General features: G+C 42.8%; 1 protein-coding gene across 4 annotated transcripts; it reads left to right on the plus strand.

Moving 5' to 3' along the window:
- Nucleotides 1–2,203: 2,203 nt before the first annotated feature.
- LOC140716572 (galectin-9-like) lies at nt 2,204–51,335 on the plus strand. Of its 4 annotated transcripts, XM_073029415.1 has the most exons (11): nt 2,204–2,370; nt 15,982–16,070; nt 18,514–18,721; nt 18,863–18,982; nt 19,879–19,929; nt 29,886–29,948; nt 30,592–30,642; nt 35,466–35,498; nt 39,586–39,671; nt 41,793–41,958; nt 48,842–51,335. In XM_073029415.1, the coding sequence occupies exons 1-11, from the start codon at nt 2,344–2,346 to the stop codon at nt 48,986–48,988; spliced, it is 1,041 nt and encodes a 346-aa protein (XP_072885516.1). In that variant the 5' UTR covers nt 2,204–2,343; the 3' UTR covers nt 48,989–51,335. The 4 variants fall into 4 exon arrangements, with proteins under 4 accessions (XP_072885516.1, XP_072885518.1, XP_072885519.1 ...); XM_073029417.1 differs by lacking the exon at nt 30,592–30,642; XM_073029418.1 differs by lacking the exon at nt 19,879–19,929.
- The last annotated feature ends 5,189 nt before the right edge of the window (nt 51,336–56,524 follow it).

Consider the following 56,524-nt stretch of genomic DNA (forward strand, 5'->3'; position numbering starts at 1 on the left):
CATGATTCTCTAAATGCCCATAGATCCTATCTCTAAGAATCTTTTCCAACAGCTTTCCCACCACAAACATAAGGCTCACTGGTCTATAATTACCTGGACTATCCCTACTGCCTTTTTTGAACAAGGGGACAACATTCGCCTCCCTTCAGTCTTTGATGACTTGCAAAAGACTGAAAAGCTTGAGCATGTAAATATTAAGAGAGAGGATGTGCTGGAGCTTTTGGAAAGCATCAAGTTGGATAATTCGCTGGTACCAGACGAAATGTACCCCAGGCTACTGTGGGAGGTGAGGGAGATTGCTGAGCCTCTGACTATGATCTTTGCATCATCAATGGGTAAGGGAGAGGTTCCCGAGAATTGGAGGGTTGTGGGTGTTGTTCCTTTATTCAAGAAAGGGATAGAGATAGCGCAGGAAATTATAGACCAGTGAGTCTTACCTCAGTGGTTATAAGTTGATGGAGAAGATCCTGAGAGGCAGGATTTATGAACATTTGGAGAGGTTTAATATGATTATGAGTAGTCAGATGGCTTTGTAAACCACATGTCGTGCCTTACGAGCCTGAATGAATTTTTTGAGGATGTGACTGAACACGTTGATGAAGGAAGAGTAGTAGATGTAGTCTTCAGCAAGGCATTTGAGAAGGTACCCCATGCAAGGCTTATTGAGAAAGTAAGGAGGCATGGAACATTGATTTGTGGATCCTGAATTGGCTTGCCCACAGAAGGCAAAGATTGGTTGTAGACGGGTCATATTCTGCATGGAGGTCGGTCACCAGTGGAGTGCCTCAAGGATCTGTTCTGGGACCCTTACTCTTCGTGATTTTTATAAATGACCTGGGTGAGGAAGTGGAGAGCTGGGTTAGTAAGTTTGCTGATGTCACAAAGGTTGAAGGTGTTATGGATCGTGTGGAGGGCTGTCAGAGGTTACAGCAGGACATTGATGGGATGCAAAACTGGGCTGAGAAGTGGCAGACGGAGTTCAACCCAGATAAGTGTGAGGTGGTTCATTTTGGTAGGTCAAATATAATGGGAGAATATAGTATTAATGGTAAGACTCTTGGCAGTGTGGAGGATCAGAGGGATCTTGGGGTACGAGTCCATAGGACGCTCAAAGCAGCCGCACAGGTTGACTCTGTGGTTAAGAAGGTGTACGGTGTATTGGCCTTTATCATTCGTGGAATTGAATTTAGGAACCAAGAGGTAATGTTGCAGCTATATAGGACCATGGTCAGACCCCACTTGGAGTACTGTGCTCAGTTCTGGTTGCCTCAGTACAGGAAGAATGTAGAAGCCGTAGGAAAGGTGCAGAGGAAATTTACAAGGATGTTGCCTGGATTGGGCAGCATGCCTTATATGCCTTATAAGAATAGGTTGAGTGAACTTGGCCTCTATTCCTTGGAGCTAAGGAGGATGAGAGGTGACCTGATAGAGGTGTACAAGATGATGCGAGGCATTGATCATGTGGATAGTCAGAGGCTTTTTCCCTGGGCTGAAATGGTTGCCACAAGAGGACACAGGTTTAAGGTGCTGGGGAGTAAGTACAGAGGAGATGTCAGGGGCAAGTTTTTTACTCAGAGAGTGGTGAGTACGTGGAATAGGCTGCTGGTGACGGTGGTGAAGGCGGATATGATAGGGTCTTTTAAGAGGCTTTTAGATAGGTACATGGAGCTTAGTAAAATAGAGGGCTATAGGTAAGCCTAGTAAATTCTAAGGTAGGGACGTGTTCTGCACAACTTGTGGGCCGAAGGGCCTGTATTGTGCTGTAGGTTTTCTATGTTTCTATGTCTTTCGAGTGTAGTGGGAGACCACAGCACCCTGACAAAACCACAGGCTCTAGGACGAACACACAACTTTCATCCACTGGACGCTGGAAATGAACTTCTGAACTCCGACAACACGAGCTGCAATAGCGTTGTGTGAACCTTTGTAGTACCGTAGTGCGCTGAGGTTAAGAGGGATTAGAACAGTTTCTACCCCTCTGTTATCAAAGACATTTTGTACAATAATCATATATTTTTAGTCTTACAATCTACGTTTGCACCTGTTCTTGCTCTTTGGATGTCCACCTGCATTGTTCTCTCTCGTAAAAAAATAAAATGTTTACGATCACAAAGGGGCGGTTTTTGTAGCGCGGGGGAGGATTGGGAACTGACTTGCAAGAGTCAGTTTGAAGAAACGAAACTAACTTTGGTTTCTGTTCTAGTTTTGAACGGAGGTGACTGTCTCATTTTAATTATTTCCGGTTATTAGTTCGTTAATCTTTCACATCACTCGATAATTCAGGATCTCACTCAGTTTCTGTCCCAGTGTCCGGAGCAGAGCTACCTGAGAACCAGCAAGATAATGGAACAACAGCCGATCTACAGCCCGGTAGGACCCAGAAGACCCGCCCGATTAGACCGGTAGCGGGCCCTCGTCCGCTCTTTTGCTATTTTGTCGTTTTTTCTTGACAATATTCGCTTGCTTCTTTCAGTATTTGTCAAAACGGGGGTAGGGGTCCGGGGGCAGGAAGCTTGAGCCAATGATGGGGGGGGGGCGTTGGAGAGGGGGCGAGAGTGGGCGAGAGTGGGAAGAGCTTTTGGTGAGAGGTCGCAGAGGGTGAGAGAGGCAGTATTCCAGAGCGGGACTGGGAAAATGAGGGGAATGGGGGCATCGAGGTGGACTGGAGGGAGGGGGGAGAATGAGAGGGACTGGGAAAATAAGAGGGACGATAAAATCGAGGGGAATTGAGAAAGTGAGGGCGAGGAGACTCAGAGGGACTGGGAGGGAGTGAGGTGAGCCATTTGGAGTGACAATGAAGTTGTCCTATTTGGCCTCCCTGACTCCATCAAAGTGATTACCAGCAGTCTTGGCAACCTGTCCACCCTTGTCAAACCCCATGTTAAATCCCTTGGTGTGATATTTGATTCCACCTTTAAGTTTGACAAGCAAGTTAATGCAGTAGTAAAAGCTATTTTTTTTTCTCCAGCTTCGTACTATTCCCAAAATCAAGCTGTTTCTCTCTTTGAAAGATCTCGAGGAAGTCATCCATGCCCTTATAGCCTCCCGCTTGGACTACTCCAACTTCCTGTGTACTGGGATTAGTCAGTCGTCCCTGTCCTGCTTGCAACTGGTCCAGAACGCCGCAGCCAGGCTCTTGTCAGCTTACCGGAAGAGGGACCATATCATTCCTATCCCAGCCTCCCTCCACTGGCTGCCACTACGGTTCACATCTGATTTTAAGATTCTCCTGTTTGTTTATAAAGCCCTAAATGACCTGCCCCTCCCCCCTTATATCACAGACCCTCTTACCCCTTATTCTACTTCCAGGTCCCTCAGGTCGGCTGACTCGGGGCTTCTGACTGTCCCGCGATCTAAACTTAAACTCAGGGGTGACTGCGCCTTTGCTATTGTAGCCCCTAGACTGTGGAACAGCATTCCCCTCCCTATCAGATCTGCCCCCTCCATTGACTCTTTTAGATCCAGGTTCAAAACTTACTTTTATTCACTAGCGTTTGAATCTTCCTGATGTGGCTGATTTTTGGCTTGTGCCTAGGCCCTTGTGTTGTTTTTTTGTGCCTGTAAGCTGTTTGCCTTGTTGGTTATGTCTGTGTTTCTTGTATTTGTGATTTTAGCTATCTGCTCTGATATGTACAGCACTTTGGTCAACGTGGGTTGTTTTAAAATGTGCTATATAAATAAACTTGACTTAACAGGGGGCAGCCACCACACAAAGGAGTAGCCATTTTGTCTTCTGCATGCTTTTCATTGAAAACTGGGCTGATCTGCCCCTGAATTTCGCCATGAAACTTAGCTCATTCCTTTTGGCTGCCGAAGAATGCAATTTTGGGTCCAGCAACAATGTATTGTTTTCAGATGGGAGATGAATATTTTATCTTCAGTTCTCAGGAAATTCTAAAATACTGTTTGTTTCCTGAATGGGACCTTTATGATTTTAAACCTACCTTCACTTGATCTGGACTTGCCCAATTGTGAAAAAAGACTTTCATACTATGTGTCCAATTCAACGTTTTAAACAACTTGATCAAATTAACTCTTCATTTATTTTATTCCTGGGAATGCAAACTCAGACATCCCACCTTGCAAAAACTCATTTCAGGGAGGTAGCATCACCACCCCCATCCCCCACAACCCCATATTTCCCCCCCCCCCCCCCCGTCGACCTTCAAAGGTGTATGTATACAGGATATTGGATTATGAAAGAACACAACAATTTATTTGATCACATATTGAAACTATTTACACACATATATTCCTTGTTGAGTATTTTGTTGGCAGTCTCAATGCTAATAGCTAAATGTGTCGTGGTTACTTGAAATGACCAGAAGACGCAGACAATTCTTCGAGAAGTTTAAACCTTTATTTGCAAACAAAGGCTGAGGCAATCAATGAACTTGTCACCGAAAGCCCACCGAGCTCCGGTGTACAGCATTCTTTATAGTAATTTCTTATCTCAGTTACATTTCGGTTTCATCAGCATACCCAATCAATTTTTGGTTGCATATCATCTATACGTTATCTAATCAATCGCTCTTGCCTAGCTCTTGGTGCGCCACCAGTATTTCTTCCCAGTTCACATCTTGGGCCTCATTCCTGGCCAAGGTTGTTTCTCAGTCAGCCTCCTTAACCTCCCTCACATTACATCTTCTGCTCGTACCATCCTGTCCACCACCGTCATCTCTTAATAAACAAAGGCTGAGTATAATACATGGAGTACATTTCATCTAATTAGTGCTGCTAGCTAAACAGGTGTTCTTTAACTGCCACAGTATGTAGCTAAGCGAATACAAGGTATCTAGTAAAACAATACATAGCAAAATGTGTCTAGTAAAATAATACATAGTAATATTCAGTACATAGGAGTGATTACATAGTGTAGTAAATAGCTAGTACATAGTGGTTATATTTCAGGTATATATAGTGATTATGTCAGGTATATTTCTCAATAAATGCTAATGCAAATAGCTTTTCTATTTCTTTTGCAAACTTTCCTTGTACTGTGATTTGGTTTGCTTGGCAGATTTGAGCATTTTGTCAGAAGTTTCAACCTCATAGCTGTCTGTCAATGAATTTGTAAATTTTGCAAGACATCAGATTCACAAGTGTTTTGTGAGACAGCTGACTTCTGAATTCTGTCTCAATGTGACGCACCATGCTGAATGCCCTTTCTACATCACAGTTAGAATTTGGCAGCACCAAAAGCAGCTTCATCGACTGGCAGAGCTCTTTGAATCTCAACTGCCCTGTGCTCACAGATTTTACTTTGGACAGCTTCCCCCAGAACTCAACAACTGCTAAACTTCTATAGTTTGGCACCGGTCCTTCAAGGTTAGTTGAGACATAATCCAAGACTTCCAAGTGGAGCTGTTCTCTTGCATCTGCCTTGATCACATTTTCATTTTTTGGAACACTCTGCCATGGCACTGCAGGACACTAAACAGAACTAATGGACAATGAAAGAGAGAGAGGGAGCGTGTTGACTGTAAAGCCCGCCCACAGAGAAAACTGATAGGTTTACTTGGCACAAAGAGAGACCAATCAGGATGCTCTCTCTGTCACGCTCACGCTACGTCTGTCTGTCTCTCTCCCCCTCTCTCACTCTCTTTCTCCCCCACCCCCTCCCTCTCTCCTTCAAAAAACTTGATTTCCGGGATATTGTATATAAATTGTGGGTGTCAGGGAGCCACTATCAATTTGCGGGAGACTCCCGGAACTTCCGGGAGAGGTGGGATGTCTGCAAACTTCAAATTCTTATGTCTAATCCTTGGAGTCTTGGTGAGACTTCAGTAAATTTGTATGGTTGACCTTGTCATTGCCAATATACTCTTTTGGAAGTGTTCAGAGCCCCAGTCTGTTAGTTTTTGGAAAACTTAGTTCTGCACTTTATTACTGAAGTCAAGTTTCAGTCCTGAATTAGGCAAGGCTAATTTTGAAGGCATTAAGCAGGAACAGTCAAAGTTGATTGAGGGAGACTGTTAGGAGATAGCAGACATTTTCCAAGTGGGAGTCTTATAAAAGTGTGATAGACAGAGTCCCTGTCCAAGTGAAGGCAAAGCTGGCTTGTTGAGGGAACCCTGGATGACAAGAGATAGTGAGGAAAAGGAAAGGGGGACATGGCAGGAATATGTAACAAGGATCAAATAATGAGTTCTAAAAGGAAATCAGGAGTGCAAAGAATGAACATGAGAGTTTTTTTTGCAGATAATCTATTATCTAAATGGGGAGAAATGTCAAACATCAGATGTGCAGAAGGATTTGGGAGTCCTCATGCAAGACTTCTAGAAGGTTAATTTACAAGTTGAATCTGTGGTAAAGAAGGCAAATGCAATTTGCCATTTGTTTCAAGGGGAATAGAACATGAAGACAAGGAGATAATGCCAAAGCTTTATAAGGCACCAATCAGCCTGGGTTCCATATCTCAGAAAGGATGTGTTGTCATTGGAGAGAGTCAAGGAGGTTCACAAGGATGATTCCGGAAATGCTGGGCTTAACATATGGGGAATGTTTGGAGCTTTGGGCCTGTACTCACTGGAATTTAGAAAAATGCAGGGGGGTCTCATTAAGACCTACTGAGTATTGAAAGGACTAGATAAAGTGGATGCGGAGAGGATGTTTCCTATGATGAGGGTATCCAGAACTAGAGGGCACAGCCTCAAAATTGAGGGGTGACTTTTTAGAACAGAAGTAAGGAAGAATTATTTTAGACTAGTGGATCTGTGGAATGCTTTGCATACAACAAAGGAAAAATTAGTGGGAAGATAGAGGTTTGGGAAGTTTTTAAAAACCTACAGAGAGCAAAATCATTAGAAGAGAAAAGATGAAAAATAAAAGCAAGCTAGCAAATAACATCAAAGTGAATAGTAAAAGCTTTTTCAAGTATGTAAAGAAATAAAAGATGAGAGTGGATATAGGACCGCTAGGAAATGAGTCAGGAGAAATAATAATGGGACGAGATGGCAGGTGAACTAAATGAGCATTTGGCATCAGTCTTCACTGTGGAAGACACTAGCAGTATGCCTGATGTAGTATGTGAAGGAAGAGAAGTGAGTGCAGTTACTATTACAAGAGAGAAGGTACTCAGAAAGCTGAAAGATTTAAAGGTACATAATCACCCGGATCAGATGAACGCAAGGGTTCTGAAAGAGTTAGTGTTAGAGATTGTGGCGGTACTAGTAATGATCTTTCAAAAGTCATTGGACTGTGGCATGATGTCAGAGAACTGGAAAATTGCAAATGTCACTCCACTCTTTATGAAAGGAGGAAGGCAGCAGAAAGGAACTTATAGACCAGTTAGCGTGACCTCAGTGCTTGTTTGAGTCAATTGTTAAGGGTGAGGTGATGGAGTACTTGGTGACACAGGACAAGATAGGAGAAAATCAACATGGTTTCCTTAAGGGAAAATCCTTCCTGATGAACCTGTTGGAATTCTTTGAGATTACAAGTAGGATAGATAAAAGGGATGTAGTTGATGTTTTATATTTAGACTTTCAGAAGGCCTTTGAAAAGGTGCCACACATTAGGCTGCTTAACCAGTTAAGCGCCCTTGGTATTGCAGGAGAGTTACTAACATGGTTAGAGCATTTGTTGGTTGGAAGGAGGCAGCAAGTGGGAATAAAAGGATCCTTTTCTGGTTGGCTGCCAGTGACTAGTGGTGTTCCGCAGGGGTTGGTGTTGGGACCACTTCTTTTTATGCTGTATATCAATGATTCAGATGATGGAATAGATAGCTTTGTTGCCAAGTCTGCAGCTGATATGAAGATTGGTGGAGGGGCAGGTAGTATTGAGGAAACAGGTAGGTTGCAGAAGGACTTAGATTAGGAGAATAGGCAAGAGAGTGGTAAATGAAATACAATGTTGGAAAATGCATGGTCATGCACTTTGGTAGTAGAAATAAACATGCGGACTATTTTCTAAGCTGGGAGGAAATCCAGGAATCTGAGATGCAGAGGGATTTGGGAGTCCTTGTGCAGAACACCCTGAAGGTTAACTTGCAGGTTGAGTCAGTGGTGAGGAAAGCAAATGCAATGTTAGCATTCATTTCAAGAGGTCTAGAATACAAGAGCAGGGATGTGATGCTGAGGCTTTATAAGGCACTGGCGAGGCCTCACCTTGAGTATTGTGAACAGTTTTGGGCTCCTCATCTTAGAAAAGATGTGCTGGCATTGGAGAGGGTCCAGAGGAGGTTCACAAGGATGATTCCAGGAATGAAAGGATTACCATACGAGGAGCATTTGATGGCTCTGGGTCTGTACTCGCTGGGATTCAGAAGGCTGAGGGGGTATCTCGTTGAAACCATTGTAGATGTGGAAAGGATGTTTCCCATGGTGGGAGAATTCAAGACGAGGGCATACCCTCAGGATAGAGGGGCATTCATTCAAAACAGAGATACAGAGAAATTTCTTTAGCCAAAGGGGTGGTGAAGCTGTGGAATTTGTTGCCATATACAGCTGTGGAGGTCAGGTCATTAGGTGTATTTAAGGCAGAGATTGATAGGTTCTTGATTGGACATGGCATCAAAGGTTACGGGGTGAAGGCTGGGAAATGGGGTTGAGGAGGAGGAGGGAAAAAAAAGGATCAGCCATGATTGAATGACGGAGTAGACTCAGTGGGCTAAATGGCCTAATTCTGCTCCTATGTCTTATGGTCACTTCAAATGCGATGTGGCAAGGTTAGGGTTAGTGTTAGGCTGGAGAGAAGAAGCTGTTTCCCATCCTGACCATTCTCGTCTTTATGCGTCGGTCTCCTGCCTGATGGTAGAAAGTCAAAGGGGTTGCTATATGATTGGGTGGGGTCTTAAATAATACTAAGCGCCCCGTGCACTCAGCTCTCCTGATAAATGTCCCCGATTGTTGGTAGTGAGATCCCTCTGATCTTCTCAGCCATTCTCACAGTCCTTTGTAGGGCCTTCTGGTCTGATGCTCGACTACTCCCTTACCAGATAAAGATGCAGCTTCTCGGGATGCTCTGAATGGTGCTCCTGTAAACTTCACTTATGATGGTGGGGGAGTGTGGGGAAGCCTCACTTGCCTTAATATCCTCAGGGAGTGGAGGTGCTTGTTCGTGTTCTTGTTCAGGGAGGTTGGGAGGTGATATTGAGGGACCAGTTGAGATCATCCGTGACGTGAACTCCCAGGAATGTAGTGCACTTAACTCTCTACAGAGGAGCCATGTATTTGTAGAGGGGGATGGTTCATCTGCATCTTCCTATTCATTTTCAGTATAGCAACACTGTGACCACGTCGATCACTTTGCACTTCAATAGATTATTTTGCTCTAATTGTGAACTTTGTGGTTAAGTTCTGTTTTTCTTGTGAAAGCTCTTGTTCTGTTTCGGGTGTTGCTATTGCAAGTAAGGTATTTATTTTACCTGTGCATGTGTACTTGTGCCGATAAACTTTTGCCACACACCAGTGGGAGCGTAGGTCACACGAATGTGCGGCTAAACAAATGACATTGGTGGAGGGACTTTAGCTTTCTGAGTCATTCAGGACATTTCCAGGGAAGGTGAACACGTTGCACTTGAGTTGGAATGGGTCCAACGTCCTTGTGGGCAGGTCTGCCAGTGCTGATAAGGTGGGTTTAAAACTAATCTGGCAGGGGAATAAATAAGTAAATAATAAACACAGGGGAGTAAATAAGTATACAGAGGGAGGCACCTTCACATAGAGCAGAAAATGTGAAGTCTCATGCACAGAGCAAACATAGTTTACTAAGGCACATGGGAAGATGTGTGAAGCTAAATTGCATTTATTTTAGTACAAGGAATCTGATTTTTCAAGAGTACGTATTATTTATCTACTGGTCACCTGGACCAGATGGACTATATCCTAGAGTCCTGAAAGAGGTGGCTGAAGAGATAAGTAAATGTCAACCACTGCCTCTCCTTTGTTCTTTGATGATGCAAAGATAGGTGAAAGAGTAGATAGTGCTGAGGAAATAATGCAGTTGCAACATGACTTAGACAAACTTTAAGACTGGGCAAAACACAGGCAGATAGAATACAGTGTTGGGAAATGTATAATGCATTTTGGTAAAAAGAACAATAGTTCAGCCTATTATCTAAATGGGGAGAAAATTCAAACATCAGAGGTGTAGAGAGATTTAGGAGTCCTGGTGCAAGAAACCCAGAAGGTTAATTTACAAGTTGAATCTGTGGTAAAGAAGGTAAATCCAGTGTTTGCATTCATTTCAAGGGAAATAGAATATAAAAACAAGGAGATAATGCTGAGCCTTTATAAGACACTAGTCAGGTTGCACTTGGAGTACTGTCAACAGTTTTGGGCCCCGTATCTGAGAAAGGATGTGTTGTCATTGGAGAAAGTCCAGAGGATGATTATGAGGATGATTCTGGGAATGAAGGGGTTAACATCTGTGGCACGTTTGGCAGCTTTGGGCCTGTACTCACTGGAATTTAGAAGATTACGTGGGGATCTCATTTAAACCTATTGAATATTGAAAGGACTAGATAAGGTGGATTGGAGAGAATGTTTCCTCTGGTGGGAAACATTTCGCTGAGGACGCTTTTCTCAGCGTCAAAATTGATGGGTGACCTTATGGAACAGAAGTAAGGGAGAATCTTTTTAGCCAGAGAGTGGTGAATCTGTGGAATGCTCTGCCACAGACTGTGATTGAAGCCGAGCTATCAGCATATTTAAAGCAGAAGTTGATAGATTACTGATTGGTTGGGGCATCAAGGGGTCTGCTGAGAGGGTAGGTGTATGAGTTCTGGGATCAGCCATGATGAAATAGCGGAACAGACTTGATGGTCTGTATGGATTCATTCTCCAATGTCATAGAGACATAGAAAACCTACAGCACAATGCTGTGCCAAACATGTGCTTACTTTAGAAATTACCTAGGGTTACCCATAACCCTCTATTTTACTAAGGTCCATGTACCTATCCAGGAGTCTCTTTAAAGACCCTATCGTATCCACCTCCACTAATATTGTCGGCAGCCCATTTCACACACTCACCACCCTCTGTGTAAAAAAAAACTTAGCCCTGACATCTCCTCTGTACCTACTTCCAAGTACCTTAATACTGTGACCTCTCGTGATAGCTATTTTAGCCCTGGGAACAAGCCTCTGACTATCCACATGATCAATGTCTTTCATCATCTTATACATCTCTATCAGGTCATCTCTCATCCTCCATCGCTCCAAGGAGAAAAGGCCAAGTTCACTCAACTTATTCTCATAAGGCATGCTCCCCAATCCAGGCAATATTCTTGTAAATCTCCTCTGCACCCTTTCTAGAGTTTCTACATCTTTCCTGTAGTGAGGTGACCGGAACTGAGCACAGTACTCCAAGTGGGGTCTGACCAGGGTCCTATATAGCTGTAACATTACCTCTCAGCTAAGCCAAACCCATGGTTGATGAAGGCCAATGCACTGTATGCCTTCTTAATGACAGAGTCAACCTGTACAGTAGCTTTGAGTGTCCCATGGACTCTTACCCCAAGATCCCTCTGATCCTCCACACTGCCAAGAGTCTTACCATTAATATTATATTTTGCCATTATATTTGACCTACCAAATATTTGACCTACCTCACACTTACCTGGGTTGAACTCCATCTGTCACTTCTCAGCCCAGTTTTGTATCCTATTGATGTCCCGCTATAACCTCTGACAGCTCTCCACACTATCCACAACACCTCCAACCTTTGTGTCGTCAGCAAATTTACTAACCCATCCCTCCACTTCCTCATCCATGTCACTTACAAAAATCACGAAAAGAAGGGGTCGCAGAACAGATCCCTGAGGCACACCACTGGTGACTGACCTCCATGCAGAATATGACCCTTCTACAATGACTCTTTGCCTTCTGTGGGCAGGCCAATTCTGGATCCACAAAGCAAAGTCCTCTTGGGTTCCATGCCTCCTTACTTTCTCAATAAGTCTTGCATGGGGTACCTTATCAAATACCTTGATGAAATCCATATACACTACATCTACTGCTCTACCTTCATCAGTGTGTTCAGTCATATCCTCAAAAAATTCAAACATGCTCGTAAGGCATGACCTGCCTTTGACAAAGCCATGCTGACTATTCCTAATAATATTATGCCTCTCCAAATGTTCATAAATCCTGCCTCTCAGGATCTTTTCCATCAACTTACCAACCACTTGTGTCTTATGGACACATGTCTTATGGTCTTATAACCAATCAAGAACTTATCAACCTGTTCCTTAAATATACATAAAGACTTGGGTTTCCACTGTTGCTTGTGGCAAAAAAGTTCACAGATCTACCATGCTCTGGCTAAAGAAATTCCTCCTCATCTCCATTCTAAAAGGATGGCCTTCTAGTCTGAAGTTATGTCCTCTGCTCTGAAATGTTCCCACTATAGGAAACAACATCTCCACATCCACTCTGTCAAGTGCTTTCATCTTTCAACAGGGTTTAGTGAGGTCATCTTCTGAATTCTAATGAATACAAGTCCAGAGCCATCAAACACTCTCAATATGACGAGACTGTCAATCCTGGAATCATTTTCATGAACCTCCTTTGAATCTTCTCTAGTTGCAGCACATCTTGTTTAAGCTAAGGGGCCCAAACCTGCTCACAGTGTTCCAAGTGAGACCTCAACAGTACTTTATAAAGTTTCAACATTATATCCTTGCTTTTATATTGTAGTCCTCTTGAAATGAATGCTAATATTGCATTTGCCTTCCTCACCACAGACTCAACCTGCAAATTAACATTTAAACAGGGATTCCTGCTCAAAGATTCACAAATTCCTTTGCGTCTCAGTTTTTTGTATTTGCTCTCCATTTAGAAAATAGTCAAGGACACAGCACGCTGGCCTGGGCTGGGGCTCGAACCCACGACCTTTAGATCGCTAGTCCAACACCTTAACCACATGGCTATACGCCACTTGGTAGCCTCTTCCCTAAAACTATCTTCCCCTCCACCTATCTTCATATTATATGCAAATTTTGCAACAAAGCCATCAATTCCATCTTCCAAATCATTGACATATAATGTAAAAAGAAGTCCCAACACAAAACCCTGTGGAACACTATTAGTCACCAGCAGCCGGTAAAAAAAGGCTCGTGTTATTCCCACTCTTTGCCTCCTGCCAATCAGCCAATGCTTTATCCATGCTAGAATCTTCCCTGTAATAACATGGGCTTGTAGCTTGTTTAGCAGCTCGCGTGGCAGTTTGTCAAAGGCCTTTCTATAATCCAAGTCCACAATATCACAGATGTTTATTGCCTGTTATTTTATTGTATTTGCACAGTTGTTTTGCACTTTGGATGTTTGTCAGTCTTTGTGTTCAGTTTCTCATTGATTCCATTTTATTTCCTTGTTTTATTGTGAGTGCCTGCAGGGTTGTATCTGGTGACATATGCATTCAATATCCACTTTATTGGGTATACCTGTTCACCTTCTTAATGCAACTATCTAATCAGTCAACTCAATGCATAAAAGCATGCAGACATGGTCAAGAGGTTCAGTAGTTGTTCACACCAAGTATCAGAATGGGGAAGAAATGTGATCCAAGTGACTTTGACTGTGAAATAATTGTTAGTGCTGTATTGGGTGGTTTGAGTATTTCAGAAACGGTGTGGGCAAAAACGCCTTGTTAATGAGAGAGGTCAGAGGAGAATGGCCAGACTGGTTCAAGCTGACAGGAAGGTGATGGTAACATGTTACAACAGTGGTGTGCAGAAGAGTATCTCTGAATGCACAATACATTGAACCTTGAAGTGGATGGGTTACAGCAGCAAAATGTCACAAGCATACACTCAGTATCCACTTCAGCAGGCACAGGAGTTACCTAATGAAGTGGACATTATGTGTATATTCATGTCTTAATGTACTGTGGACTTTCCCTCCACTGTCAGTAAGGGGTTTGTATGTTCTCTCTGTGATTGTGTGGGTTTCCTCTGGGTTCTCTGATTTTTTCCCCCCACAGTCCAAAGACGTACAGTTTTGTAGGTTAATTGGCCACGGAAAGGTCTATTCTACGCTGTATGTTGATAAAATAAAATAAATAATTTCTTATGGAAGTTGTATGCTGCCTCTTCGTTCTTATATTCATTCTATTCCTCAGCTAATGAAGGCCTTCTTCACTGCCATTCCTCATTCTGATGTTTGGTCTGAACAACGGAACCTCTTAACCATGTCTGTGTGTGTTTATGCATTGAGTCGCCTAGGATGAAATATTCAGTTATCAGGAGAGGCTGGATTTGTTTCGTTGGAGTGGATGAGTGAGGAGGAAATGACAGATCTGTGCAGTGTTCTGAGGAACATTGATAGGCTATTTCCCTATAGCAGAGGTATATAAAAGTAGATGGCTTCAATTTAGGATAAGAGGTTCTGAATGAGAACTTTTTCGCTCAGAGGGTTGTTGGAATCTGAAACACACCGCCTGAGAAAGTGGTGGAGGCAGATACGATCACTTTTAAGAGGGATCTGATGAAACAGTTGAATCAACAAGGCATAGATGCATATGGACCAAGAAATGAATTGAATTGACTTTATTTCTCACATCCTTCCCATACATGAGGAGTAAAAATTTTTACTGGTAAATGGGATTATCCGTATTGGTATTTGACGTGCCAAAGAAAATGATGTGCCAAAACAGATCCTGTGGTGTAAAACTCTCTGGAGGAACTGACAGAATAAGGGAAAGGGCTCTTGAGATGGGCTTTATTAATTCTGCACCAAGTGCTTCTTGAAATGGAATGTTGGAATTTCTTGAAAATCCACATCTGACAGGTAATGGAGGGGACACAGGTAAAAGTGAGTTCAAGCCCAGGCAAAGTACAATACCAACCCTCAGATTTCCTACATAGATTGTGAAAGCACCCACGACTTGAATTAACAGTAAAAAAACAATGGGAGAAACTTTAATCCACTTTCAGAGGCAGTAGTTAATTGGGAATTTTCATCTATCAATTTCCACCTGTATGCAAAAGATTATAATTACACAGCAACTCAGCAGGCTAGGCAGCATCGACAGGAAGGAATAAAGAGCTGATATGGGATGAGACCCTTCATCATGAGTGAAAAGGACAGGGGGCAGAAGCCAATTAAGGCGGGGAAGGAGTATAAGCTGGAAGGTGATAGGTGAAGCCAGGGGAGGGGGCAGTAGGTGGATAGGGGAGGGGGAGGATGAAGTAGGGAGCTGGGAGGTGATAGTTGGAAAAGGCAAAGGGCTGAAGGAGGAACCTGATAGGAGAGGAGAGTACCCCTAGGGGAGAATGGTCACAAAAGGGTGGTGAATCTTTAAATTTCTCTACCTGAGAGGTGGCCTAGTATATTCAAGGCAGAGAGGTAGACATTTAGATATTAAGGGAATGAAGAAATCTGGGGTTAGTGCAGGAAAATGACACTGAAGTAATAGATCTGTGGTGATCCTATTGAATAATTGAAGGAATATCAGTGGTGAATGCCTTAATCTTGCTTCAGTTTCTTATCTTCTATAGCATATGAGCAACACTTCTTGACATAGAAGCAGAATTAGGCCACTTGTCCCATTGAATCTGCTCCACCATTCCATCATTTATTATCGTTCTCAACCCCGTTTTCCTGCTTTCTATCAGCAACCTTTGATGCTATGACTAATCAACCAACTAAAAACCTCTGCTTTAAATATACTCAATGACTTGGCCTCCACAGCTGTCTGTGCTAATGAATTCCACGGATTCAACACTTTTTGGCTCAAGAAATTCCCCCTAACTCTCTAATTCTTAAATTGAATGTTGTATTCATCTGCTTGCTCATGGTAATGAGTAACCAAAGTTTTGAAGTCACAACCAACCTCTTCTCCAGTTGTTTATTGATGATGTTTTGTTGGCAAAGAGATTGCCATCAGTTGGTATGCAAATGTTTTATGGGACAGGAGAGAGGTGTTGAGAGAAACATTGGAAGTGGTAATTATGAGAAAGAGGATGATGTTCACATGACAACCATGAGGAAATATGGAGGTCTTTAAGTGTTCTAAGTATATTTATTCCTTCTTTCAGATTATTCCCTTCACAGGAAGTATATTTGGTGGACTTCAAGATGGGAAACTGATTATAATTCAAGGACAGGTGCCAGGACATGCAAAGAGGTAAGACAACTAGGTCTTTGACAATCCAGGCTTAAAAGGTTGCAAGATTTTTCACTACACAAGTTCAGTCCTCCTAATCATTGCCAGCTAAACATAGGAGCAGAATTAGGCCATTCAGCCCATCGAGTCTGATCCACCATTTGAACACATTTTCTCCCATCATTTGGTCTTTGTATGTTAGAATATATTCAATTTCTAACTCACACTGATTTGAAATGAATCAATCCATTTTTGACTGGAGCATTAACTTTTTTTTAACTCTCCACAGGTGCTGAATAATCTGTTGAGTGTTTCCAGCAAACACGAGGAAATCTGCAGATGCTGGAAATTCAAACAACAACACACACAAAATGCTGTGGACTGACGAAGGGTCTCGGCCCGAAACGTCAACAGCGCTTCTCACTATAGATGCTGCATGGCCTGCTGTGTTCCACCAGCATTTTGTGTGTATTGTTGAGTGTTTCCAGCATTTTGTTTGCTTATGTTTCAGATTTAATGAATTTGTAGGCTTTGTTTTGCTTTCCTAAGGTTTTTCCTACAATGTCCATTCCAGTCCCTGTACTTACTGACCCACACAAATGTTTGTTATTAAACACAACCTCAAGTGATTTACTGACCTGAGTACTGAGTGGAGATCAAAACACTGCAGATGCTGGAAACCTGAAATAAATATAGAGAATGCTGAAAGCACTCAACAGGTCAGGTAGCATCTGTGGCAAGAGAAACCAAGTTGATGTATCAGGTCAATGACCTTTCTTAGGAGAGCAGACAATTCAGTTTTTGTTACAAATGTAAGAAAGATATCTACCTTAATACAAAAGCCTGTAAGTATTCACCACCTCTTCTCTGATAAGGGGGACTCTTGACCTCACAATCTACCTTGTAATGATCATGCACTTAATTGTTTACCTGAATTGCACTTTTTCTGTGGCTTTTAATACTTCTCAATCAGAATCAGGTTTAAAATTACTGGCATATGTCATGAAATGTGTTAACTTAGTGGCAACAGTTCAATGCAATAAATGATAATACAGAGAAAAAATATAAATGAGTAAATCAATTACAGTAAATACATATATGTATATTAAATAGTTAAATTAAGAGTAGTGCAAAATCAGAAATAATATAGGTAGGTAGCTTTCATGGGTTCAGTGTCCATTTAGAAATCAGATGGCAGAAGGGAAGAAGCTGTCCTTGAATCACTGAGTCTGTGTCTTTGGGCTTCTGTACCTTCTTCCTGGTGATAACAATGAGAAGAGGGCATACCCTGAATTATGGGGGTCCTTAGTAATGGATGTTGCCTTTCGGAGGCACCGCTCCTTGAAGATGTCTTGGATACTACGGAGGTTAGTAACCAAGATGGAGCTGACTAATTTTACAACTTCCTGTAGCTTCTTTCAGTCCTGTGCAGTAGCCCCTCCCCCCATTTATTGCAATTTAATGCAGAATTTATTCTTCTTTGTTATCGTTTTAACTTGTTTGTTCTACCTTAATGCACTATGTAATGATCTGATCTGTATGAACAGTATGCAAGACAAGCTTTTCACTGTATCTCAGTACATGGGCAGTATATTGACTGGCTGTGTCACAGTCTGATAGGAAAACACCAATAATTTTGAATGAAAAATCCTACAAAAGTAGTGGATATGGCCCAGTCTATCACGGATAAAGCCCTCTCCACTATTGAGTACATCTACATGGAGCATTGTCGCAGGGACCCCACCACTCAGGTCATGCTCTCTTCTCACTGCTGTCGTTAGGAAGCGGATAGAGGACAGGAGCCTCAGGACCCACACCACCAGGTTCAGGAACAGTTATTATCCCTTAATCATCAGAACCAAAGGGGATAACTTCACTCAAATTCACTTACCCATCATTGAAATGCTCCCATAACCTATGGACTCACTTTCAATGATGGGTAAGTGAATTTGAGTGAAGTTATCCCCTTTGGTTCTGATGATTAAAGGATAATAACTGTTTCTTGAACATTCTTTCAAGAATTCTTCATTTCATGTTCTAGATATTTATTGCTTAGTTATTTATTAGTATCTTTGTGTGTTTGCACAGTATCTTTTGCACACTGGTTGAACACCCAGCTGGATCAGTCTTTCATTGATTATATTATGGTTATTCGTTATTCTATTTAGGATTTTTTGAGTTTGCCTGCAAAAAAGTGAATCTCAGGCTTATATCTGGTGACATATATCTACTTTGATAATAAATTCACTCCAAATTTTGAACTTCGAACAAGTGACAATAATAAGCCAATAGCAATAGTGCACATCAAGATTTTTAAGTCCACGGATATTCCTTTCAAATTTTCACAATAGCTTTCAGTTAAGACCATGTTTCTGTCATGACTGGTTCACTGGCTACTCCGGTGACACAGACTGTTGAAGGTCTACAGACAAAGGAGGCTCACTGTCTGAACTTTGTTCTGCAGGTTTGCCGTGGACTTCATGTGTGGCTCCTGCGAGAAGCCAAGATCTGATGTTGCCTTTCACTTCAACATACGCTATGATGAATCTGCTGTGGTCTGCAATACGCTGGAGTGTGAACGCTGGGGATCCGAAGAGAGGAAACAGCAGGTTCCCATCAATGCCGGGACGTACTTTGAGCTGATCTTTAACACACAGTATCATGGTTTCCAGGTGTGAGGATTGGCCTCAGTTACAATTACAGCATAACCAGTGTTAATGATTGGCATGGGCTCAATGGGCCAAAGGGCCTGTTTCCATGCTGTTCAACTCTATGACTTGAGATGTTGTAAATAACCTTCCTATCTTCCACAGGTTTCTGTGAATGGGCAACACTTCCTGCAGTACAACCACAGGCTGCCTATGACTAGAGTGGATACTCTGAAGATTTCGGGAGATGTTCATGTGAATACCATCACTTTTAAAAACCCAAATGTAGGTAGCACACAGTTGCTTGTCAAGCCCAAACCAAGTGTGGAATGCAGAGACTGAGGCAGCTGGGACTACCACTGCTCTTCAGAGCTCTCCCTACCCATGATGGAAGTTTGTTTGCCAATTTTCACAGCCAGCTACATCACAGAGAGGGAATACACATAACAGAAAGCCAGACCTTCAGGTCCCAGTTTAACACAGGACTCTGGCCCATGATGTTGTGCTGTTTCATAATCAATCTAATCCTTCCATTTTACACAGCCAGTAACCCTGAATTTGTCTTTTAATCCAAGTGCCTGTCTAAGAGTTTCTTAAATGTCTGTAATGTATCAGACTTGAGCACCAACCTCGGCAGCGTGTTCCATACACCCACCACTCTCTGTGTAGGAAAAATACTGTTATTACTCCAGTAACCCAGAGGTCTGTGCAAAATATCCTAAATTCAAAACCCACAATAACGACCGTGGAGTTGACTATATCATGCAGGTTTAGAACAAGGTCCTGTCACTAATAGTTCCCATGAAATTGGGGTCTGGTAAACCAGATTTTTATCACAACATCCTTCAGGGAAAAGGTTCTGAAGGAGACTGCAGTATCTTTAGGGGTGGGAATGAACACTTTTTTCTAGCAATCCCCACTCCTGTAAATTAATTTGAAACACCTTGCCCTTCTCCATCCCAATCTTCATCAAACCCTCTGAGATTTCTGCTCTCCTTGTGTGGATATCTCCAGCCAAACCCCACCAGCTCTTGCTCCTTTCTTGAAAAAGCTGAGCTCTTTGACTGGCCCCAACATGCCCCTCATTGTTGATAATTACCTGTGTGATGGACACCATGTAAATGCGATGGGTTTCGCTCCTGGTTTCCACCAGTCTGTCACTGACTGTCTTTCTGTTTTAGGTCGCTCCAGCGTATCCTCCTCCTGCTTATACCCCATGTCAGTCTTTTGCCGTAAGTTGCTTTGTTTTATCTTCTTCTGTAAAATACCTTTTGCCAAGCGTTAGCTGCATGCTTCTTAATTGTTGACAGTAGGTTAGCTCATTTTCCTTGGTGAGATACCTGTCTCTCTTGATGTCCTATCATTATTATTATTCATTGAAATGATGTGGGCATCACAGCTCAGTGTTGTAGTCTCAATGGAAGAGCTTGACCAGGGGCACTGCAACTTCCTGAGCACCAGCATTAAATATTATTGCCAGAAACACGAGATTCTGCAGATGCTGGGAATCCAGAGTAACACACACAGAATGTTAGGGGCAACTCAGCAGGTCAGGCAGTATGTATGGAGAGGAATAACAGTCAACATTTTGGGTTATGTAGTGGAGATGGAAAAACTGGGAAAAGAAAATGACAAATGACAGGGTGGGAAGGTATCTGTGAGAGTCAGTGGATGTGTGTGTTAATATTACCAGATGTTGTCAGGGACCAGAGACTCATATGGACCCCTTGTCTAAATTTAATTACGACTGAACAATCCTGAATTGGGATGCGGATTTTGAAACGTCGTTATAAGCCTGATCTTACTCCTATGCTATGGGGACTCTCTGTTTCTCTCCTTTTTATCTCACTACCTACCTGGGCTCCCATTCAGCTGCTCCCAATTCTTATCCTCTGCCTTCCCCAGTCCACCTTGCTACACCTTGCCCAAGGGTGACCTGCAGGCTAGTGGAGAGAAGGAACACCTTAGACCTCCTTCGGTAGAGACGTATCTCCACCCAGTCACCAGGGCCCCCACTCAACCTCTCCCATTTATTTTGCCTGCCCCAGCCCTCTTCTTTCTGCAGGGTATTCTGTAGAGTTTTATTTAGAGTTGTAGAACACAGAACCAGACCTTTGACCCATCTAATTCCATCAACCTGCACCTGGACTGTAGCTCTCTATCCATGTACCTATCCAAACTTATATTAAGCAAGGACATTAAATCCACATCCACCAATTCCACTGGCTGCTCATTCTAAACTCTCACCATCTTCTGAGTGAAGAAGCTCCTTGTCAAGTTTCCCTTGTCACTATATGACACACACACATCGAATCAGACTGAAATGTGTCGTTTGTGTCGATGACCAACACAGTCCAAGGATTTGTTGGACGGCAGATTGTAGATGTTGCCACACTTTACGTTGGAGAACCTCTTCGGAACTGAATGTTCTGATTGTCAGTCACAAATTACCCAATCAGTAAAACTCTTAAGTCACACCATATCTAAAACATTTAAGAATAGGATGATTTGCAGATGAATGTGAGGCTGAGGAACTGGTGCAGGGGACAGGACTTAAGATTTCTGGATCATTTCTCTTCTGGGGAGGGTATGGGTTACACCTGAACTGAGGGAGACCAATACCCTTGTGGGTAGGTTTGCTAGAATGTTGGGGAGGGTTTAAGCTAATTTGGCAGACTGTTAGGAATCAGAGTATGGAATAAGGATGGGACAGTTGGCATACAACCAGATGCAGTGTGCAGTGAGCCTGTCAGGAATGACAGGCAGATGATAGGGTAGAACTTTGGTCAATTGGACAAGTTGAAGTATAATATGGGGGCAAATCAAAATGGGTGAAGAATACAGAACTGGAAGTGTTATATATGAATGCACACAGTATATGAAATAAGGTAGATGATGTTACAGTGCAGTTAGAGATTGGCAGGCAGTATATTGTGGGCATTGCAGAGTTGTTTCTGAAGGAAGGTCATAGTTGGGAGATTAACATCCAGGGATACATACTGTAATGAAAGGACAGGCAGGTTACCAGAGGAGGTGAGGAGGCTCTGTAGGTAAAAAATGAAATCAAATCATTCAAAAGAGTTGACATAGGATCAGAATATGTAGAATCATTGTGGGTAGAGTTAAAAAACTGCAAGGTAAAAAGTCCCTGATGGGAGTTATATACAGGCCTCTGAACAGTAGCCGGGATACTGTTCAGCTATGAACTACAACTGGAGGCAGAGAAGGCATGTCAAAATGGTGATGTTATAATAATCATGGATTCGATATGCAGATTGGTTTGGAAAATCAGGTTGGCATTGGATCCCAAAAGAGAGAATTTGTAGAATGCTGAGATGACATTTTGGAGCAGCTTGTAGTTGAGCCCACCAGGGGAAAGGTTTTTCTGGATTGGGTGGTGTGTTATGAACTGGATTTGATTTGAGACATTAAGGTAAAGGAACCTTTATGATTGTAGTGATTATAATATGATAGACTTCACCTTGCAATTTGAGAAAGAGAAGCTAAAGTCAGATATATCAGTATTACAGGGGAGAAAGGGGAATTAGAGACGCATGAGAAAGGAGTTGGCCAAAGTTTATTAGAAGGGGACACCAGCAGGAATGATGGCAAAACAGCAATGGTTGGAGTTTCTGGGAGAAATTTAGAAGGCACAGGATGGATACACCCCTGAGAAGAAAAAGTCAGAATCAGAATCAGGTTTATTATCACTGGCATGTGACGTGAAGTTTGTTAACTTAGCAGCAGCAGTTCAATGCAATACATAATCTAGAAGAGAAAAAAGTAAAAAAAAATAAATAAGTAAATCAATTACAGTATAAGTATATTGAATATATTTTTTTAAAAAGTACAAAAACCAGAAATACTGTACAGTTGGCCCTCCTTTTCCGCGAGTTCCGCATGCACGAATTCAACCAACTGCGAATCGAGAAAACCCGGAAGTGCTCCTCCAGCACTCATTCGAGCATTATTTGCCTCGTGTTTCGTTCATTTGCTACTTTGTTCCTGTGAAAAAAATAGCTCCTAAAAAACAATTAGGTGGTCAAAGCAATTCCTCAGAGGCTAAGTGGGAGTGTAAAGTGCCATCTCTCGCCAAGTGTGTGGCTACAGGATATGTCACAGAAGCATATCCCTGTCGATGGCCAAATTATACATGGAAAAGCTCTTAGTCTCCATGAGCACTACTGTGATGGAGTTGATTAGAGCGAGAGAAAAGAGCTTAAGGCTAATAAGGGATGGCTGGCTGGCTATGTAAAGCACTACAGCCTCAAGAACGTAAAGATCATAGGAGAATCAGCAGCATTCCCAGAGGAGCTCAAGAAACTCATAGAAGAGAAAGGCTACATTTCAAGATTTGTTCGATAGTGCAAAGGAAAATAAGAAACAGCTTCCTATAACAGTGTTTCTAACTGAAGCATCTGCAATTCTGAAGTCTCGACGTTCAACACTTGAAGATCCTCAGCCCTCAACCTCCACAGTTCCTGACTTCAGTATTATTGAGCCTCCTCCAAAGCGTCCTTATTCCCTAAACAAGACAGTGTAATAACTACTGTACAGGTATTACAAGTTTTACTCGTCGTTTGATCATTGTTCACCTCACGTCTTGTTCGTTCGCTGCTTGTGTTGTGAGCGAGAGGAACATGTACAGTTTTTTTTCTTTGTCATTATTCCCTAAACAAGACAGAGTAACAACTATTTACATAGCATTTGCATTGTATTAGGTATTATATGTAATCTAGAGTTGAGTTAAAGTATACGGGAGGATGTATGTAGGTTATATGCGATACTACGCCATTTTATATAAGGGACTTGAGCATCCGCGTTTTTTGGTATCCGTGGGAGGTCCCGGAACCAATCCCTCATGGATAAGGAGGGCCGAATGTACATTGAAAAAAGTGAGATATTGTTCAAGGGGTCACTGTCCATTTTGGAATCGGATGGCAGAGGGAAAGAAGTTGTTCCTGAATCGCTGAGTGTGTGCCTTCAGGCTTCTGTACCTCCTACCTGATGGTAACAGTCAGAAAAGGGCATGCCCTGGGTGCTGGGGGTCCTTGATAATGGGCACTGCCTTTCTGAGACACTGCAAATTGAAGATGTCCTGGGTACTTTGCAGGCTAGTACCCGAGATGGAGCTGACCAGATTTACAATCCTCTGCAGCTTCTAAAAGCAGGAAGACACATCTGTAGCTGACAAGAGAAATAAAAAACAACATAAAAGCAAAAGAGAAGGAATATAATACAGCAAAATTTGTGGGAAGTTAGAGGGTGGGAAACTTTTAAAAAACCAACAGAAGGCATCTAAAAAAGCCATAAGGAGGGAAAAGTTTAAATATGAAGACAAGCTAGCCAATAATATAAAATACTCAAAGTTTTTTCAGATGTATAAAGAGTAAAAGAGATGTGAGAGTAGAGATCAGACTGATGGCAAATAATGCTGAAGAGGTAGTAATGGGGGATAAACATATATAGAAACATAGAAAATAAGTGCAGGAGTAGGCCATTCGGCCCTTCGAGCCTGCACCGCCATTCAATATGATCATGGCTGATCATCCAACTCAGAACTTTGTACCTGCTTTCTCTCCATACCCCCTGATCCCTTTAGCCACAAGGGCCATATCTTACTCACTCTTAAATATAGCCAATGAACTGTTTCCTGTGGCAGAGAATTCCACAGATTCACCACTCTCTGTGTGAAGAAGTTTTTCCTCATCTCGGTCCTAAAAGGCTTCCCCTTTATCCTTAAACTGTGACCCCTCATTCTGGTCTCCCCCAACATCAGAAACAATCTTTCTGCATCTAGTTTGTCCAATCCCTTTAGAATTTTATACGTTTCAATAAGATCCCCCCTCAATCTTCTAAATTCCAGTGAGTATAAGCCTAGTTGATCCAGTCTTCCTTCATATGAAAGTCCTGCCATCCCAGGAATCAATCTGGTGAACCTTCTTTGTACTCCCTCTATGGCAAGAATGTCTTTCCTCAGATTAGGGGACCAAAACTGCACACAATACTCCAGGTGTGGTCTCACCAAGGCCTTGTACAACTGCAGTAGAACCTCCCTGCTCCTGTACTCAAATCCTTTTGCTATGAATGCCAACATACCATTTGCCTTTTTCACCACCTGCTGTACCTGCATGCCCACTTTCAATGACTGGTGTACAATGACACCCAGGTCTCGTTGCATCTCCCCTTTTCCTAATCGGCCACCATTCAGATAATAATCTGTTTTCCTGTTCTTGCAACCAAACTGGATAACCTCACATTTATCCACATTAAATTGCATCTGCCATGAATTTGCCCACTCACCTAACCTATCCAAGTCACTCAGCATCCTCCTCACAGCTAACACTGCCGCCCAGCTTTGTGTCATCCGCAAACTTGGAGATGCTACATTTAATTCTGTCGTCTAAATCATTAATATATATTGTAAACAACTGGGGCCCCAGCACTGAGCCTTGCAGTACCCCACTAGTCACCACCTGCCAATCTGAAAAGGTCCCTTTTATTCCCACTCTTTGCTTCCTGTTTGCCAACCAATTCTCTATCCGCATCAATACCATACCCCCAACACCATGTGCCTTAAGTTTGCACACTAATCTCCTGTGTGGGACCTTGTCAAAAGCCTTTTGAAAATTCAAATATACCACATCCACTGGTTCTCCCCTATCTACTAGTTACATCCTCAAAAAATTCTATAAGATTCGTCAGACATGATTTTCCTTTCACAAATCCATGCTGACTTCGTCCGATGATTTCACCTCATTCCAAATGTGCTGTTATCACATCTTTGATAATCGACTCTAGCATTTTCCCCACCACTGATGTCAGGCTAACCGGTCAATAATTCCCCGGTTTCTCTCCCTCCTTTTTTAAAAAGTGGGGTTACATTAGCCACCCTCCAATCCTCAGGAAGTAATCCAGAATCTAAGGAGTTTTGAAAAATTATTACTAATGCATCCACTATTTCTTGGGCTACTTCCTTAAGCACTCTGGGATGCAGACCAGCTGGCCCTGGGGATTTATCTGCCTTTAATCCCTTCAATTTACCTAACACCACTTCCCTACTAATATGTATTTCCCTCAGTTCCTCCATCTCACTAGACCCTTGGTCCCCTACTATTTCTGGAAGATTATTTACGTCCTCCTTAATGAAGACATAACCAAAGTAGTTATTCAATTGGTCTGCTATGTCCTTGTTCCCCATGACCAATTCACCTGCTTCTGACTGTAAGGGAGCTACATTTGTCTTAACCAATCTTTTTCTTTTCACATATCTATAAAAGCTTTTACAGTCAGTTTTTATGTTCCCTGCCAGCATTCTCTCATAATCTTTTTTCCCTTTCTAAGGAAGTGGTGGATGAACTGAATAAATATTCTTTGTGAAATCACTAGCAGTATACTGGAAGTTTGAAGTGTCAGGGGGCAGAATAGAGTGAATGTGCCATTCAGATGAGAAGCTGCTTTGGAAACTGAAAGGTCTGAAGGTAGATAAGTTACCTGGACTAGATGATCTGCAGCCCTGGGTTCTGAAAGAGGTAGCTGAAGAGATTGTGGAGGTGTTAATGATCTTTCAATTATCACTAGATCCTGGTATGTTTCTGGATGGTCAGAAAATTGCAAATGTCACTCCACTCTTTAAGAAGGGAGGGAGGCAGAAGAAAGGAAATGATAGGCTAGTTAGCCTGACTTAAGTGGTTGGGAAAATGTTGAAGACAATTATTAAGGATGAGGTCTCAGGGTACTTGGAAGCACATGATAAAATAGGCCAAAGTCAGCATGGTTTCCTTAAGGGAAAATCTTGCCTGATAAATCTGTTGGAATTCTTTGAGGAAATTTCAAGCAGAATAGATGAAGGAGAATTGGAGGATGTTGTGTATTTGTATTTTCAGAAGGCCTTTGACAAGGTACCACACATGAGGCTGCTTAACAAGAGTCCATGGTATTACAGGAAAGTTATTAGACCATTGGTGGATTGGCAGGAGGCATAGAGTAGGAATAAAGGGAGCCTTTTCTTTTTGGCTGCCGGTGACTTGCGGTGTTCCACAGGGGTCAGTGTTGGGACTGCTTTTTACATTATATGTCAATGATTTGGATGATGAAATTGATGGAATGACAGTGACTATAGGAGTACAATGAGGTGGAGGATAAATGCGTGGCTGTGGGATTGGAGCAGGGGGAAGGGATTCAGATTTCTGGATTATTGGGACCTCATTTGGGGCAGGTGTGACCTGTACAAAAAGGACAGGTTGCACTTGAATCCCAAGGGGTCCAATATCCTGGTGAGGAGGTTTGCTAAGGCTATTGGGAAGAGGTTAAACTAGAATTGTTGGGGGGTGGGAACTGTACTAAAGAGACGGAGGAAAGGGAGGTTGGCTCACAAATAGAGAAAGCTTGGAGACAGTGTGAAAGAGAGGATAGGCAGCTGATAGAGAAGGGACACGCTCAGACCGATGGTTTGAGAGTCGGGGATCTGTTCTGGGACCCCTACTCTTCGTGATTTTTATAAATGACCTGGATGAGGAAGCAGAGGAATAAGTTAGTAAATTTGCTAATGACACAAGGGTTGGAGGTGTTGTGGATAGTGTGGAGGGCTGTTAGATGTTACGCGGGACATTGATAGGATGCAAAACTGGGCTGAGAAGTGGCAGATAGACTTCAACCCAGATAAGTGTGAGGTGGTTCATTTTGGTAAGTCAAATATGATGGCAGAATATAGCATTAATGGTAAGACTCTTGGCAATGTGGAGGATCAGAGGGGTCTTGGGGTCCGAGTCCATAGGACACTCAAAGCTGCTACACAGGTTGACTCTGTTGTTAAGAAGGCATATGGTGTATTGGCCTTCATCAACTATGGGATTGAGTTTAAGAGCCGAGAGGTAATGTTGCAGCTATATAGGACCCTGGTCAGACCCCACTTGGAGTACTGTGCTGATTTCTGGTCGCCTCACTACAGGAAGGACATGGAAACCATAGAAAGGGTGCAGAGGACATTTACAAGGATGTTGCCTGGACTGGGGAGCATCCCTTATGGGAATAGGTTGAGTGAACTTGGCTTTTTCTCCTTGGAGCGACGAAGGGTAAGCCTAGGTAGTTCTAAGGTAAGGTAAGGACGTGTTCAGCACAGCTTTGTGGGTGGAAGGGCCTTTATTGTGCTGTAGGTTTTCTATGTTTCTGTGTTTTTCTATGATGGCTTTGTGTTCAAGTTTGCAGAAAATACAAAGATAGCTAGTGTTGAGGAAGTAGAGAGGCTTCAGAAGGACCTAGACAGATTAGGAGAATGGGCAAAGAAGTGGCAGATGGAATACAGTGTTGGGAAGGGTATGGTCATCCACTTTGGTTGACGGAACAAAAGGATAGACTATTTTCCAAATTGGGAGAAAATTCAAAACTCTGGGGTGCAAAGAGACTTGGGAGTCCTTGTGCTGGATCCCCAACAGTAAGCTTGCAGGCTGAGTCAGTGGTGTGGAAGGTAAACTGAATGTTAGCGTTGTTGTTGAGAGGACTAGACTGTAAAAGCAAGGATGTAATGCTGGGGCTTTATAAAGCACTGATAAGGCCTTTCTTGGAGGATAATGAGCAGTTTGTGCCTTTTATCTAAGAAAGGATGTGTTGACATTGGAGAGAGTTCAGAGATTCAGGAGAATGATTCTGGGAATATGAGGAGAGTTTGATGACTCTGGGCCAGTACTTGCTGAAATTTAAAAGAATGAGTGACCAGCTGCTCCACTGTTGGGCAATAGAAGAGGCTGAGGAGAGAGTTAATGATTAAATTGTGTGGCTTATTAAGTAAATAATTACACTCAGTGAGCACTTTATCAGGTACACCTGTTTGCTAATGGAAATTGTCAGCAATGCAATGCGGATGTACATAGAACATAGAATAGTACAGCACATTACAGGCCCTTTGGTCCACAATGTGCCAACCCTCAAGCCCTGCCTCCCGTATAAACCCCCACCTTGACTTCCTCCATATACCTGTCTAGTAGTCTCTTAAACTTCACTAGTGTATCTGCCTCCACCACTGATTCAGGCAGTGCATTCCATACACCAACCACTCTCTGAGTGAAAAACCTTCCTCTAATATCCCCCTTGAACTTCCTTCCCCTTACCTTAAAGCCATGTCCTCTTGTACTGAGCAGTGGTGCCCTGGGGAAGAGGCGCTGGCTGTCCACTCTATCTATTCCTCTTAATATCTTGTACACCTCTATCATGTCTCCTCTCATCCTCCTTCTCTCCAAAGAGTAAAGCCCTAGCTCCCTTAATCTCTGATCATAATCCATATTCTCTAAACCAGGCAGCATCCTGGTAAATCCTGTACCCTTTCCAATGCTTCCACATCCTTCCTATACTGAGGTGACCAGAACTGGACACAGTACTCCAAGTCTGGCCTAACTAGAGTTTTATAGAGCTGCATCATCATATCGCGTTTCTTAAACTCTGTCCCTCGACTTATGAAAGCTAACACCCCATAAGCTTTCTTAACTACCCTATCTACCTGTGAGACAACTTTCAGGGATCTGTGGACGTGTACCCCCAGATCCCTCTGCTCCTCCACACTACCAAGTATCCTGCCATTTACTTTGTACTCTGCCTTGGAGTTTGTCCTTCCAAAGTGTACCACCTCACACTTCTCCGGGTTGAACTTCATCTGCCACTTCTCAGCCCACTTCTGCATCCTATCAATGTCTCTCTGCAATCTTCGACAATCCTCTACACTATCTACAACACCACCAACCTTTGTGTCATCTGCAAACTTGCCAACCCACCCTTCTACCCCCGCATCCAGGTCGTTAATAAAAATCACGAAAAGTAGAGGTCCCATTACAGATCCTTGTGGGACACCACTTGTCACAACCCTCCAATCTGAATGTACTCCCTCCACCACGACCCTCTGCCTTCTGCAGGCAAGCCAATTCTGCATCCACCTGGCCAAAGTTCCCTGGATCCCATGCCTTCTGACTTTCTGAATAAGCCTACCATGTGGTCAAGATATTCAGTCGTTGGTCAGACCAAACATCAGAATGGGGAAGAAATGTGATCTAAGTGACTTTGACTGTGGAATGAATTAAGGCATCAAGTCAACAGAAGCTGACTCTAAATTTATTGTTCGGATCTGTATTTGCTGTGCACACATGGAATTTCTCAGAATTTTGCTTTGGTTTAAACTCCTCTGCATTACATTTTCTTGTAGGTCCAATCTCCAGTCTGTGCCAGTCCTGCCTTCGCTGTCCCTGGCCTATATGGCAAAAATCCTGTAAGTACCAACATGTTTAACTTGTTTTTGGAAAATGCCTCCATCTCTTGAGTAAGTTATACAAAGGCAGGCTTGTGACCAACACTGAGGGAATTACTGTAATGTGTTGAGGGAGAGGTGAGCACTGGGAGTAACCGCTTGGATGTGAAACACGTAAAAAAAAATTGAAGTACACAAGAGCATAGACATCAGAGCAGGCCATCAGTGCATGAGTGAACTATGTTCTATCAGTGTTCAGACTGTGCCACACAGGGACTTGTGGTAGTATCATTTTACTGTGACATTGTGTTCTATTGTAATTATATGTGCTGTGTGTGTGTATGTACTGTGTTTTGCACCTTGGTCTCAGTGGAACATTGTTTTATTTAGCTGTATAAATGTTTATGGTTGAATGACAATTAAACTTGAACTTTACAAGTTCAGGAAGTTGCAAACGGTTCGAGGATCCAGCCTTCACCACCGTGACAGAACTGAAAACTCCTGACGAAAATGGAAGCTATGGGCTGAATCTGCAGTTTTTTAAATATCTAGCCACTGGAAGTCTTGCTTGAATGTAACTGTGTCTGACTCAGAGCTGCTTCCAGGCTGCACTTCGGAATGGGGGCATTATAATTATATCAGCTTTTCTTCCTCCTCACCACAGGCCTTGAATGTAGTGCCTAGAAAAAAAAATAAGAACAAGCAAATTCACTTGGTGAGTTGGTTAGAGGGATGGCTTGGCACCCACAAGCTTCACCAATCACAAAGTTTAGGATGTCTCAAATCACCTCACAACCAATGAAGTATCTCTGAAGTACGTCACGTTTGGAGTACTGGGAATGTGGCAGCTAAAGAACAGCCATTTTAAATACATTTCACAGTATTGTCTTCACTCAAACCTCTTTTCAATGGGATCTTTTGTGTTCAGCTGAGAGGATTGACAGGGTCGTGGTTCAAAGTAAGTTTATTATCAAAGTACATATATATCATCATGTACAACCCTGGGATTTGTTTCCTTGCATCCAAGAAACATAATAGAATCGCTGAAAGATTGTACCCAACAGGAACGGACGATGTGCAAAAGAGAACAAACAGTGCAAGTACACAGATGTTTCTTTCAGACAAGGCAGCAACTCACTCAGCCCCCGTTATTACGCTCCGAACCCCGAGGCTGTAATTGAACCCAGAGCATTTGGTTCACACTAGGGATAATTAACCCACCAACCTGTACACCTTTGGGGCATGGGAAAAAACAGGAGCACCCATGGGAAACCTGTGCAGTCACAGGAAGAACTTGCAGACTCCACACAGACAGCTGCTGAGGTCAGAATCAAACCCAGATTACTGGAGCTCTGAGGCAGTTGCTGAACAAGAGTGCACCGGCCACTTTTTTTTTGTGGTAGTTTATTTAAATTAAAAGCTGACATCATTGGCTATCTATTGGATGCTTTCTGTCTCAGATGGGTATAAAAGATCCTCTGATTTTCGAGAAATTTTCATCAGTCCTAATGAAGGGTCTCTGCCTGAAATGAGACTGTTTATTTCCCTCCATACGTGACCTGCAGATTTCCTGCAGTACTTATTGTGTGTGTAGCCAATATTTAGTAGTGAGCAACTCTAAAGCCATTTAATCGGACATCATCACACAGCCTGGCAGAAACACCACTGCATTTTCTAGTTTAATTGAATGCACCTTGTCTTCAGTAGTATTCCATTGACTGTAGGTTACTTTGAGACTTCCTGAAGCTAGCGTAGACGTAAAAATGCAAATCTTTTCCTTGTTAATTCTGAGCTGAATTCAGGTATTCTCATAAACTGATTGTGGGGGAAATCACTTTCTTGAAATGAAATATTTTATGCCTGGGAGGGGTTTACTGCAGCTTCACACTGGCTAAATTGAATGAACAGCCAGTGAAGAAGGAAAGGAGAGAGGCATACTTGTCAGACCTACAGTCAGAATCAGGTTTATTATCACAGCAGAGGGGAGGGTTGTAAAGCTAAGGATGTGATGCTGAGTCTTTATAAGACATTGGTCAAACTGTACTTGGAATATTGTAAGCAGTTTTGGGCACTTTATCTAAGAAAGCATGCACTGGCATTGGAGAGAGTCCAGAGGAGGTTCATGAAAATGATCCCAAGAATGAAAAGATTAACTAATGAGGAGTGTTTGATGGCTTTGGATCTGTACTCAAACTAGTTTAGAAGAATTGAGGGTGGGATCTCATTGAAAGTTATTGAATATTGAAATACCTGGGTAGAGTGGACATGAGTTTAGGACCAGAGGGCACAGCTTCAGAATAAAGAACTTCCATTTAGAACAGAGATGAGGAATTTCTTTAGCCAGAGGGTAGTGAGTCTGTGGAATTCATTACCACAATGGAGGCGAAGTCATTGGGTATATTTAAAGTGGAGGTTGATAGGTTCTTGATTAGTCAGGGTGTCAAAGGTTACAGGGAGAAGGCAGGAGAATGGGGTTGAGAGGAATAATAAATCACAGACATTTGAATTGAAATTTGAGACACCAGAGTTTCAGCATATGCTGGAAATCTTGAGCAATGCACACAAAATGCTGGAGGGACTCAGCAAGTCCGACATCATTAAACAGTTCATTTCAGGCTGAAACCTTTCATCATTCCTGATGAAGGTCTCAGCACAAATCACCAGATGTTTCTTTCATCCATGACTGATGCCTGACCTGCTGAATTCCTCCAGCATTTGAAATTTGTTGTTTTATGACAGCAGTACAGTGCAAAGGTATACAAATTACTATAAATCACAAAAAAGTGCAAACAAAAGTTTTAAAAATGTTTTAAAAAGTAACTAGATAGTGTTCATGAGCCATTCAGAAACCTGATAGAAAAGGCTGGGGTGATTAATCCAATTATTTTCAGTTAATAGCTATGTGATTATTAAATAAACATCACCCTGGCAGTGACACAACCTCCTTCAACTTGTTATTGACTTGTTGAGGGGAAGGTGCATCAATATCGCCTCGATCCTATTGCTGGTATTCCTGAATGCAAAGCTGCTTGTTGCATGTATGTGATTGCATCTGAATCAAGGCAAAATGAAATATCTCCATCAAGTAGAAACCTGAAATATCAAATCAAATTGTTTTTTCCATTTCTAGTGATACCACCATCATTTGCTTCTCCTCATTATTAATATTTCTGGGAACAGTCACATTGTCAGTATCAAACTTCACCATTATTGTCTGTAGATTCACTATCTCCTTAACCCTTCATAGAGGCACACAAAAAAGGAAACAGGATCCATCGGCCCATCAAAGTTCAAAGTAAATTTATTTTCAAACTTCATTAATGTCACCATTAATGAATATTGTCTCGATACCAACATGGGCAGCTGAACTATGTGAAAAGTTTGACATCGGTGTTGAAAAAGCAAGAGAAATGGGAATATTTCCTTTGATGTCAAGGCAAGGGCAAAGGCATTTTATCAAGGTGGATAGAGATGAAAAAGAGAGTCTAAGATTATAAAATAACTTTTTATACGATGCACCATCAATAACTCTCGGAGACTGGAGGTGAACGATAGGCTTTTATTAGCAGCAAAACGGAGCACGGCATCTCAGAGACTGAGGGGGGAGCAGTGCCTCCAATCGCCTTTATACAGGGGTCTGTGGGAGGAGCCACAGGAGCAGACAGCAGAGGGGCATGTCCAGACAGGTATACATCGTTTACCACAATACTTCAGTTAGAACATAAAATATATTCTTGTTTGATTGAAAATGTAGGACAATATTCAAAGTTTACAAGTATCAAAGGAAATGGGTTAGAATGAGATTATTTCAGGCTCCTGAATTGAGAAGGAAAATTTCACTCATCAAAACACTGAACTGATCCCACAACCATCAGACATATAAAACTGTACATCAATAAAGCCTAACAACAACCAATGTGCAAAAGAAGATAAAAATGCAAATAAAAGGAAAAAATAATAATTTGCATAATTTGTCTTCTTTTGCGCATTGGTTGTTTGTCAGGCTTTATTTATAGCTTTTCACAATTTCTATTGAGTCTTCATTTTCCTGTAAGCGACCATAAGAAAATGAGTCTCGAGGTAATATTTGGTGACATATGTTAGAATGATTTTTGGGTTTAGGTAATTTACATTTAGCAAATGGCTTTGGCTAACAGTCTTCTGTTCCTTGAAAATGTATTGTGGATTTAATTTGGAACAATGAACCTGTGAACTCTAGACCACAGATGCTGCTGGCGTCTGTGGGATGGATGCAAATCAGAAGGTATGTAGCTTCAAAAGAAAGCATTGTCTATACTTTGTAAATATGTAATTGTCCTTTGTGTTTAGCAAATAAATATCAAGCCCACGTTGGGCCAGCAGACCTTTCCATGGAAAGCATTTCCATATGATGCCTGCTGTACCTTGTTTTGGTGAATAAAGAAGCTGCTTTGTATCTACCAGTAATTTTCTCCGGCAATTTCATTCATGCAACAACATATATGTCCTTTCATTAAATTTACTTTGAACTTTGATTTATTGTAAAAGTGCACGCTCAACTGCTGGCATGGACTTGATGGAATGAAATCCCTGTTTCCATACTGTACAACGCTGAGAAATAGAATAACGGAAAAAACTAGGAATTAATGGATGATCCCTCCCCCTCTTTGTTGTTCTTGTCCAAGGTTAGATTTATGGAGTAGTATGGTCAGTAACTCCTCTGCTAAGGAGTGCTGGGTAAAAAATGATTGACCAATTACTCTTGCATGGATATAGATATCATACAGTGAAACAGCTTTGAAACTGGCCCTTTGGCCAATCAAGTTCATGTTGACTATCAACTACCCATAACACTAATTGTACACTAGTCCAATTTTAGTCTGTCCACAGTTTCATCCAGTTTTCCTGATTCTGCCACTCACTAGCAGACTCAAAACAATGTACAGGAAGCCATTAACCATTAACCTACCAGCCCACAAGTTTTTCGGATGTGGACAGAACTGGAGTATCCAGGGCAAGCTGATGCGGTAACAGGGGGACTGTGCAAACTCCATGCAGGTAGCACCTGAGGTCGGGATTGAACTTGGGTCTCTGTAGCTGCAGTGACTCGAGCTGTGGTTCCACTGAGAGCTCCTTCATCCTTCAAACACAGTTGTTGCTCAACTCAGTGCAAACACTTTCTGTCCAGGATGTAGCACAGGATCTGTGATTCTGGTCAGCACCAACTCTCATCTTGTTAGAAAGGATCGGGGGAGCTGGTCAGGATCTGGGGCGTGGAGCCAAGTAGTCTGTAAAGCCTGGGCTGTCACAAGAGCTGGCTGTATGGGGCGTTAGCTGCATTCGTTCTCACAAACCTTCCGGTCTTACTGTGATTTTCGGTGTCTTGGTTTGGCAAGTGTTCTAGTTATTATCTTGGGTGATTTCTCATGGAAATTCCAATCTCTTGTTGCTTCCTTCTGCTTCCTGGTGATGGTATCTGATATTGTGGGTTTGTTGGAGTGGTGTGTCAAATGTAATCCAGGAAGGAAGTACTAACATTTTTTAAAAATTGTTTTACAGGGCAAATCTCCCCCAGTGACTGTGTCTAATCCGGTTAGTGTTCGTTTTGATTTTGCAAAAGTACCTTTTGTTCTCTTCTGCCATAATTGGTGGTGTTTCTTTGTTTCCTCTTGGCCTGACCCCTCCCGCTGTCCCTCCCCATCCCCTCTTGCTGCACCATCTCAATCTTCTCATCCATCTCCTTCTTATCCATTTCCTCCCTCCCATCCATCTGTATATAGATCGTACATCCTGTCAATGAGTCAGCCTCCTGCCAATCACACCCTGCACCTTGTATGTACTCATCCTGGAACAGAGTGAACCATTGGGACGCATTTTCCATTGAGTTAGACGCTCACAGCCTGTGGCCTTCTGCTGTGGGAATATTCAGACAAGCAGCTGTCAAGTGGCACCGGGCTAAGACTGAAGGAATATCTGCTGTACTTTTGGAATCTCTACAGCTCACCACCTCCAGAGTCAGGCTCGGAGCCTTTTTCTCAGTGACGCCTTGAACGTGCACAGAGGTTGAAACACAGGAAATGGCCCCGGGGAACACACACAGGGGTTCAACTTTCACCATAGAGTCATAGTCACACAGTACAGAGACAGGCCCTTTGGTCCACCAAAGCCATATTAACCACCCAGTTGCACTGACCCTACGTTCTACCAACTCCCACCCTCCCTCCCCAGACTGTACCTAGGTACTGGTAGAAAATTAGTGACCAATCATATAACCATATAGCAATTACAGCACGGAAACAGGCCATCTCGGCCCTTCTAGTCCGTGCCGAACGCTTTCTCTCACCTAGTCCCAAACGACCTGCACTCAGCTCATAACCCTCCATTCCTTTTCTGTCCACATACCTATCCAATTTTACTTTAAATGACAATATCAAACCTGCCTGTACCACTTCTACTGGAAGCTCGTTCCATACAGCTACCACTCTCTGAGTAAAGAAGTTCCACCTCGTGTTACCCCTAAACTTTTGCCCCCTAACTCTCAACTCATGTCCTCTTGTTTGAATCTCCCCTACTGTCAATGGAAAAAGCTTATCCACGTCAACTCTATCTATCCCCCTCATAATTTTAAATACCTCTATCAAGTCCCCCCTCAACCTTCTATGCTCCAAAGAATAAAGACCTAACTTGTTCAACCTTTCTCTGTAACTTCGGTGCTGTGTTACGTACCCTGTAACTGGGTGTCTGACCAGCAGAGAAAGAAGGATCCTTTGGAGTCTGGTGGTACTATATTCAAAAGTGTTTATTAGTAAAATAAGCAAATCAATACCAATAATGCAAATATATAGATAATACACGTTAGCAATAATAAACCTAAAAGTGTGGGAATAATAATAAGCAATAATAAACAAGCTCTATCGATGTCTAGGGGATAATGAGTTGTCATAGCAAAGTATAAAGTTCAGTTCATGCGTGCTGAGGTAGATATTGGTTGTTGCGTTGTAATCATTGGGGAGAGAGAGAGAGCGAGCGAGAAGTAACAGCTACAGTCAGGCAAACCTTCCTTTACATTCTTGATCCGTCGTTTTGTTGTGGCCATTCAGTTATGACCCCTCTGTTCTTCAGCTAGACCATTCTTCTGTGGTGGACTTGTCACTTTGGCATGAGTGGACACACACACAAGTCCCCACCGGCCCTGCTATAACACTGTGAGTTTAACTGACCGATCTCTTTGTTCGGTCTCCGATGCCCCACACCTTCCCGTGGGTTCCAACACTCAATCAGTGCTCAATGGTGTGTCTCCTGGTGTGTCTGAAGGGTGTCTCCCCAGACCTCACTTTTATCCCTACTCACGGGGTCTCAGTTGTCAATCAATTTTGAATGGCTGTGTCCATCAAACCAGCCCACTCCGGCTGTCCGCTGAGGAATTTTAATGAACAGAATGGTACAAGATAAATAACTCTCTCAGAAGTCATAATACGGTGAATCAACAAGTCTCTCTCCCCTCTCTTATTTCTCGCAGATGTTCTTGCATGTTTTCTTTTCCATCTCTCTCTCTCATGAGCAGCATAGCAACAGTAATGGTCTGTGATTCTCCGGGTGGGGGGGGGGGGGGGAACATGGGCAACTCTGCACCCTTCTGCCCATCAGAGCTGTTCATCCTTCATAACAGCTGAAACCCAGGTAACATTCTAGTAAACCTTCTCTGTACTCTCTCTATTTTGTTGACATCTTTTCTATAATTCGGTGATGAGAAATGTACACAATACTCGAAATTTGGCCTTACCAATGCCTTGTACAATTTTAACATTACATCCCAACTCCTATACTCAATGCTCTGATTTATAAAGGCCAGCATACCAAAAGCTTTCTTCACTACCCTATCCACATGAGATTCCACCTTCAGGGAACTATGCACCATTATTCCCAGATCACTCTGTTCTACTGCATTCTTCAATGCCCTATCATTTACCATGTAAGTCCTATTTTGATTAGTCCTACTTAAATGTAGCATCTCACACTTATCAGCATTAAACTCCATTTGCCATCTTTCAGCCCACACTTATAACTGGCCTAAATCTCTCTGCAAGCTTTGAAAACCTACTTCATTATCCACAATGCCACCTATTTTAGTATCATCTGCATAATTTACTAATCCAATTTACCACCCCATCATCCAGATCATTAATGTATATAACAAACAACATTGGACCCAGTACAGATCCCTGAGGCACATCTCTAGTCACCAGCCTCCAATCTGACAAACAGTTATCCACCACTACTCTCTGGCATCTCCCATCCAGCCACTGTTGAATCCATTTTACTACTTTAATATTAACACCTAAAGATTGAACCTTCCTAACTAACCTTCCATGTGGAAACTTGTCAAAGGCCTTTCTGAAGTCCATATAGACAACATCCACTGCTTTACCCTCATCAACTTTCCTCATAACCTCTTCAAAAAATTCAATAAGATTTGTCAAACATGACCTTACATGCACAAATCCATGTTGACTGTTCCTAATCAGACCCTGTCTATCCAGATAATTATATATACCATCTCTAAGAATACTTTCCATTAATTTACCCACCACTGACGTCAAACTTACAGGCCGATGATCTTTGGATGTGGGAGCAAATCAGAGCACCCCTGGAAAACCCAAACATCACAAGAAGGTACAAAATCCACAGAGACATTCAGACCGAGCAGCCGTCATGACTGAACCCAGGTCTCTGACACAGGGAGTTGCAGTACTAACTGTTGTACCGCTGTATTTTATTTGAACAGGCACCTTCTATACAAGCAAAGTGACCTCTTAGGGTAGGAAACAGTGCACATTGTCCCCAGTGTGTAGCTGAGAGGTGAAATGTGGGGGAGTAGATGGAAAAGTGGGGAGAATCAAATAGGTTTAGTGTAAAATGGGTGGTTGATGATCAGTGCAGACTCAATAGACTGAAATGCCTATTTCCGTGATGTATGACTCTAACACAGGAGGTGGTGGACAACCCTACCCCTCATACATGTTACTCAATGCTCCCCGCACCAAAACCAATGGAAGGAAGGGATCACCAAGCCAGATTGTGGAGGTGTTCTCCCATATGATGAGCTGGTGATCTGTTAGCCACTGATGGAGGTAGTGGGTTGGGTCAGTGGTCTATCACATCCACATTACTGAATGGTGACAGGCCTGAGTGTAGGTTGACATCTCACTCAGGTATTCATTGGCTAACCGTGGCCTTCAACTATAAGTCTTGTGCCTGCATTTGTGTTTTAACTCTCTCCATGACCTCATCTCTCCATATTATTGGAATCTCCTCCTGCCTTATAAACCTCAGCCATTTAGAACTACATTGATGAGACTAGAACTCATGGGTTAAGGCTGATAAGTGAAATGTTTTAAGGGGAACATGAGGGGAACTTCTTCACTCAGAGGGTGGTGAGAGTTTGGGGACAAGCTGCCAACACAAGATGGGTTTGGATTTTGGATTTTGGATTTTGGATAGGTACATGGATGGGAGGGGTATGGGAAACTATAGCCCAGATACAGGTTGATGGATCATGCCAGAATAATAATTTGGTATAGAATAGATGAGCTGAAGGACCTGTTCCTGTGCTGTTTGCTCTTTGACTCCATCTGTACACTTCATCTGTCATTGACAGACTTCTCATTTCATTCCTCAGGTTGTTCCATACCAGGCCTACATCGGAAGCATCCGGCCTCAGCAGCTGATAAAGGTTATTGGGACTGTGAAGGTTAACTCTCACAGGTAGGCACTGATGAACGGGCTGCAGCCTTAGATGTTAACCCTGTCTCCCTCTCCAGAGCTGCACCTGAGTGGATCCAGTGACTTCTGTGTTTAGCTAGATTTTTATTTTTTCACTCACAGGTAATTGTACGTCGGTGAGGTGCTGGATCCTAAAGCAAGTTTTATGGTCATTAAAACTGGTCCTTTAGAAGGTAGAAGATGATTAGTTTTGTTTGTCACATGTTCATTGAAACGTACAGTGAAATGCCTTTTTTCCATCAATAACCAACACAGTCTGAGAACAACCCACAAGTGTTGCCAAGCTTCTGGTGCCACCATAGCATGCTACAAGTTACTAACCTAACCCATATGTCTTTAGAATGAGGGAGGACACCAGGGCAGCCAGAAAAAGCCCATGCATTTATGTGGAGAATGTACAAACTTCTTAGAGACAGCAGTGGGAATTGAACCCCGATCAGTGAAGAATGGTACAGTAAAGAGTTTCATGAACTGTTACGTACCATGCTTGGCATACAACTTTGTTTATCTACACTAATCTGTTTGTCCATATGTAAGACTGTCTGTTTCTATGCTTTGCCTAATTAATTGTCTCTCAATTTTATCGGATGTCTTCGGCAAGACTTTCTACATATCATCCTCTCTGTGTAAAGAAACTAACCCCACGAGATCTCCTTTAAAGCTTATTTCTCTTACAAACCTGTATCTCTTGTCTTTGAAGGAGATTATAAGAGCTCATTGTATTGTGTGTTTCTTAATCTCATAAACCTTGGTGAGGTCACACCTCGGCCACCTTAACTTCAGGGAAAACAGGCCCAGCATCTCCGATCTTTCCCCATCTCTCCCTACAACTAGAATCTACCAGTCCAGGCAACTTCCTGAAGAATACCCTCTGCACCTTCTCTAGTGCAAACATTCTGTTCCTATATCTTTTTCTGACCTGTGTGGGTGCTCAACTTGGGGGATTGAGACCCTTGATCACACCAGGATATGGAACTTAACCTGAGTAATCTGTGATGTGGGAGTTCCTTCTGTTGTGTGGTGGGCAACAATGAATATAGAATTGTCAGGTTTTATAAACAAACATAAACATTTATTAAACTCTGCTCAACAAAAGTGAAAAGTAAACCAATGACTAACTTAACCAGAAGTTAGCTGCTATATGGCAATTTAACAAACAGCCAAACTCTGGAATAGTTCTTAAAGTGGTAAATTCGAAAGTCCAAGTGATTTATACAGTCAGTAAGGAGAGCTTTCCCTGAAAACTGATTTCTTCGAAATAACGATGATATGTTGATCCTGCAGCCGAGTGATGCCTTGTCCAAAGGATTCACGATGAAGGAGATAAAACAGCTTAAAGGAACTGACCTTTTTGCTGGAGGGAACATTGCACAAACCTTCCTGATCTTGCAGGGGTTATCTCAGATGCAGGCCACTATTCCTGAACGAAGATTCAATAAGGTTGATCCTTTACAAAGCCGTCGAATGACACCAACTTTACTCAATCCTTCAGGTTCCCGTACTTTGGTAAAATCTTCACTCTCGAATACTAGACTATAGAGGTAAAACAAGGTGTACAAACAAAAACTGGCAGCAATTGGTGAAACTGCTGGCAATAACGTTTCCACCTTAAAATAGAATGTAACTCCACTTTAAAACGAAACTGCATCATGAGAGGAATATGCAGCAAAACTAACTATCGATCTATGCTGCGTCACAAAAGGGGTTTCCCCTTACATACCTGTTGGAACATGCCACCACCTGACCTCACACTAGCAGGAAAATTACATCATGTGACCTCACACTGGCAGGAAAATTACATCACCCCACCATCACAAGACCATTACATCATCCCACTGTCCCATGTTCAAACTGTGGATATGGAACACTTAGAGCTGTTGCCCACAGTGGCAGTGACCCTGATGTTGGCTGCTTTCTGTGTGGAGTTTGCATGCTCCCCTGGGACACTGGTTTTCTCCCACATTCCAAAGAAGTGCAGGTTGGTAGGTGAATCAACCACTGCATATTGGCCCTGGTGTATGGGTGAGGGGTTGAACGTGGGACAGGTAGTGATTGAGAAAATAAAACAGGAACAGTGACCCACATGGATTGTCTTTTTTTCAGGTTTGCTGTGAATCTGATAGCGAGTTATTCCAACAACATTGCCCTCCACATCAACCAACGATTCGATGAGAACGCGGTAGTGCGAAACACCAGGACCAACAAGAACTGGGGAACTGAGGAGAGAAGCCTACCATTTCTCCCATTTGTACCTGGCCAGACGTTTGAGGTATGACATCCACCTGGATGCAGAACGAAGTGATCAGAGTCAGGCAGCTCGCATTTGCTGCAGGTTAGCTGTGGGCACCTCAGTGGAGTAGTGGGTAGCACGATGCTCTTACCGCTCGGGGCGTTGAAGTTTGGAGTTCAGTTCCAACGTTATCTGTAAGGAGTTTGTATGTTCCGTCCCGCAAACAATGGCTTTCCTCACACAGTCCAAAGATATTACGATTAATTGATCAATGTAAATTGTCCAGCTATAAGGCTGAACAGGTGGGTTTCTGGACGGTGTGGTTCGTTGGGCCAGAAGGGCCTGTTCTGCACTGCATTTCTAAGTAAACAAATAATTCAGGTGACTGCCCTTGATGTAACTCTTGTTACCCTGCAATGCTTCTGTCAACTAGTGCCAATCAATTTGCCTGCATTTGGTCACTACCCCATTCCTATTCAAGTATCTGCCCAACTGCATTTTAAATGTCATAACTGTACCCAGCTCTACAACTTCTTCTGGCAGCTCATTCCCAAATCAAGGGGAAGTAATTATTCTTGAACCTGGAGGTGTAGAGCTTCAGGCTTCTGTACCTCCTACCCAATGGTAGCTCCACCCTTTCCCTCCTCATCTGCATATTATATTTTATCTCTGATTTTCTACCATCTTCCATTTCCCTTGGCAAAAAACGCAACAGTATGTTCCTCTATATGAGAAAGTTGTCCCACAAGGCCCTTTTTAAATCTTTCCCTTCTTCTTTTAAAGTTGTGCCCTTTAGTTTTGGACCTCATTACCCTGAGGAAAAGACTTTAGTTATTCACCCTATCCATTCTGCCCTCTGCCCCACCATTTATAGATCTCCATAGGCCTCCAATGCTCCAGGAAATAAAAGTCCCAAACTATCTCGTCTCATATCCAAAACCCAACCCTCCCGTCCCAATAACATCCTCACCAATCTTTTCTCCCTCTCCAGATTTATGGCATCCTTCCTGTAGCAGGGTGACCACAGAGTAACCCAAAAGTGGCCTTAGCAGTGACTTATGCAGCTGTATACATGACACCTCAACTCCTGTACTCAATATTCTGACCGATGAAGACAAGCATTCCAAATGTACTACTAAGCTTCACAAACAAAATGCTGGAGGAACTCAGCAGGCCAGGCAGCGTCGATGGTAAAAAGTACAGTCAACGTTTTGAGCCCAGACCCTTCGGCAGGACTGGAGAAAAAATAATGAGGGGTAGATTTAAAAAGTGGGGGAGGGGAGAGAGAAACACAAGGGGTGAGGTGAAACCGGGAGGGGGAGGGATTAAGTAAAGAGCTAGGATGTTGATTGGTGAAAGAGAAACGGGGCTGAAGAAGGGGGAGTCCATTACAGGAGAACAGAAGACCATGGAAGACAGAAAAGTGGGGAGGGCCAACGGGGAGACGATGGACTGGCAAGGAGATAAGGTGAGAGAGGGAAAAGGGGATGGGGAACGGTGAAGGACAGTTGGGGGGGGGGGCATTACCGTACATTATAGAAATCAATGTTCATGCCATCAGGCTACCCAGACGGAATATAAGGTGTTCCAACAACCTCAGACATGTGCAAACAGCCGATTGCACAACCTCCAACTCTGACTCCAACCTTGACCTCCAGGTCAGGTTTTCAAGTGCTGCCGCTGGAATCCCTGGTCTCCCCTTCCCCAATCACCACTCCGCAATCCCTTCTTTCTCAGGTCCCACCACACCTTCTCCCATCTTCAACTCTCCTCCACTTCCTAGACACCCTGACCTGGTCTTCTGCCTGCTCTGGACCTTTTCTTTACTAACTACTGACAGGTATAAATAGGATAAATGCAAGCAGGCTTTTTCAACTGTGCTTGGGTGGGACTAGAACTCTAGGCTTCGAGTGGAAGTTAAAATACATGCATTTAAGGAAAATCTCTGGGAGATTTACTTCACTCAGAAGGTGGTGTGAGTGTGGAGTGAACTGCCAGCTGAAGAGTTAGATAGTAAATAATTGTGACATTTACCAAGTTTGGTTAGGTACATGGATGAGTATAGCTCCAACAACTCTCAGAGAGGGAGACACTCTCCGGGATGAGTATAGCTCTGACAACTCTGAGAGAGGGAGACACTCTCCGGGATGAGTATAGGTCAGACAACTCTGAGAGAGGGAGACACTCTCCGGGATGAGGACAACTCCGACAACTCTGAGAGAGGGAGACACTCTCCGGGATGAGGACAACTCTGGCAACTCTGAGAGAGGAAGACACTCTCCAGGATGAGGACAACTCTGAGAGAGGGAGACACTCTCCGGGATGAGGACAACTCCGACAACTCTGAGAGAGGAAGACACTCTCCAGGATGAGGACAACTCTGAGAGAGGAAGACACTCTCCAGGATGAGGACAACTCTGAGAGAGGGAGACACTCTCCGGGATGAGGACAACTCTGAGAGAGGGAGACACTCTCCGGGATGAAGACAACTCTGGCAACTCTGAGTAGGGAGACACTCTCCGGGATGAGGACAACTCTGAGAGAGGGAGACACTCTCCGGGATGAGTATAGCTCTGACAACTCTGACAACATCTTCAGGATGAGGCAAATCTTTGTGGCAGTTTTTCGGAGTTGGCATGCGACCAAACAGCAAGCGAGTACATGTAGAGAGCCACCTTTTCAATTGTGTCTGCACTCAGGAACTGGGAGTTGTAGCTCGATGACCTTTGGCTCATTTGGGGGAATAAAGAGGTGATAGACTGGAACTACAGGGAGTCAGTCTCCCTTAGGTTGCGGGAGACAGGTAACTGGGTGACTGTCAGGAGACGAGATTCTATGGGCATAATTGACACCCAGGTGGCATGTTGCTTCCCAAGTGCCAGGGTCAAGGATGTCTCGGATTGGGTCCATAGTATTCTAAGTGGGCAAGGTGAGCAGCAGGAAGTCTTGGTACATATTGTCACTGATGACAAGGTAAGGAGGTCCCAAAGAGAGGTTTTAGGGAGCTAGGTGAAAAACTGAACCTCCAGAGTGGTAATATCTGGATTGCTGCCTGTGCCATATGTCAGTGAGGGTAAGAACAGGATGATTTGGCAGGTGAATGCTTGGTTGAGGAACTGGTGCAGGGGACAGGGGTTCAGATTTATGGATCACTGGGATCTCTTCTGGGGAAGGTATGACCTGTACAGAAAGGACAGGTTACATCTGAACCTGAAGGGGCCCAATATTCTTGTGGGCAAGTTCACTAGAGTTGTTAAGAGGGTTTAAGCTAATTTGGCAGGGGAATGGAAACCAGAGTGATAGAGCTGAGGATGAGGTAGTTTAATATAAAAAGAAGCACTGTGTAGGGTGAATCTGCAAGCAAGGAGAGGCTGATGTTAGAGCAAAATTGCAGTCAACAGGATGAGTTGCAATGTAAAACGCAGACAAAACTGAAAAGGGTGAATACAGGACTAAAGGTGATATACTTGAATGAACGCAGTATACAGAATAAGGTAGATTAAATTAAACAGGTTACAGACTGACATGTATGACATGTATGATGTTGTGGCATCACTGAATCATACCTGAAAGGAGACTATTGTTGGCAGCTTAACGTCCAAGGACAGGCATGTAGGCAGAGGGGTTGGTATGGTTCTGTTGGTAAAAAATGAGATCAATCATTATAAAGAGGTGACATAGGATCAGATGGTGTGAATCATTGTGGGTAGAGCTAAGGAAATCTGATAGAATTCACCCTGCAACTTGAGAAAGAAAATGTAAAGTCATATGTATCAGCATTACAGTGTGGTAAAGGGAATTTCAGAGACATGAGAGAGGTGTTGGACAAAATTGACTGGAAAAGAACTCTGCCAGGTATGATGGCAGAACAGCAATGGCTGAAATTTCTGGAAGCAATTCGGAAGGTGCAGGATACATACATTCCAAAGAGTAAGTAGCATTCTAAAGTGAAAATGACACAACAGCAGCTAGCAAGAAAAGTAAAAGTCAACATAAAAGCCAAAGAGAGGGTACATAATAGAGCACAAAAATTAGTGGGAAGTTAGAGGATTGGAAAGCTTTAAAAAACCACAGAAGGCTACTAAAAAGTCATTAAGAAGATAAGAGGAAATACAAAAGTAAGCTAGCTAACAATATTAAAGAGGATACTAAATGATTCTTCAGACACATAAAGCTTAAAGGAGAGGCGAGAGTGGATATTGGACCCCTGAAAAAGATGCTGGAGAGGTGGTAAATGGGGGAAGAAGGAAATGGCAGATGAACTGAATGAGTATTTTCATCAATCCTTACTGTGAAAGACACTAACAGTATCTTTAACAACTATCTTTAACACTATCAGTAACAAGGAAAATGTCCTTGGGAAACTGAAAGGTCCAAAGGTAGATAAGTCACCTGGACCAGATGGTGTACATCCCAGGGTTCTGAAAGTGGTGACTGAAGAGTTTGTGGAAGCATTAGTAATGATCTTTCTGGAATGGTTCCGGAAAACTGGAAAATTGCAAATGTGACTACACTCTTCAAGAAGGAAGAGAGGCTGAATAAAGGAAATTATAGACCAGTTAGTCTGACCTCAGTGGTTGAAAGCTGTTGCAGTTGATTGTTAAGGAAGTGGTTTTGGGGTGTTTGGAGGCAAATGATAAAATAGAACAAAGTCAGCATGGTTTTCACATGGGAAAATCTTCCCTGACAAGTCTGTTGAAATTCTTTGAAGAAATAACAAGCTGGATAGACAAAGGAGAATTTGGTGCACTTGGATTTTCAGAAGGCTTTTGAAAAGGTGCCACACATGAGCCCATAGTATTCCATGAAAGATTCTAGCATGGATAAAATAGTAGCTAATAGGCAGTAGGCAAAGAGTGAAATTAAAGAGAGTCTTTTTTGGTTGGCTGCTGGTGACCAGTGGTGTTCCACAGAGATCTGTTTTGAGACCTCTTTACATTCTATGTTAACGACTTGAATGACAGAATTGATGACATTGTGGCAAAATTTGCGGATGATACAAAGATTGGTGGAGGGATAGGTGGTTTTGAGGGGGTAAAGAGGCTACAGAAGTAAATAGAGATTAGGAAAATGGGCAAAGAAGTGGCAGATGGAGTACAGTGTTGGGAAGTGTATGGTCACGAACTTTGGTAGAAGTAAAAGCATAGACTATTTTCTAAATGGAGAGAAAATTCAAAAACCTTGGAGCAAAAGGACCTGGATTCCCTAAAATACCCATAATTTTCATCTTGTTGGTGGTGAGGAAGGCAAATGCAATGTTAGCGTTAATTTCAAGAGGTCTAGAGTATAAAAGCTGAGATGCAATGTTGAGACTTTATAAAGCACTGGTGAGGCCTCACTTGGAGTATTGTGAACAGTTTTGAGCCTCTTGGAAAGGATGTGCTGAAACTGGCGAGGGTTCAAAGGAGGTTCATGGAAATGATTCTGGGATTGAATAACTTATCATATGAAGTGTTTGATGACTGTGCGCCTGTACTCACTGGAATTCAGAAGGATTGGGGGTCACCCCATTGAAATTTATTGAATGTTGAAAGGCTTTGATAGTGTGTATGTGCAGAGGGTATTTCCTGGTGGGGAAGTTTAAGAGCAGAGGACACAGCCTCAGAATAGAGGGGCGTCCTTTTAGAACAGAGATGAGGAATTTCTTTAGTGGTGACTATGTGGAATTCTTTGCCTTAGGCAGCTGTGGAGGCTACTCATTGGGTATATTTCAGGCAGAGGTTGATAGATTCTTAATTAGTTAGGTATGAAGAGATAAGGGAAGAAGGCAGGAGATTAGGACTAACAGGAAAATGGACCAGCCATCCTGAAATAGCGGGGGTGGGGGATGCGATGGGCTAAATGGCCCAATTCTGCTCCTATATCTTATGGTCTTATAACACCCTCATCTTCTCAAGGACAAGTAGCATTGGGCATTAAATAATTAAAACTAAAGGTTAAATTTATTTGTCATGTGATTCAAATCAAATCATACAGGGAAATGCACCATTTGCATCAAATCCCAGCAAAATGTTGCCACACTTCTGGCACCAACGTAGGTTGTCCACATACTGAATCTAGTTCGTACATCTGTGGAATAGGGGAAAGAAGTTGGAGTCCCGGAGAAAACCCACACAGTCACGGGGAGAGCTGTGAGAAGACAGCATGGTCTGGAGGGTGGGGACTTCCAGTGATGGTTATTGTCTTCTTGAGGCCAAGCCTCCTTACAGACAGCAGCTTGAATTGAATCCTGATCTTACAACTAGCACTGTAAAGTGTTCTGTAGACTGTCATGTCAGGTGGTCATATTTATCATGTGTGATGTCCATTCAAGGGTCTGATAATAGTGGAAGGCTGGTTTCAGTGATGGACTGGGTAACTGGTTAACTGATTTGATATTCAAAATAAACCATTTGTGAATGTCCTTTGTGTCTGATTAGGTTAAAATATTTTCTGATAATGTTGGTCAAGGGCTTTTGTGATTTATCTTCACATTCTTGTCTTATCTGGTGTTTACAATGTACTAGTACAGTTCTGTATTAGTAAATGGTGCTAGTGACACAGGGCATCGTTGTGCTGACAACTTACAAAAACCTCTAGATATACTCCTTCTGTAGTACCATAGCTGCAATGTGCAGCCTCTAATTTCCCTCTAAGTACAATTTGTTACCTTTCGCACATTAGTTGTTTGTTCATTTTTGTGTGTGGTTTTTCGCTGATTCTGTTGTGTTTCTTTGTATTCACAGTGAATGCCCACAAGAAAATGAATCTCAGGGTAGTATGTGGTGATACGTATACACACTTTGATAATAAGTTTATTTTGATGTTTGTATTAGAATTAAACCAGCTAAACATTATTCTGTGTTTAATGCAGAATAAAGTACGTTGCTCTGGATTTCCAGCATCTTGTGTTTATCATTTATCTGCATTTCTGTCTTACCAGCTTCAGATCCACGTTGAACCAACCTGCTACAAAGTCCTGGTGAATGGAAGGCACCTGTTTAACTACAACCACAGGTTACAGCCCCTGAACCAGATCGATAAACTGGAAGTCACTGGTGATGTCACCCTTGCTCTTGTGCAGTACTAATGCTTTGAAATAATTAATATGCTTTATCTAGAAAATAATCAGAGCAGCAGTATGTTCCCACATTTAGACCATAAGACATAGGATCAGAGTTAGGCCACGCGGCCCATACATGTACTTCACCTTTCCAGCATGGCTGATTTATTATTCCTGCCTACTCCCTGTTATCTTTGATGCCCTTACTAATCAAGAACTTATCAGACTCCGCTTTAAATGTATGAAAATCTGGGATTCATGCCTTGAAATAATGATTGTTAAACAGCTAAAGAACTACAGACAGTTTTGGTCACCTTACAGGAAATACATGAATTCAAGCATGACATGGCCTCTGTAGCTGTCTGTGGCAATGAAATTTTCACTCCCTGCTTCTCTCGGCATACACCCTATGCACAGTCATCTATCACACAAAAGAGACCATCTTATTAAGTGCAGTGAAGGTCAACCTCTCATTTCCATGAACCCATCAACCAATGACATTGATACCCATCACCATGGTTTTGGCTGGTGTTAACAATGTGCTAGTGCAGTTTGGTAGGTAGAGAAATAGGATGAAACTACCTACACATTAATCCTGTGATGATACAGAGCACGGAGTGAGTGCAGACTTGATACCCAGTTTGACATTGCTAATGTTTCCCTTAGGGGTGGCCATTCCTGAGTTTCCCCTGTTCCTTGATAATTGGTATGAAGGGACACTTGCTGTAAAGTTGGGCCACTTTGACCAATCTGGCAGATTTGTGCCAACCATCCATTCAGCAGTACAAACTACATTAATCTTTACTGAATGCAAATTTAGTGAAGATGATATTTGAGAGATTATTCTTATTTAGGAGAAGAGATGACTCATGATCTTCCTTCTAAGGATTATCCAATCCAAAGTATTTTGGAGAAAAGAGAAGGTTGTGAATTTTCTCATCCTAACCCAGTGACGATACATAGTAGATTAGCGTAACAAAGATGATTTTCCTGATCACCGGGTTTTGTCTGGTTCTTGGGACAAGTTCGTTAAATAGTTTTAGCCCTTGATGCCTTCTCTATCTCCCCCAAGACACATTCCACAAACATTATGGGAAGACCAAACTTGCAATTCGCACTCCTTCCAAGGTCCGATCGTGACAAACACACTTAAGGGTGACTGTTCGTAACCAGATAATGACATAAATGCAAATCCACTTACCCTTCCCCTCACTTCTTTATAGTTGGCTCTGTCTTTCAACCCAGATGAAGGGTCTCAACATGGGCATTTCCCTCCATAGATGTTGCCTGACCTGCTGTCTAATATACTATATTTCATTGAGATTGCTATGTGGTCCATGTAGTTTGTTTATTGTTCCACTGTTCTTGTTACCTGTTCTGAGGGCCCTTGCCGTCACTCCCTGTGGACTCTTCTGGCAGCAGCTCCACTGGCTACTCCTTTCCACCTCCCTGATGCAGAATCCTAGGGACTGTAAGTGTGGTATCTGGAACTATTACTGTACAATAGCACACCTACAATCCTCAGTGTTAAGACAGTACAAGGCCTACACCTACCAGTATGGTACCTGTTTTACAGTGACAAGCCTAGCACAGGGTCCTGAGCTGAATATGGACCTCTTGGATCTCAAATCAGTCTCAAAGGTCAGGAATCTCTGGTGTTTGGAACCCATGGTCCTGAGCTCAATCAGGTTCCTCTTCCAGCTCCTGATGGAGAATGGGAAGGATTCCATTCCTGATTCACAGCCCCTGAAGTTTTCCTCCTCATCCTTATCCGTCAGGTATCTCCTCAAGAGCATTCAAGTTAATTCAACACTATACATGTATGCAAATAAATGAAACAGCATTCCTGCAGGGCCAAGGTGCAAAACACAGTACACACAGTCCAGACACACACAGCACATAGAGTTTCAATCTAGCACATACAGTCACAGTAATAATACTGGCACAAGTCCCTGAGTGGCATGGCCTGAAGATTGATGGCGCATGGGACGTAGTCCTGTAGGAATGTCTCTGCAGGTTGTGACTTACTCCTTTTTGAGATAGAAACCATGGGTCTTTAGAACACCTGCCTGTAGGGCAAGTTACTCCTGATGCACAGTTGATAACTTCTTTGCAGATAATAGCTGGTCTGCGCCACATCTGGGGTTATGATTTGTCTTTACACCTGGTCCAGTTGCGCCCTCTAGTGGGGCTGAGCAGAAGTCCAGTTACTTGCTGGATGTGGATATTCCGCCAGAGGCTGAGAACTTCGATTCAACTTTTCATTTGATGTATGCACTGCCAGGCTAAATCAGAGCAATGAATGTGTCTGTAACATTTCAATGTAAAGAGATTACTAAGAAATTCCTGAATAATAAAATGCTTTATGTCTTTATTGCTGAATGGCTTTTTTTTAAATTAGTTTTTCAAAACATTTTACAAAATTAAAAACCCCAAATCCCAATGAGGAGCATTAATACAGAGCAAGGTTAAGCATACAATAACAATATGCTACAGAGTGAATGGCTTTTAAATAAATACATGATTCTAAAAAAAATCCTGCTGTGTTTTTTTGTTTTTTTTTTTGCCAAGTGAATGAAATCAGCTCAAGTCAGTCAAGAGCACCAGAGCGTGTTGGAAATCTCTGCTTAGGGTGCTGGCCACGTAAGTCTCTTGGTGTTCACAGGAGATTGGGAGATAGCAGAGTGGCACATAACCATATTTTACAGTGACAATAGTCACCTACTCGGGTGATTTCTGGTTCCTAAGGTTGTCATAGCTGGAGGTGGTAGTGGGGATAAACTCCCACCACCTATAAAGTGCTCCAAATGGTGTGCGTCTCTAACAGCCTCTGACAACCAAGTCCAACTCTCGGCCTTCACGTGTGGCTTAGCTACTCAGCCTGGTGAAACTGTTTCTACTGACAAGGGGCAGAAGTGGACCACTGGCACTTCAAAACCAGTTGCTTTGGGCAGATGTGGCTCGTCAGCCTTGGACAGCAGCCCACCTAGGAGAAGGTAAACTCTGATTTTAAACCTCCACTGCCTCGCGGCCATACCCACCCATGGAAAAGGCTTCCCAAGGAACAAATCTGGAGCCAGGGTCCCTGAGGCAGTTTGATGTTGTTTACAACTTCACTCTGACAGCCTCTGTGATGACCCTACTGCCAATCTGTATCAGCCCTTGCCCTTCCCTTGGACTACATCAGTGATGTGGAGAGGGAGAGCCTGCTGCATGGGCCACGGCCAGTTCTTCAAATCTTCCTGCCCAGGCCTGCACCCTGGAGAGGACGCAGTCCACTAAACCAAGTCAAGTTGATTTTTATTGTCATTTTGACCATAAACTGCTGGTACAGTACACAGTAAAAATGAAACAACTTTCCTCCAGGACCATGGTGCTACATGAAACAACACAAAACTACAGTAGACTATATGAGACAACTCAAGGCTACACTAGACTATAGACCTACTGTTATTGGATGAAATTCCATCACCTAAACAGGTCTACATAAAGTGCACAAAACAGTGCAGGGCAGTACAATAATTAATAAACAAGACAATGGGCACAGTAGAGGACAAATTTCAATATAATAATAAATAATGTAGATGTCAATCTAGACTCTGGGAGTCTGATGGCTTGGGGGAAGAAACTGTTGCACAGTCTGGTCAAGAGAGCCTGAATGCTTTGTTTCCTTTTGCCAGATGACAGGAAGGAGAAGAGTTTGTATGAGGGGTGCATGGGAACCTTCGCAATGCTGTTAGCTTTGCCGGTGCAGTACGTGGTGTAAATGTCTGTAATGACACCAGAGGCACAAACTCTTGATCCCCAGGGATCAATGGCTGTCTATGACAGCCTGGGGAAGCTACTGTCCCATTACAAAGCTGAGTTCTCTACGATAAGAAGAAATGCCATTCACATCCAGCTGAAGATTTCAAAGTTCAAAGTAAACTTATTATCAAAGTATGTATATGTCACTATCCTGTATTTCATTTCCTAGCAGGCATTCACAGTAGGATAGAGAAACACAATAGAACCAATGACAAACTACACACAAGCATCCAATGTGCAAAGCAGACAAACTGCAAATAATAAATAACCAAATAAATGAGTAAATAAATCATACTGAGAAGGAATTGTAGAGTCCTTGGAAGTGACTCAGACAAGAAAAAAGAAAGCCTCAACAGGCTCCACCGTGATGTTCCCCTATAGGTCCTCCAGCACATCCCGTGAAATGCCGGCTTAAGTTGATCATCTGCACAAACTTCTCTGTGAGAGACGGGTGGAATAACAACATATTGCTAAGACCATAAGAGCAGAACTAGGCCATTTCATCATGGCTGATCTAATTTTCCTCTCAGCCCCAAGCTCCTGTCTTCTCCCTGTATCACTTCACGCCCTGACAGATTAAGAATCTATCAACCTCTGCCTTAAATATACCAAAAGACATGGCCTCCGTTGCTGCCTGTGGCAAAAAATTCCACAGATTCACCACCCTCTGGCTAAAGAAATTCTGGCTCATCTCCATTCTAAAAGGACCCCCCCCCCTCTTTTTGAGGCTGTGTCAAATGTTCAAATGGCAGATTGCAGGGAATGTAAAAGAATTTGTCCAAAGATGTAGGAGAACTTGTTCCAAGAGATGCAATTCCATGTTCTGCGAGAAGGCAATCATATTGCTATGTTGCACAATGTTGTCAGGAACTTTTCTGTTGGCACTGGGACAGGTCTAATCATAGCCCACAACAGATTGGACTAAAATGGCCACAATAAACAGTGGGATGTGTTGTTGATTTCTACATTATAGGGAGACATTGATTGGATTACTAAGAGACATCATATATATGTGATGGGCTCAACAGCCTCCTTCAATGTCAAAAGTGTGGTGTGGGAGTGTGAGTTCATCCGAAATGATTATCTTTAATAGGGGAACAATGGAGAAGGAAGATTCTTTCTTGAACTACAGAGAGTCTGTGCTTTAATGTGAGATCTTAGGTAGAGAAATATTTGATAAGTTATTTCAGATTTCCCCAACTGAACCAGGTCTGCAACATTTCCAATAAGGAAACAAAAGATGCTTTTGTAGTCTTGAAGCTTATATATTTATTATTGTAATTCTCTTCAATATTCTTCCTCTTTTAAATTGCCCTAGTATTCTCTCAATCAAGTCTCGACACAATGAAGTGTCTGAGTGTGATGTCTGATGGAGATAGGGACAGAGATCATAGATACAAACCTTCAACATATGGTGTCCATGCCACCAATCAATACTTACCTTCTTTACTAACACTAGGTCTGAATCCTCCTTGTCAAGTGTTTGTCTTGATAGTAATCTTCTTTACTAACACTAGGTCTGGATCCTCTTGTCAGGTGCTTTTCTTGTAACTAATCTTGTTCCTAAATTTGGATTTTAATTCCATGCCCCATTCCCATTCTGATATGTCTATCCATGGCCTCCTCTACTGTCAAAATGAATCCAAACTCAGGTTGGAGGAACAACACATCATATACCAGCTGGGTAGCCTCCAACCTGATGGCATGATCATTGACTTCTCTAACTTCCATTAATGCCCCTCCTCCCCTTCTTACCCCATCCCTGACATATTTAGTTGTTTGCCTGTTCTCCATCTCCCTCTGGTGCTCCCTCCTCCCCACTTTCTTTCTCCTGAGGCCTCCCGTCCCATGTCCTTTCCCTTCTCCAGCCCTGTATCACTTTCGCCAATCACCTTTCCAGCTCTTAGCTTCATCCCACCCCCTCCGGTCTTCTCCTATCATTTCACATTTCCCCCTCTCCCCACTACTTTCAAATCTCTTACTATCTTTCCTTTCGGTTAGTCCTGACGAAGGGTCTCGGCCCGAAATGTCGACAGCGCTTCTCCCTATAGATGCTGCCTGGCCTGCTGTGTTCCACCAGCATTTTGTGTGTGTTGTTGTTTGAATTTCCAGCATCTGCAGATTTCTTCGTGATAACATCCAGGTGTCTCTTATCAAGTCCATGGGATTTGTGTCTACTCCTCTAACTATGGCATCACCTATCACTGCTGCAGTCCTCTTCTCCCCCCCTTCCCTTATGAGCCACAGGGACAGTCTCAGTGCCAGAGATCCAGTTGCTGCAGCTTCCCCCTGATAGTTTGCCCCCCCAACAGTACGTTTTATTGAGGGTGTGACTACTTCCCTGTAGCTCTTATCTATCACCTCTGAAGGTCATCGAGCTGCAGCTCCAGTTCCCGAACACATTCTCTGAGGAGCTGCAGCTTGAAGCACCTGATACAGTTGTGGTTATTTGGAAGACTGGAGGTTTCCCAGAATTGCCACATTGCACACTGATGCACCATCAATAACTCACTCTGAGACGTAAGAAGCGAGGTATCGGCTTTTATTGACTGGAAGAATGAACAACACTACATCCTGGAGAATGTGGCCGGGCATCAGGCCTCAATCGCCTTTATACAGGGGTCTGTGGGAGGAGCCACAGAAGCAGTCAGCAGGGGTCTGTGGGAGGAGCCACAGGAGTAGTCCAGACAGGTATATGTAGTTCACCACACACACTCTGAGCTTGTACTTGCTGAAGTTTAGAAGCTAAAGAGCTGCAACTTGATGCAGAATTGATTATCCTTTTCTTTAACTCTTCCTTTCCCCATGCCTCTGTCCTTCAATATTTTAGATGCTTTTGCATCTGATCCTCCAACCAATATCTATCATGTTCAGATAGATGGTCTCACAACAACTGGGACGCCTGCTACGATTGAACAGCAGCTCACGGCTCTTAGGTGATGTGCTTACAGTCAAGATTCACCTTTATTTGTCACATAGAAAGATGCAGTAAAATGTGTACCGGTAATTTGATTTTACAACCAACACACCCTAAAGTGTGCTGAGGCAGCCCACAAGTGTCACCCTCCACACTTTCTTGCACCAACATAGCATGTCCACAATGCGCAGCCGACAGGACAACCTAGTTCTTCCAGGCAGAGGTAAGCTTCACCAGTAACTGATAATATTTTATTTTGTCTCTGTGGTGAAAGGGTCGAGACAAAATAATCAGCCTGCACTCAGTGGTCACTTTACCTCCTCTACCTAATAAAGAGGCCAGTGGTCACCCATCCAATCCAAGGTTCAACGTGTTGTGCATTCAGAGATGCTCTTCTGCACACCACTGTTGTAACATGTGGTTATTTGAGTTACTGTCACCTTCCTGGCAGCTTGAACCATAATGGTCTTTCTCCCCTGACCTTTCTCATTAACAAGGTATTTTCATCCACAGAATTACCACTGACTTGATGATTTTTTTTGTTGTTTTTCACACCATTCCCCGTAAACTCTAGAAACCACCATGTGTGAAAATCCCACGAGATCAGCAGTTTCTGAGATACTCAAACCACCCTTTCTGGCACCAACAATCATTCCATGGTCAAAGCCACCTAAATCACATTTCTTCCCCATTCTGATGTTTGGTTTGAACAACAACTGAACCTCTTGACCATGTCTGCATGCTTTTATACCTTGAGTTGCTGCACGTGATTGGCTGATTAGATATTTGGATCAGCGAGAAGGTGTACCTAATAAAATGGCCATTGAGTGTAGATCGCT

The sequence above is a fragment of the Hemitrygon akajei genome, chromosome 25 (assembly GCF_048418815.1).
Source record: "Hemitrygon akajei chromosome 25, sHemAka1.3, whole genome shotgun sequence".
Lineage (NCBI taxonomy): Eukaryota > Metazoa > Chordata > Chondrichthyes > Myliobatiformes > Dasyatidae > Hemitrygon > Hemitrygon akajei.

Excerpts from the sequence above, each read along its gene's own strand:
- LOC140716572 (XM_073029415.1), top strand. The coding sequence starts at position 2,344 with ATGGAACAACAGCCGATCTACAGCCCG. Across the intron at positions 16,071-18,513 it reads GTGCCAGGACATGCAAAGAG|GTTTGCCGTGGACTTCATGT; the intron begins GTAAGACAACTA and ends TTTGTTCTGCAG. Across the intron at positions 35,499-39,585 it reads CAGTGACTGTGTCTAATCCG|GTTGTTCCATACCAGGCCTA; the intron begins GTTAGTGTTCGT and ends TTCATTCCTCAG.